Here is a 72089-nt window from a genome sequence, read left to right as displayed (position 1 = left end):
TGTCACTGAGCATGATCCTGATGTCACCGAGCAAGGTCCTGATGCTACCGAACAAGACCCTACTGACACCATTCAAATAGATGAAGATGTCATGGATTTAGAGGCACCGAAATAGGAAATGATAGAAGGCACTACATATGCAAAACTTGTATCTAGTGAATCAGTCCTGGAACAAGTTCAACCTTATCCACCGGTCAAGCAACCTGTCTCAACCGAAACTCCTTGGGATATAGATCAAGGCACTGAAGGTCACAAGTCTACAGTAGGAGAAGGTACTACTCAAGAACATACATCTCAAGCACCTTCTAACACTGAGAATGTTGCAACTGAGACACCAAGTACCGAGACACTGAAGGACTCTACTGAGGCTAAAGGGACTGAACAAAGTGTTGCCTCTACCAAGCAACCTACCAAGGGTCATCAAGCCTCACAAGCCATTGTCTTAGTTCCATCAGTGAAAGGTAAAGAAAAGAAAGTGAAGAAGCATAGTTTTAAAGTTGATTTGTCAAAACCAATAGTGTTGCCCAATGTTGATATATCAAAATTAAAGGGGCAAGCACTTATTGATTTCGGTGAACTGTGCAAAGCAAAGGCTGAACAAGAGAAGCAAATGGCCATTCAAAAGAAAAATAAAGTACTTTAGAAGGTAAAAGCACTCCTAATAGATATGCTACCTGAAGCTACAGTATTAACTGATGCAGTCATCCACATTCAACTGGATGAACTCCTAACAAAGATAGAAACATCTGGAGTAGATGCATCAGAGTATTTGAGCAAGCTGAATGACAAAGAGCTCACTGCCAAAATGATAGAAGAGGTACAAAAAGCTATAGCTATTGGCAAAGTTAAACTTGTCAAATTTATTGCTGAGTTGACTCCTCAACTCAAGCACATTCATTATTTATTTCAGAAACTCTGCACATTTTCTTTATTCATTAAAGACATAGAATAAAACAGAGGCAATTGAGAAAGAGATCATCGATCTCTCAAGCAAGTTGACCACCGAGCCAAATTCAATTTAGAATTTTTATTCAAGGTGACAACAACTCATGGCTCAACAATTGGACTTAAGAAATGAAGAACACAAGATCAGGATGGACATAATGACCCTTTAGACATTATTCCTTCCACATCTTTCATCGGTCCAAGAATAGATCAACTGAGCCACATACCTATCTACTACACAAGAGGGAAGCACTCTAGATGGCTTAATATCACTATTGGCTGATATTCAAGCACATAATTCTTTAATGGACAATGTAAAGGATGCACTCTCTGTCACTCTCACTAATGCCCGGACCAAGTACAAATCCATTTTTGATCAGTTATCGCCCCCGAATGGAAATTAAGTTTTTGATGTTTGTCAAAAAGGGGGAGTGATACCATATATTTGGGGAGTAATATGTTATAGTACTAGGGGAGTGATACAATTTTGATACAATGTATTGAGAGAATGATATAGTATTTGGAGTATAGTATACAAGGGGAGTATACCGAGCAGAGTAAGCAGAGTATCAAAGAGCAGTGAATCGAGCAATGTACAAATCAGTAAGCAAAGAACAAGAACAAATCACCAAGCATGCAAAATTAGAGTTTTATACAGTATATTGATAAGGGGAGTATATCTGATATATTATTTTATTGACTATTGTATATACTGTGAGTATAGTCAAATTTTGCAAGTATATAGATTTTTTTTTGAGTTATAACTTTGAAAGTAGTTTTTGTCAAACATCTCAACTAATGTCAAAAGGGGAGATTGTTACTACTTATCAGATTGCCATTAGTTTTATGTCAAAGTTATACTATATACTCTAGTCGGTTACTATTACCGAAATATTCAATCGGTATGAACAGTCTAGTTGGTTACAGAAGAAAGCAGTCACAGAATGCAGTATACATCGAGTTGTCTACCGAGTATCTTTACATGTCTACCGAGTAGCAAAGATGACACACCAAGTTGATATACACTGAGTGAAACGTGTTACCAGATTCATTGAACCTGGACATGCATATGAAAACATGTTACAAGATCGAGGCACATCTAACCATTATCACATTAGAAATTGCACTTAAAGATTGTGTATGATTTCGAGGTCATCTAACCAATGAAATATTTTGTATGGTTATTCATTCAATGAATTGGATCACTGTCATAAGAGATCTATTTATACGACATGAATTGAGATTAGAAAAATACATGTAGCATGATAGAAAGGATGATATAGAGATATATGAAGCAAGACATGTGAAAGCACTAAGTGTTATGATTGTTACAGAGACACAGAGGTCACCGAGAAGGTTTTCAGAGAACAGTCAAAGAACAGAGTAAATAGAAGGGTTTACCGAGTTACTATATGGGTTATCGAGGTATGCTATAAGCAAGGTAATCTATTCTGAGCACATAGAATCTGTTATAACATTCTAGATGTAAAGTTGCAGATATTTATTATATTTTGAAGTTGTAAGAGAAACCTTTAACAAGGTAAAAGACTCTAATCAAGTCTATAAATTATAAAGCCTCTAACCAGGTGTAGCATTTAGATGAAGTGTTGTAAAATCCTTTAGCAAGGTAGATCTAACAGATCTTGTTACTCTTAACAGGGTATGCTATCAGAAATAGCTAAACATGTAGCTCTAACCGAGCACTCTTTATTATTGCAGTAGTGAAGTTGTGGGTGCCATCCCCACCGCAGTTTTTCTCTCTAACCAAGAGTTTTTGCATAACCAAAATATATGTGTTACGGAGTGAATCATGTATGATTGTTATCTATTTGTTTTATCTTTATATTATGTTACTGCAATATTCGGTTTATGCATAACAGTAAAGTTATTATTGAAGAAAATTTTTGGAGTACTGATTCACCCCTCCCCTCTCAATACATAAGCTTTCCATATTGGGCCTAATAGAGCCTTCTTGTCTGACACATCTTCCTTGACTACAACAAACACAATATCTTCATTTTCTTCATCTTCTAATTCCTCATCTGTGACACCTTCATCAACTGCTACAAAACAGTTTCTCCGGTTTCCTCCTTTGAATTTCTTGAACCTTTCCAGTTTGTCCTTGTTATTACCATTAGGATAGTTTACAACAATGTGTCCTATTCAGTTACAAGAAAAGCATTTCAAAGGGAGTTTACCTTTGTATTTACCGGTTCTCTTAGGAAGTCTCTTGGCAAGAAGAGCTTCAAATTCCATCAGGATCTCCTCATCATCCATTTCTCTGCTCTGTCTTGGTTCACCATTGGTGCTTGCTTCTTTTCCTTTTCTAGATGGTGTAGCAGATGCTCTAAACACTAATTCAGACTTCTGAATACTGACATCATAGTTATTTAGCTCATAGGGTGTCAACTTTGCAATGATGGAGTCTAGGGATACCTTTGTCTTGTCTATAGACCTCAACTCCTGAATAGCAGCAACCCTTATTGCATAGACCGGTAATAAGAATCTCAAGACTTTGCTAACTACAATAGAATCATCTATTTTGCCTCCTGTACTCTTAATATCTCCAACAACAATCTTGATTCTAATTCCATATTATTGTATGGTCTCTCCTTCAACCATCTGCATGTCTTCAAACTTTCCCCTAAGGCTCTCTTCCTTATCTTGTTTCACATGCTCATCACTGTGATAGATATTCTCAAGAGAATCCCATACTTCTTTGGGATTGTCTTTATCCTGGACATCAATAAACTCAATGTCAGATAAACTGCTGATTAGGGCTTCCATGACTTGCCCATTCTCCTGGATCTCTCTCTTTTGATCATCGGTGAGAGTACCGGTAGGAATAACATAAGCATTCTCAACATAGCTCTAGTGTTGAGCACCCATGCTTCTGATGTATATCTTCATTCTGTCCTTCCATATTTTAAAGTTATCTCTATTGAACTTTGGACCTTCCCTCTTCATCATTAGAATAGGATCTTTCCCACAAGAGATTAAGCTTACAACACAGAGGACCTGGAGGACGCTCTAATACCAATTGACACAAAAACTTTTCCTGAACTGGTTTGACTACAAATAGTGCACTTGACTTGCAAACACTAACACCGGTCTAAACCAGATTACTACAGGTTAAACACAATGAGATTGTGAAAGATATAAACTAGCAACACTTAGCTTTCCACACAACCTACACCGTCATTTCCACTTTATCCTTATACATAAATAGGTAATCTACCATCAAAAATATAATAACTTGCTAGTTCAACATGATTCACCACTTGATAGAAAAATAACAAAGCATCACATGAAAAATGCATCACACATGACACACATATTTTTCACGTGGAAACCCAACTGGGAAAAACCACGGTGGGGATGAATACCCACAAGTTGTTCTTGAACTCTTTAGAAGCCCACTCTGTTAGGAGCTTAGTCTGGTTAAAGACTATTACAACAAGTTCTGTTAGGAACCGATCCTGTTAGGGATCACCTAGTTAAGGGATGGCTAGAGTACCCAGATAAGGGTTAAACCCTGTTAAAGGATTTTAAGAACTCAATGGCTTTGAGTCACCCTGTTAAAGGATTTACAGCAAGCTGGTTAAAGCTACCATGTTAAGGGATTTTCCAACTATTGAAGTGGTTAGAGATCAACATGTATTACAATAATCTGGTAATAGCACTCAATGCCAATGCAAATCTACTTTAGTTCCTTCCTTCTACACACACATTCTACAGGTATCAATTCTCTTATCTGGTCTGGCAAGAATCACGTATCTCTGCACTTAGATACACACACAAAATTTTCCAACAACCTCAACATGAAACACAACATTGACCTTATAGGAAACAGATAGGTCAGTAGCATAAACCCTAAACCCTAAACATTTAGGTTGAGCAATTTAGACGGTTCAATTTTGAGCATTGAACACTTTTCATTTGAATACAATGGTCTTGAATAGATCTCAAGACGTTCTCCATCATTTGTTCTTCACCGCTTCTTGGAGGCGATAACCCATCACGCGTTCTCCACCATTTGTAGAGACTTCGCACATTCTCGAGGTAGATAGGATCAATCTCCTTCATGCAAGATCCTTCACGCGTAAAAAGATGACATGGCAACATGATCTAATCTCCATTAGAATGCTAACTCATCACACGATGTCATTGGTTGACTCACACAGGCTTGGAACACTTCAACCAGAAACCTTGAAGCTGAGACTACCAACCGGTAGTCATACCATATTAAACCTTGATAGAAAACATTCCATATACCGGTTCACAACTTAGCATATTGACATCAATGACAACATACAATATCATCATGCCATCATACAATGCACATATGCCAACATTAATGTTGATTGATTGATAAGACAAATTGACCAGTTTGAATGTTTGGTTGGTTGAAAAGTTCATCTATTAATGCATGATTTGTTTAAGCGCAATGTTTATCATGTTTTATGCCTAACGTCCACTCAAATGTTTTTCTATGTACAAAGGGGAGAGTTTATTGGCAAAATGAAATGAAAGCATTTTTTTTGGATTTTGATGTTTTCTAATTTTTACGGTTTTGAACTTTTTGATTTTTTTGTGCTTTTTTCCAGGATATTTTACGATTTTTGGATTATTTCAGGACATTTTATAATTTTTTTGTATTATTTTTTAGGATCATATTCGATTTTTAGTGATTTTTTCAAGAGTTTATTTGCTTTTTAGTTATTTTTCAGGACTTTTTTATGATGTTTTTGATTTTTTTGAAATTTTTTCAGGATGTTATTTGATTTATTTTTTTTCATTTTTGACTTTTTAGAAAGAAATAGACACATGATAGGGGATGGAAAATGGATTCAAGCATCTGATTGTTTGGATAGTATCCTACAAAAATGGACCATGACTATTAAAAGTATGCTCAAAGACATTGGTAGGATAATGCCATAGAAAATAAGATGAGACTAAGGATTTATGCGAAGGATTGGGTCAAAGGGATAGAAGGATGGAAAATGTGCATTGGATAATGGATAGCGTATTGGAAGAATTGTGCATGAGCGAATGAAAATGTTGGCAAGATCAGCATTGGCACACACCTTGAAGGGTGATGGACTGATGGAGGAAGAGTGGATTTTGGATATGGAGATTTTGATGAAAGAATAGCTAGGGATTTTGGAACATAAGGACCCAAAATGGTTGAAGGAGGTGATGGAGGAATAGACTTGGAAGGTTTGGATGGAGGAATAGTAATTTTAGATGCCAATTTTGATGCTTCTTTTTGTGCTACTATGAGCCGCTTGGGAATTCACATGGTTTTTGATTTTTCATTCTTTTGAGGTTCCTTGAAACACATTGCTTGCATGAGGGATTTGGGAACCCATATATCTTTTGACTTTTCATTCTTTTGCAGTTCCTTGGAATGCATTTCTTATGCAATAGATTTAGGAACCCATATAGATTTTGACTTTGCTTTTATTTTCTCAGTGGGCCTTTGTGACCTTCTGAATATTTGATTTTCTTTTTGGATCATAGTTTTCTTTGTTTTGACATGTCGATTAAATGGGACATGTTGATCCTTGAATACATGTGGATTTTTGGACTTTATCACTTTTATGATTGGCATCCAAATTTATTGGAGAGGGAAAAGAATGTATGAATGGATATGAATGATATGAATATCTTTTGGTTGGTTGGAAGGTTCTCAACTATGTGTGCCTTTGCAGACCTTGCATAGAGGACGAAGGAATATAAGGACCTAATATGGATGGAAGGGATGAAGGGGAAGGTACATGTTTGGATTTTGGAGGGATGTTGGATTTAGCAGGGGTACCAACGTCTTGAGGAATGCCACCAAGGAAATGGCCATTAATATTTTCTTTGACATGGAGGGGTTCTTTCTCATGAAGGTCTATCCCTTTTCCTTTATGAATCTTTTGACTTGTATGATACTCTTTCCTTTCAGAAGATGATGTGATTCCATTATAAGGTAGATATGACATGATGAGATCATGAAGTGAGTCAGACTGGACCAAAGTGGAGGAACCCATCGTGCATGTAGGTGGTTCTTGAACATCTTGCACCAACATGTTAGGATCATGAGGGGGACTATGATCAATTCCAAGATCTGCATGAGATGGAATGGGAAGAATAATAGGATCATCAAAAGAAATGAGATCTTGGAGTATATATGGAGGATTAGGACATGGAAATGGGGGAACAAAATAATCTTGTGGTTGATCTAAAGGGATAATAGGGTCTTGCGGTGGACATGCATCTGAAAGGATACATTGATCTTGACAAGGATGAGCATCATTGGATTCCTCTTTAAAGGTGTTTTTCTCATGACTTTCAATGGGATCATTAGAAAGGATGGAGGGGATATCTTGACCTTGCTTAGGAAGTGGAATGTCAATGGGATTTAAAAGGACATTGTGTTCATGAAATGGAAAGGGATCATTTGGGATAGGATGGACTGGGATATCTTGATCTTTCTCAGGGGGTGGAATGTCAATAGGACTTTGGATAGGATGGACAGGAATAAGGGAATCATCATGAATTTCAGGGAAGATGGGATCATGGTCAACAATTGTATGGGATGATAAGGTTTCAGGATCTTGATGTTGATTTGTTTTAGGACTCATTTGCTTGTGCTCTAAATAATCCTCTTGACATGGGGTTGGACTTTGAACATGCATGGGGGATTCTGATAAGGAATCAATTTTTTGACATGAGGGAGATGGACTTTGTATGAGACTCTCTAAAAGAGAAGCATTTGATGGCATTAAATCTTGCATTTCCAAATAGTTCAAGGGAATTGTATAAAGACATTAATTAGCATCTATTATATTGTAGACAACTATTGGGGGGATGCATTATTTGATGTATCATTTGGAGGCAATGGTAGAAATTACTTTTGTGAATCTTTAGGAGATGATATAGGAGGTTCATGTAAAGCTTCAAAAGGTGCAGTGATAGATATCACTGAAGAGTCAATTTTCTTATGGGGCGATGAGTCATTGCTAGACATAGGTGTATGACTTTGATCTTTCTTAGAAAAATTACTTAGGACTTTCTTTAAGAGCTTTGTAATAGAGCCAGCTTTGTTTGGAGACATATTTGAATCCTTGCGAGTTTTTGACATGATTGGGTTTGGATTTTGAACTTGTTTGAAGGTGATTTGGTTTTGGTTTGGTGTGATGTTTTGAATTAGATTTTGGTTGACTTGTCTTGACATGCTTGAATTTTGGTTTGGTGTGTGTTGCAACTTTTGTTTTTGAATTTTTGGTTGTATTTTTTGATACTTGTTGAATGATCTTGTTGTTGTCGATAATCCACAGTTGGTTGAACAAATTCTTGATATTGTGTGTTCGGTTGAGCATATTGTTGAACTTGCACCATTTATTGTGTTGGTTGGATGTTTTGGACTATTGGTTTTGTTGGTTGAAAATGTTTGATAATTGGTTGTTGATGGATGATTGATTGTTGTTGGATGACTGGTTGTCATTGGATCATTAGTTGTTGATTCAAGATTTGATTGAACAAAATTTGATCAAAGGAGGTCTAATTTGGGATTTGGTTGAAATTTGTGTTTTTTTCTTGAAATTGTTTCATCATCTCTATTTGAGATATGAGAGCTAGGATGTCTAATCATTCAATAAGAGCTCTTACATCAATTGGCTCAATATTTGGATTTGGACCTGGAAATTTTTGAAACATTTTGGAAATTTGTGATCTATTATTTTTGACGTTTTTCACTCTTTGTTCCAAGATCTCTTTTTCTTGAGCTAGTTTCTCCTCCAATTGTCATATTTGGACACTTGTTTCATCATAAAAACTTTGATCAATATTGCCTTGTTGTTGAGTAGGATAGAATTGTGATTTTCTTGGATTAAAACTTGATTGCATTGTGTTATTCATTGAACCAATCATTGGTTGATATGTCAAACTTTGTTGCAACATAAGATCTTGGAATCTTGTTTCAATATACATGTCACTATGCAATGCAATATTTTTGGGATTTTGGATTTTAAGAATGATGTATGCAACTAATGCAACCTAGGTGATTGACAATGCAACTAAATGTCTTTAGTCTTTTTGAATTTTTGGAATGCCAATGATATGAAACTTAGTGCAATATTAGCAAATGATAATGCAATCTAAGGTAAGAATGCAATCTATATTTTTGTTATTTTTCAAGATTTGGACAAACTTTTAAAATGAAAACCTCAAGATGCAACCTTGGGAAATTGAAATGAAGTCAAGACTTTAATTGACAAAAGGAAAAAGAACAAAATGATAATAGGAAAAAATGATGATGTCTCACCTATACGCTTGGATACTAAGCTAGGTTTGACACAATGATGTTGATGACAAAAGGACAAGATGCTGATCAAGTTAAAGACTTCCTAACAACAAGTTTGGGTATGATCTAAAGTTTTAATTTTGAAGTTTGGCAAAACCAAATTTTGAGACTAAATTCAAGAAGGCTATGATTACGAGAATTATTTAAGATATGATATGAACCAATAATATGATATGAACTAAGGATATGGTATAAAAAAACTAAGGATATGATACAATATAAAAATGATCTAAGGATATGATTGACCCAATGATATGAACTAAAGATATGAGTGCAAAGGTATGACAATATCAACCTAAGACAAGACCCAGGGTTTGGACTATGCAATGATAAAGCCAATGTGATATGGATACGTAAGGACCAATGACTTTGAAAATGTAAAATGCAACCTAAGCCAAGACTTGATTTTGGGATACTAATAATGCAATGAAGACTTAGGAAAATGACTAGATAAACCTAAGTGCAAAATGAGGATGCTTGCAATGAAATGGACTAAAATGAAGGGTAATAACTATATGTCATAGAGCTAAGTTTGGACTATGCAAAGTCTAACCTTAAGTGACATGTATTTTGAGACAAGGATTTCAATATTTTGACAAGCCATGTTTCAACATTGGTTGAATACATGGACAAGATTTTGGACTCTTTGTTTGAACTTTGTTTTAATTTTGGTCTGGAGAATGTTTTGACTTGCTTAAAAAATGATATAGGACTCAACTTTTGACAAGCATAGAAGACAAAGTGTTTGGACTTGGACTTAAAACAATCATGCTCATTCACAACATATCCTATGACTAGCCAAGACAATATCTGTTGAATTCTCTTGCTCAATACAACATTCTGTTGGATAGCTAGACACTTGGTAGCACGGGCTCCCCCTTACAATGCACTCACTTCTCAGGCATACCAAGCTTCGAATTCAAGGCTCATCACTTCTCAATAATTTTCTATCTCTAACTAAAGAGTACGTGAGAGGTATCTTCGGTATGCATGTATCACAATGCTTGAGCCAACAAATAGAAGGATTTTGACATCTAAAAACAAGAGGTTCTAGTAAGGGCATCCATTTAGGTGGGTTTAGATCTGGCGAATTTAATCATCGCTACACCATTTCAGCACTCATTGTCTACAAATTGTTTTGCATCCATAGTTATTTAGAGTGGTTCGAAAGAGGTTCATCTTCAACCCCATCACCACTTAGGGTCATTCCCTCTCACCAATGTCTATCGAGATACTAGGAAAATTGGGAGGCACACCCACTATCTAATAAAATGAAAAATTGAGCATTGTTTTAACACTTTTCTCAAGCACCCAAAAAAGGGGAGAGGATAGTGTGTGTCAAAACTGTGGGACTGCTCACACGCACAAGTGTGCCCAAGCAAAGAAAACACAAAAGATAAATGTTCATTTTAATTCCTAAATTCAAATATTTTCTAACTACTAAAAATGCAAACAATTTGTTTCAAATATTGATCTTTGACATGCGTCTTGCATCAGATTGCATTAGTAGTTTCTATTTGGTCTTCTCCCAATGAATGCCAAGGTGTTGCATAAATAAACAATAATACACAAAACTTCTAAGTTGAGTAGAAAAAACAACATGCAAAAAAGAAACATACAAGTAGAAAAAACAACATGCAAAAAAGAAACATGCAAGCAAAAAGCAACATGCAAGCAAAAAGAAAAATAGAAACATGCAACTAAAAAAACAATAGGTAAAAAAGTAGCATGCAACTAAAAAACAACATGCAAAAAGCAATGTGCAATTGAACAAAAATGAAATGCAATAAAAAAAAGATACATGCAAATTAAAAAACAACATGCAAGTGAAGAAAAGCAACATGCAATGAAAAAACTACATGCAAATAAAAAAAACAACATGCAAGAGAAGAAAAGTAACATGTAATGAAAAAAGTACATGCAAATAAAAAAAAAACATGCAAGAGAAGAAAAGTGACATGCAATGAAAAAAAACTACATGCAAATCTAAAAAAGCAACATGCAAGAGAAGAAAAGCGACATGCAATGAAAAAAACTACATGCAAATTAAAAAGTTGCTTTATGAATTAATCATTTAATTAGACTATGTGCAATTTGTCAATTAAAATGAAAATTAACTGCCTAATTAGATTTATGTGCAATTTGTAACATGAAATCAAAGATTAATCCAAGCCTAATTAGGAACTAGGTGCAATTTGTAGCAGAAAGGAAAGATTAATCCAATCCTAATTAGGAACTAAGGGAGAATTGTTGCATGAATTTGAAAGATTAATCCAATCCTAATTAGGAACTAAGTGTGATTTGTAGCAGAAAGGAAAGATTAATCCAATCCTAATTAGGAACTAAGTGAAATTTGTTTGTTTAGTTTTAAGCCTTTGATTGATTAAACCTTGCAACAAGCACATTAGCTCTTCTAAAACCTGCATAGAAATAGTGAGGAGAATGGAAACCAAGAAATTTGGTCTTTCGGAACCCGTATCTGATTGAAAATCACACAACAAAACTTAAATTAGATGCGCTTCACATTAGGTTCACCAAAAAATGTAGCAAGAAAATACACAAAACCATGTAAAGTCAGGCACATTCACAAAAAGGTCATCAAATAAATTAGAGAAAATCAAACCAATTTTACTCCATTCGATGAAGGCCTCGTTGCTCCTTCTTTCTTCTCTAATCAAATGGTATGTGGCTCTCAAACTCCAAATTGCAAATGTGTTGAAAACAAGGGTGAGAAGATTCGAAGATTTGAAGTTAATTTGAGAGTATATAATTATTCAAAATGTGGTTGTCAAAAATGAGCAATGAGAACACAATTTATAGGAAAGAAGATTTTTAAACTGATGGATGAGATTAATTTGAAGACAAGAAGAATCAATGGCTAAGATCAAACACATAACAAAGTTTCCATTAGGAGATAGAAAAAGCGAAAGAAATTCGGAAAAGAAATCTAGAATTGGATCGAGGAAGATAATATGGGGATTTAATAAATAAACAAAATTGATTATCCTCATATTTTTTCAAATTAGCAGGTTGAAAAGATAAAGGGGGTAATTAAATAAATAAAATTTATTATTTGCATATGAGAATATAAATATGATAAATTAATATATAAAATTTATTAATTTACTATTCATATTTAGGAATTAGCTAATCAAATAAATTGAATTTATTTCATTATCGAAGAAAACCTGAAATTGATAATGACTTTGATAAAAGACTGATGACATTGATAAGACTAATTGACAATGACTTGATAAAGAATTGATAAGATCGATTGACAAAGTGCCATGAAAGGTTGATAGATTATCACAGAGGACTGATTGAAATTGATTGATAAAGAAGTTCATAATTAATGATTGATTAATTATCAACAAAGAGGGAATTGAGTCTAATTGTCAAGATGAGACCAATTCGAATTATTTTAAAATGATAAAATGCCAATCATAATGATTTAGGACCAAATGCAAATAAACAAGATTGATTAGAGTTGGATTTGAAATGAACTGAAACCAAAGGAATGATACAATGTCAACATATGATGAGGATCAAATGCAACATAGAAGACATGTTAAAAATTAGGTTAGCAACGTAGGAGTGATGGCCAATTTTGAGTGTCTACATTTTGCCCCTCTTTGAGACAATGCGATTTTGAGTGTTGCTTCAAAGAATAATTAAAAAGATCATGCCCCATTAGATTGAGAGACAAAGGTGGGATGCCACCTCGAGAGATTGTTTATGTATGAAAAAAATGAATGATCTCTCAAAAGAAGAGAAGAATGGTTAATCAAAAGTGAAGAATTTTAATTGATTATACTAAAAGGGTTTATTGATATCATATGAATAAATTCTCAGTTGATTTGATGAATTGATAGAATGATGGACAGGATAGAAGAAATGTTAGCTAGAAGAAATGGAAATGAGAAGTGAAGAATGATTAGTGTGATGAAATCTTGCTTTCACAAATGTAAATAGTAGGTGAGAACCTTTATTTGATATGGCAAAGCAAATGCGATGCACCATGGCATTGAATACCGAGGCAATAATGTAGTCCCTTTGCTTACAATAGACACATTGCAGAAAAGGAACAGTTCAACCATCCTAAGACATGAGTGTGTTTGCCCTAGAATTTTATGAAACACTCAACAAATGGAAAACAAAAAGCAAGATAGACCATGAGTCACTTCGGCCACCCTAAATCACTCAATAACATCATCAAGTAGCATAGGAACATGATCAAAGATAAATCAAAGAAAAATAACACTCACAAATTCAAACAAGTCAAACAAACATTTTGATCTTCATTGCCAAAGTGATAGTGTTGTGATAAAAGGATGATCATGCAGTATGGTTTCAGGGAATGCAATACCCCATCTAAGATAAGACACAGTATGGTTTTGAGTACACCACACCCTATATAAAAGCCATGATAATATTGATAAAGACAAATGATATTAATATTGATTAATTGATAAGACAAGTTGACCAATTTGAATGTTTGCTTGGTTAAAAAGTTCATCTATTAATGCGTGATTTGTTTAAATGAGACGTCCATGTTTGAATGTTGGATGAATACTCTTGGGATTCATGAAATGAGAGCTATTCCTTCAACATATCATCAATATATCAAGCTCCCACAAACCATCTATTTTTGCGAGATATCACAAGAACATCAACTAGCAAGACCTCTCCATCGTTGTAAGAATGAAGCAAAAGATTCCCCATTTTTCTGCTTAGTATTGCATAAGTTGTCTACTGACACATCTATTTCAATGTTTAATGAGAAGTGTTGTATAAAAGCCTCTGCTAGATCACTTCATGACTTAATTCTGGGTGGAAGTTGGGAGAACCATTCCATTGCTTGTTTGCCTAAGCTTTGTGGAAACAATCTCATCGAGTACGTTTCTTCTCCTGCTACCTCAATGCAAGTTGTGAAAAACTATCTTATGTGTGCCTTAGGGTCCCCTTTGCCTTTGTACTTATCAAACTTTGGTGTCACAAAATGTGGAGGGAATGGAGGCATTGGAATGCTTCTATCAAAAGGGTAAGGACATATGTCCTTCATTGTGTACTATTACTTTGGTGTATTCATGTCTACCATTTGCTTTTGTAAATCTTTATCTGTTGTTGCAAGTCATTCTTTGGTGGTGTCTTTTCTCTTTGAGCTAGTCCCATGCCTAAGCCACTGGGTGGACGAGGAGGGATGTCATATATGTATGGATGGTATTGATCATAGATGTGTTCATATGGAGGAGGAATATAGTTATAACTTGCATATGGGCCACTTGGTATGGTGTTGAAATGAGGAGCACTAGGTCTAGGTCGATACATGTCAAGTATCATAAGAGTGATCTTGAGTACTGCCCCCAAATCTGACATGGGATTTCCAAGTGTCATTATTTTGAATGTTTGCTTGAGCAAAATTGTATGCATTGGTATTATCTTGGGTATCATCATGGTCATGCATGGTGGTAGTTCTTCTCCATGGGAAAGGATGAATGCAAGGTTGTTCATGAGAGGTTCTATCATAACTGACATGAGAATGAGTGTATGCATTTGGAATCTCAGGTTTTTGAAATAGGGAGGAAGGTGACTCAAGAACGAGACACTCTTTCTTATTACCACCATTATTAGGTCCCCTTTTTCTTGTATTACCCTGATTTATTTGATTTGTATCATCCTCCAAAATTTGTGACATATCAAAATCATGGGGTAATATTGTCTATCCCTCTTCATGATTTCTTGCACCAATTTATTAGAATGGGGATCCATGATAGTTTCTTCAACTTTTGTAGAATCCACAGATGCATTATCATTGTCATTATCATTATTGTTATCATTGTTGTTATCATTGTTGTCATTGTCTAGTATATTACTACGATTGTCAAATAAAATATAGAATTCCTCATAGGTACTCATGTTTAAAGACCTTAAAGCTTCTTCGACTTCCCTTCTAAACCTTTGTGAATGGGTTTCAACCATAGACAAGTCTTGACCAAAATGAAAAGTAGGATGAAGATGCAAAGACTATGGAAGACCAAGAGGTGTATGTAATATAGATGAATCTAGGGTAAACTTGAAATTTTCAAGAATGTAAGACCAAAGTATGTATGTGTGAGAGTAAGGTGTGTCTTCCAAAGAGATGATGGATCTCTTGATGAGGAAAGTTGACCTTGAGTCAAGAAGACCAAATGAAACCCTAAGATGGTAGATCTTGATGCAAGAATCACCTAGTGTTGTGTTGTAGTATGTTTGGAAAGTTTGATGAGGACAAGAAAAGTAACCTTTTGACTCAAATTTGGAAAATATGTATGAGGGCAATGCAAGTGAAGAAAAATGATTGACTATGTGTGACCAAGATAGGTTGACCTAAAAATGAAGCCCTATAAGAAGCAACCTTAGAAGCTCTTTGAATCTTAAAACTTAAGTTCCTTTTGCTCTTGATAATTTTTTCTAATCTCTCAACTATGAACACAGATGTAGTTTTAACAAACCCAGTCATGATTCATGCTCCCAGATGTAGTTACAATAAACACATATGCAGTTTTCTAGTGATAATGACAATTTTAGCTTGAAAATAAAAGACGCAATTCTGCTCTGCATAGACATGATTTCTCAACACAGACATGGTTTAAACTGATAGAGACACAATTTTTGAAAATGTGACAATTTATTGCTAATATTTTGTTGTGGGACATAGACGCAATTCTATACTACACAAGTGTGATTTATGAACCTAAATGTGATTTTAACAATCAGAGATGTGTTTTTTGATACTTTCTGCAATTATGTTTGATTGTGAAGCTATTTAATGTGACCAATTCTCAATGTTTTTTGACTCTTTTCGTCGTAAGAGGACACAATAATAGTGAAGACTCAATGTTTGAAAGTGTTTTTGTCCAAGGGATAAAAAATGTTTCCAAATGTGAAATATAATGTGAAATTGTTTTTGCATACACTTGAAAACACGGTAAACACAATGTTTCTTTGTTTTGTTTGAAAATGTTTGAGTGTTTTTTATCATTCAAGTACAAATCCTAGGATTGGCCGAGATAATAGTTGTTGAATCTCACTTGGGGGGGTATCCGGAGCTATGCAATTCAAAGCAGATACTTAGATGCTTGACCCCACTGGCTCCACCCTCGACACTCACTTATCTGGGGTAGCCAAGCAGCAGTCCCCACAAAAACTCCCCGTGGCAAACTTTGTATCCTTATTAAGAACCATAAGAATGTGAGCCACTTCAGAGGTCCGACCTCTTGCACCAACAACTAGAAGGTTTTTCATCTTCTAACACAAAAGGCGTCTAGTAAGGGCATCCATTCAGGTGGCTATAATCAATAGTGTGTTATGCTTCATTAAATGGAAGGCCTCCTAGCCTATAGAGGTTATGCTCTATAGGGTTTATGGGGAATCATAAAATCATTATAGAAGCATGTAACACCCGTTACTTGCAACTTTCGTCACAAACTCTGTTATTTATAATGGCTTGGAAGAGCTTGGCTTTATCCCATTACCACTTGGTTGGTCATTCCCTCTCACTTGGCCTTATGGGCTACTCGGGAAGTGGACCCTCTAAAAGGTAAAACACAAAGAGCCTATTGCTCAAGACACAAAAGATACTTGTTAATTTTAGAGCACCAATTGAAGTGTTTTGCTAGACTAAAGAAGACAAAGCAAGCAATTTCAAAATCAAATCTTTGCCAAAGGTCCTGCACCAAACTTGTTAGTAGTTATGAAGTAATACCCCTCTTGCAAGCACACAAGTTAGGTAAATTTTAAAAATCCCAAAAGACTGTGAAATAGGGGCCTTCAAGTAGATGTTTTTCTCCTTTCTAAATAGTTGCACCACTTTGTTAGTCAGATCAAAAGAGGTTAGCTCCAAAACCAAATCTAAAAAACCTAAATGAAAGTGAAAATGCAAAACTGAAAAACACAGACGCAACTATACCAAACACAAACGCAAAAACATGTCACAAACGCAGAAACATGAAACAGAAACGCGGTTTCCAAATATGAGACTTGCAGAGTAGATAGTAAAACACAAATGTGACTGAAACCTGCATAGACGCGAAAAGAAAACCCATAGATGCGATTCCAAAAACCTGCAACCTGGAAAACTTGCAAAACAAAAATACAAAAGATAATACCGACACAAAAAGAAACCAGAAATGAGATTAGATGCTTCATAGATGCGACTTTAGGATAAATGATTTGTAAAAAAAAAAAATCAAAAACGCAGAAACAACAGTCGTAGATGCAAAAAGAAAACACAGAGGTGGTTAGATCTGTCGCAGACATAGAAAAACATAGAACCATCGCAATGTCAAACCTGCAACTTTTAAAAACACAAAATTTGCAAACAAGATGTCAAAATAAAAAGGGACAAGTGTCCCACTAGACGTGCGAAAATGTATACAGTGAAAATGGATAGTGAAAACAACAATATTGAAAGATTAACAAATATCCAACCACAAAAGCCTAGCCTAACAATGAAAACTTTCCACCGTACACAAATTAAGATACCTAAGATCATGCAAACAAAAAGAAAAAACTAAATATATCATTCACATGTCTAGTAGGGTTTCAATCTCTATTTCTTCCTATCTCTATTGATCTTGTTTGATATATTTGCTCTTAGATTTTATGTGTGCACAAGAGCTCAACAAAGAATGGATTGTGGTTGATAGTTTGATCGCAAAAAGGCTTGATTGAGACAGTCATTAGGTGATTAGATACATTGATTAGACATCGATTAGGGTTGATAGTGAAGAGGGCATCCTCTTATATAGAGAACACTATAAGAAATGAAGGGATAATATTAAGTGGTGTAAAGATAAATGGTCGGCTAGGATTAAAAGGTAGGTAGAGGAAATAATTAAATGATAAAGGGGGTAGGTAAAAGAAGAATTAAGAGATGAATGACATGTGTCATGGGTAGAAAAGGCTAATGGATTTTAATAAATTTATTTTTTGTTCGGTAATGGGTTGAAACTGATAAGGTGTACATACCCTACTCCCTTGTGGGATTTGAACTTGTGACCTATCTTTCAAGAGCACAAAGTCTCCACCACTAGGCCAACTCAAGCTGTATGAGAAAAGGCTAATGAATTAATTAAATAAATAAAGATTTATTTAATTAATAGAGGAAGTGGGATCAATTAAATAAATAAAATATTTATTTAATTTAGGAAAATGACAATTTAAATAAATAAAAGTATTTATTTAAATGAGGAAAGGCTTAAAAAAGGATTAATGAATTAATTAAATAAATACATATTTATATAATTAATAGAAGGCAGGATAAAATAATTAAATATTTATTTAATTAGATCGGACAATTTTAGGTGTCTATAGAATGATATGATGGGAGCAATGAAAGGATGGGGGATATGATGAAAAGGATTTGGAGATGGAAGCATTATGAATGGATCAGGTTGTGGATGGATAAATGGAGGAACTGGGAGATAAGGATTGGTGGAGGATCAAGCGATGGATGAAGAGATGGAGGAACAAGGAGATAAGGATTGGTGGATGGATGGATAAGATAAGATGACTGGGAGGAGGATAGGAAGTTGAGGGCAGTGGATGAAAGATAGGGTGATGGGTGGTGAGGACCACAAAGATGTACGAAAGTAATACATGGAAGGGAGGAAGGATGGGTGGATAGGAAGGATAATGAAGAAAAAATGTGATAGGGAAATGGGGGACAAGAGGTGTCCAAAAGAATGTATACAGGGTATCCTTTTGTGTTACCAAGATACCAAGGAGGATGGAGGAAGTGAAATGGATTGGATATGATGGATATGGTAGGCATATGGAGACAGAGGTGGAAATGGCTAGATGACAAGAATAACTTGCCCCCAAGTGTGGAAAGAAAAAGGATGAGGGGCATTATGCATGATGTTGTTTGCCAGGTTTTGATCACGGTACTTTTCCAAGGCACCTATTTGCCAAGTTTTCACCATTGGATGTTTTTTTCTCTTTACTTTTTCCTTTTTTGGGGGGGATTTTTGTTTGTTTTTTTGGAATTTTTTTTATTTTGGGGAGGAAATTTATGGATGGAGATTGATGAGAATAAATGGATTTGCAAGATAGGATGGATGGATTTGGATGAAGATAAATGGATTTGGAAGATAAGTTGGATGGAGGACTCAAGCATGAAGTTACATATCAAGGTAGTAGAAGCCCATTTGGAGATGATCACTAGATGTTGGTAAAAATTTATTAGGAATGAGGGAATTATGCAAAGGCTTGGATTAAATGGTTTTGATGGGGAATGTAAGGGACATGGTTGTGGAAAGTGTTCGGATAGAATGAGGAAAAGTGAGTGTGATGGGGGGATGTTGTCAAGACCAACATTGACACATGTTGTAGAGGAAGTGGGATGAGTGGAGGGGAGATGGATGAAGCATGTGGATATGATGGAGGATCTATGATAGGCATCTTTGGGACATAGGGACCCAAAATAGACTTAGGAGATGGAGGGGGAGAATGGTTAGCTAGTGGACAAGAAACTTGGGATACCATTGGAGATTTTTCTTTTGGATGCATTGTTTCTTTTTGCTTTGGGATCCACATTGTTTTTTCTTTTGCTTTGGTGGGCCTTTGCATCCTTTCGGATTCATTGCATTTTTTTATTAGCTTTTGCACTGTTGGAATAGGTCTTTTTGAGTGGACATGGTCATTTTGATATTATCGTGGATATGTAGCTTTATGCATTTTTGATTTGGCATCCAAATTGATGCTAGTAGCATTAGAGGGAATGTGTGAAGGTGTAGGAGATGACAGGAATATAGATGAAGTGATGGATGTAGGATGGTGGATGGAATGTGAGGATATGTGCCTTTGTTTATCCCAATTAGGAATGAAAAGAGGAGGTTAATGATGGGTAGTGGAGATATGAGATTTGTGCATGAGGGGATGAGTAGGAAAAGATGGAGAATAGGATTTTGGGATATAAGGGCCCAAAATGGATTTAGCATGTGGAGGACATATGAAGGTAGATTTTGGGACATAGAGACCCAAAATGGATTTAGAGGATGAAGGAGGAAGATGGACAATTGGTTTAGCTTTATAGGATGGGGGAGGAGAGATGGAGATAAATAATATGGAGGAATGATGGGAAGATGTGATAATGTGTTTGGAAGCATACTTGGATCTTGCATTAGTTGTACCAACATTTATGGATGAAGTGCCTTGAGACATATAACCAAGACCATGAGATCCTAGATGTTCTTTAACATGGATGGGCTCCAAGGTACCTTGCTCATGTAGGCCTAAACCTTTACCTTGATAGTTCATTTTTTTGAATATTTTAACTAAAGTAGGATACTTATTCTCTGGGTAACAAGATGTGAATCCTTTATTAGATGGAGGAGAATGGGTGGTGTGTATGAGATGTTCATCTATTGCAAGTGAATTGCCATGGATAAATGTAAGTGAACCAAGGGGATGGAGTGATGGTGGTAGAATTATATAGATAGGAGGTAATGAGGGATCAAGACATGAAGTAGATGGGATGGGATGATAGGGGCTCTTGATATGGAGTAGATGGGATGGTAGGATCTTAATTTGGATGGAGGGATGATAAGGGATCTTGAGATGGTAGAGATGGAATGGTAGGATATTGATTTGGATCAATAATATTCTCAACATGCTCTGAACCAAGATCTTGGCATGAGGGGATTGGTGTGGATGGTGTGATGAGGGGTGAGTGGGTAGACTCTTTAGATGGAATGGTGGAAGGTTCAATGACTTGGGTGGATGGACTGGATGGAAGGATGTGAAGTTCTTCAACTAGGATAGATGGAGTAGATGGAAGGATGAGAGGTTGTGCAACTGGGATAGATGGAGTGGATGGAATGATGGGGAGTTCCTCAGTTGGGGTAGATGAAGTGGATGGGAGGATGAGAGATTCATCAACTAGGGTAGATGAAGTAGATGGAAGGATGTGAGGTTCATCAACTAGGGCAGATGAAGTGGATGAAAGGATAGAGGATTCAGCAACTAGGGTAGATGAAGTGGATGAAAGGATGAGGGATTCACCAACTAAGGTATACAACATGGATGAAAGGATAGGGGATCCACAAACTAGGCTAGATGAAGTGGATGAAAGGATGAGGGATTCACCAACTAGGGTAGATGAAGTGGATGAAAGGATAGGGGATTCACCAACTAGGGTAGATGAAGTGGATGAAAGGATGAGGGATTCACCAACTAGGGTAGACAAAGTGGATGAAAGGATGGGGGATTCATTGGATTGAGTTTGAATGATGGTAAGGGTAGGTGATGGGGATTGCGGTTGAATAGTCTCAATGGATGAGAGATTTTTGATGGCGTGAGGAGGTGGGAGAGGAATGATAGTTATGGGAGTTGGATGTGAAGTTGGTGGATTGAGATAAGATGGGGTGGAAGAAGGTGGACTAAGGTAGGATGAATTGGATGATGGTGGATTGAGGTAGGATGAGGTGGATGAAGGTGGACTAAGGTAGGAGAAAGTGGATGGTGGACTAAAATAGGATGAAAGATTGTGACTAGTGCCGCATGCTTTTTCATGAATGTTCATCACAATGATGGAGGGAGGTGGTGCCTATAGATAACTAAATCGTGGTTGTGAAATAGTAGGTTGTGATGTTACTTGAGGTTGATGTTATGGAGCACTAACAACTTGTGGCACTGATTAGATGGGTGGGGGCATAGATGATAATGGCATTGTGTAATTCATGCCCCCAGTCATAACCTGTGTGACAGATAATGGCGAATTAGGATTAGATGGAGGATTTAGGTAGGATGGCGGATAAGAATTGGATGAATTATTGAGGTAGGATGGAGGATTAAGATTAGATGGAGGAGTGAGATAAGATGGGGAATTAATATTAGATGGAGGATTGAGGTAAGATGGAGGATTAGGATCGGATGAAGGAGTGAGATAGAATGGAAGATTGGGATTAGGGATTGTGTAATGCATTTGGAGATAATGAGATGGTGGATTTGGATAAGGGATGTAAGTGGTAGTGATGTGAGGAAAAGATGGAGGCTCGGATAGTACCATGGAAGAAGATGGAGGTATGGATGTTGCATATGAGGGATACGTGGATGTGAGATATGAAGGAGTTGTGGGTGAAAGAAATGATGGATTTCCCTTGTCAAAGGTGTGATGAGGATTATGAGTGGATGCACATGGATGAATGGTAGAGTAGTTAGGATGAACAATTGGATTTTTGTATTTGACACTTGGTGCAAGCTTGCTAAGGATGAGGGCATCAAGAGTTTCAATTTCATAGTCATCTTGATCAACCATACTCTCATCATCATTAGAATGGGATGTAGTGGAAGAAAATGAAGGATGACCAAACTCATCATAATAAAATTATGACATGATGATTAATTGATGAGTTGGATAGATATGAAAGATGAAAAAGAATGATAGACTAAAGCTCAGAATAGGATGAACGAGAAGATTGGACTAGGATGGGGTCTAACTTTGAAGAAGTTGGAAAGAGGATGAAGTTTGATGTTTGATTTTGGACGTTTGATGTTCAATCTCTGATTCAGAAGAAGGAAATAATGATGCAAATTAGGAGATGAGAGATGATGATGGACGATAGTGATGACACAAGAATTGAGAGGATGACCAAGATTTGATTAGTGATTGGGAGGACCGAACACAATGAGATAAACCACACATGATAGATGATAATAACGACGTCAAATTTGAGATGATGACAACCAAGGTTATGACTAGCAACTAAGATGATAAAAGTGACCATGCAAGTCAAGACCCTATTAGACGATAATGACGACGTTGAATTTGAGATGATTACAACTAAGCTAACGAATCAAAAACTTGGAAGATAAAAAGTGACAATGAAAATCAAGACCTTGGGAATAAGGCAAGCCCGCTAGACTATGAAGCAAACTCATTGGAAATTTTTTTGGCAGCATAACCAGACAATAAGGATCAAATCCACTAAAGGAAGAGACAAACCCGCCACAGTTTGGATCAAACCCACTAGACCTAGGTGCAAACCCACTATAGCATAAAAGATTGAAATGATAGGTGAGGATGATAGCGAACCCACTGGATCATGGTGCAATCTCGCTAGACCTAGGTTCAAACCCACTAGAGGATCAATGATTGAGGCAGGTGAGATAGGCAATTAACCCGTTGCACCAGGGTGCAAACCCATTAGAGGATCAATGAGTGAGATGATGGGAAAAAATGACAGTGAACCCACTAGACCATGGTGCAAACCCGCTAGACCTAGGTGCAAACCCGCTAAAGGATCAATGACTGAGATGATAGGAAAAACTAAAAAAAAACTTGTCAAAGTAAAGAGCGAACCCACGGGTGTTCAAAGCAAGCCTGTAAGAGTTCAAATGATAGTGACTATGCTAAGTATGTCAATCTAGCTCAAAACAGAGGTATTCTCACTATATCAAGAAGCAAACCCATTGCAAGACAACAACAACAACTAGGACTTTGTGAAATGTGATGTGTTTGATGACTAATGCTAATTTTGACAAAAGATCATTATGACATAGATACAACAAACAAATATGAATGATAGAATACAATAAATACTCATACACTTCATAGGATAGTCAAAGGACAATACTTGTTGAATCCTGTAGCCCAAAATACCACATTCAATCAGATAGATAGAAGCTTGGTAGCACTGGCTCCACCCTCGGCACACACATCTCGGGCATACCAAGCTTCAAATTCTAAGGGTAATCACCTCCCAAGGAATCTCTATCTCAAGCTGAGGAGTACATGAGGGGTGTCTTTGACATGCACATATCACAATGCCTAAGTCAACAAATAGAAGGGTTTGCGCTACTAAAACAATTTGGTTCATAGTGGGGGAACTCCTAGGGTTAAACAGGTGGTCATACATGTGGTGGCTAGCTCGTTTAAGAGATATCCCAACTCGTAGAACACAGATTTTACGCATCTATCACACAAGCACCATGAAATTTTGACTTTCGTCAAGACCACAAAGGTATTTGCACAATGATACTGAGGGAAATCATCGATTTGACACAACGACACCCGTTGATTTATAGCTTTTGCTAAAATCATAAATATTTATATAGAAAACTGAAAGAAAATACTATTTGGGTCATTCTCCCCTCACTTGGCCTTATGGGCTACTCAGAGGGACATGCCCTCCTACTTAGAAAATAAAAGCGAGCGTGGCTAACACTTTTTGCTTGCACCTATGACCGTGAGAGTCAAAGGGAGAGGATAGTGTGTGTTAGCTGTAGGACCGCCCTACACATGCACAAGCATGCCATAAATGAAAGACATGGTGTTCATTTCCTTTAATTGAATTGAAGTGTGCCTAAGTAACAAAAGACACAAGACACAAAAAATGAAATGCAATAAAGGAAATAACAATTGTCTTAGCAAAACCCCTTCTTTAGTGGTCCTACAACAAACCATTAGTATTTAGAAGCATGGGGGTCTTCTTATCGCTCAATTTATTGCACCCATGTTAACAAAATCATACAACAACATGCAAGTTAGCTGATTAGTCAAAAAATAGCATTTTGGAAAATTGACATAAATGATAATTGTGTGAACCCGCTATTTCATAGTACAAACCTACTATTTTAATGAAGGGAAGACATGAACCTGCTACTTCCTATAGAAAACTTGCTATTTCACAATGCAGATATAAACTTGAAAAGATAAAATGTGAATCCGCTATTTAACACTTCAAACCCACTACTATGTAAGAAATGCAAAAAAAATTTTACAAATTCTCGAGAGCAAAATTGACGAGAATTTATACCTTCTGTACAAATGTGATAGCATGTTCCTGCTCGTCATTTATGGAAGAGAACCCACTATTTTGTAAAACTTCGAGATCGACAAAATAGACTTCCATCGAGGTGGATATCCACATGTAGATTTGTGGTTTTGCCTGCAAGTGCTCAATATCTATCAAAAACACATGTAAACAACAAAAAACATTAGAATGACCCATGAAGTGGGTCCCACCAAGCATGCCAGAAAATGTATGATGAAAAATGTGTGCAAGTATGAAGGGATAAAAGACAAACTAAATAACCAAGCAAACACAAAACATCATACACCTCAAGATTAGAATAATAAAATCAAAACAAGCATAAGATGATAACACAAATGCAAACCAAAATGTCTGCTTCAATTTGATTATTCCTTGATTTTATGTGCACTCGAGGACGTCTTCGAATACTCGATTGTGCTCCATGATTAATTGATGCAAATGATGATGGATGATGGATGGAAATGATGAATTTTGGGTTGAGTAATGATTTCGGTAGACTAACGATATGGTTGTATGAAAGTAGATTTTGGCATTATGACAATATGATTATAAAAAAGTGGATCATTCTGGCATTATGAAGGTATGATGTATGAAAAGTCAATGATTTGGTTGAAAAAGAGGGGGTTTAAATAGGATTTGGGAGGAATGTGAAGGGTTCTCAAAATACAACACTTGTCCTTAAGGACAAGTGACACACCTAAAGATGTCATGTGGAATAAGATTCCACACTTGTCCTCAAAGAGGAAAAGTGGCTTAAGATGGAAGACAAGTGTCCCAAAGGAGGAACACATGTCTTGGGGAGGATTGACATGTGTCCTTAAGGACACATGTCTTTTTGGGGAGTAACCACCCAAAAATAGAATATTTTCCAATATTTGGAGTATAGGTCTGAATGTGCACACATGTGGGGAAGCTAGAAGGGATAGGATAGGGTTGGTTAGGAGGTTTGGAGGAAGACTAAGATAGGATTAGGTTAGAAGGATAGGGTTGGGTACTTGTCTGCATGTATTGCTAGTTTTGCCTGCTCTAAATCCCAAGCATTGTGTATTGAGCATAAACCATTTCTAATTTTTCGTTATTTTGATTGTTTTTGTTTCTTATGATTTTGAGTTATTTTTAGTGTTAAATAAATCCTTTTGAATCACAAATTGTTGCACACATGTTGTTTCCATAGTTCAGGACACTTGATCTCCTCCTATTGAGGACATTTAATCTTCTCAAATTAACGACACTATTTGTACTTCCAAGTTCACTAATGCTTCTTTGAGAACTTCTAGTGGTTCAATGCTACAAGCTTTTCATCATCTTCTTGATGGCTCATTCGGACACATTTCTACCAGACATTGCATCTTATTTTTGTAGAGTCTCACATTGCAGTCTTGAAGGACACTATTGAGGATATTCATCTCCTCTTTCATGGTTCTTATGGAGTTGCATCATCTTTCAATGTTATGGGCACATCTTTACACCCTCTTATTATCTCTTTGCCTATTTTTACTTATTTCATGGCAATACCAAATTCTCATTAGTCTAGCTATCACCATACATCCATGGTCATTGTACCTAAGTCTTCTATGATACCTTATTCATCCTATAAAAATTTGTCACACTTTGACATTGGCGTAGAGATTCTTGAGTAGCATTTGGAGGGCTCATCATTATCTTTGAGCTATGATCTGCATTGGTCTCCATCCCATTCTAGATTGTCATCTTCATCATTGTTTCCCTAAACACTTGATTTTACTATGGTACCTTTCAATATCAACATGGAGAAACTTGTGAAAAGTTTAAAGGCTTTATTCATCTTGAGTTTTCTTTCCTCATATTCCTTTCAGAAGTGGGAAGATAACTTGCATACTTCTTCAATACCATTTCTTCCTCAGGGGAGAAATGTTGTTCATCAAGCTTGGATTAGCTTCAACATTCATTTTCAAGTATCTACCATTATTATAGGAGACTCTACATTGATGGGGGGTTGCATTGTGTCACTCCTCTCGTATGGGAAGGATTTTTTTCTTACATATTGTACTTGGATACCTTATTAGGCTTTGATGTATGGACCCACTTTTCTCCTCACCTAAGCTAGGCTTAAGGAGGATTATTGGTGTGTGTTAATCCTTCTTAGGTGGCTACTTAGGTGGCATGGTAGGTAGGGCATCTCACCTATATATGCACCTCTCTCCTACACACCTGTTATCCTCAATATAATACATCAATCATCCTTTTTGTTTTGCATTTTGTCTCTTATTTGTTGTTTCTACTTGCCTAGTGTTCCTAGCGATTCTCACAATAAGTAGTGTATACAAGGCATATTTTATTATGAAAGTTGGCAAATAACATAACCAAATTGAGTTTATCTACACGCATTCCTAGGATCTGACCATTAGTTTCATATTATGCATCCATTATCCTATTGTAATGTTGGGAAATAGGATTCACAAGTTTATGCATGCAAGCTAGGAATCAAACCTATCTCCACTAATTACATTTGGAAGGAGAATGGATCCACTTCGCTCAATCTCAAATCTGATTGAAATAGACTAAGAACAAGGTGAACTCAATACTCATTGGGTTGGGAGTTGAAAATGAGCTATTGAAAGATATAAATTGAATGCAAGATCTAGGGATAAAGATGTGAAACTGATAGTGATAAACATGCACTGATAGTCTCTGATCAAATATGTAGACATAAAGTATAGATTTGGAAAGAGGAAGTTGAGAGGAACCTATGTTTGAAATATGGACTTGAGAATGCCAGACGATTTTTCTCGGGCCCCTTATCCATGAGCTCGGATGTAGATAACATATATCTTTTTAGGATTAGGATGTTGGTCTGAGTGTTTCCTTAAAATTTCATCAGGAAAGTGTCGAACAAATTCACCTCAGGTGACCTTGTCCTCCAATTTATGCCTCTACAAAAGATGAATTTGTGTCTTTGTCTACTCTTCCTGAATCTATAAATGTTATCTTTTGAATTTGTCACCTTTACATGACAGAAGAAAAATTGTGTTGTTGATAGGGGTTTGCCTAGGTCAAACACAGTGTTTGGAATTAAACCTATAATTGAATTGAAATTGAAATGGAAAGCATGCCTTCAAAAGGTCAAAGGCTAGATCTGGAATTGAAATGTTGAAATTGGAATGTTATACCTTTGTGAATCTCCTTTGTGTTGAAGTCTTCAAAAATATGTTATCATGTAAGAATGTAGAGATGTCTTCATAATATCTTGATCATGGATGTCATCTTGTTTCCTTGCAATTTAAATACTTGACCTCTCTTTCACTACCTTGATAGTACTTGATTACTTGCTCACTTGAACATGAATTTGAACTTGAGAGATAATGTGGAGAGATGTAAGAAGGATGTTTCAAATGAGGGGGTAAGGCTTGCTTTTATACCTCACCTCTTGAAACGTGTTTAAATTTTCAAAGTAGGTCGATATGGAAAAGGATTTCCCACCTATATTTTTCAACCATTCAAGGGTCCAAATTGGGCCCCTTTACGGTGGATAAGGGCGCTCGGGGTTCCATTGTCCAGTATCAAGGTTGAACAAAGAACAAGACAACAAGGTGAAAATGTTTTTTGCAATTTGAAGTTTGTGTGAGAAAAATCAGGTATAATCAGAGCACATAAGGCTAAAATGCTAAAGTGAGGCCTCAGTGAGTATGAAATTGTATAGGGATACAATTTACAATGCTACACCTATGTTATTTTCATAATTGCTGAAATAACTCCTAGATTTCCAAATTCAAATGTAAACTTGGGTTCTTACATGAAATCCCTCACTCAATGTGATGACTTCAAGATGAAAAAAATGTTAGCTTGTGTGCTAGCTATTGTATCTAACGAAAAACACTAACTCATTTGAAATAGAGAAAGAGATATATAAAATATAGAGATTAGGAGACCATCATTTATTACATCATCACAAGTACTTGACCACATCAACATGCTATCAATAGTTAAGGAATATTGATGACTTCTTCTTGTCTTTAATATTTGTTTTGATAATTGAATTGGCCTATCTAGGGGTTTGACTATGGGATACTATATTTGATTAGAAAATTCCCAAAAAAGCAATTATCAGTTAGTTGTTGTAGGCTATGGATAGAAAGTTGAGTAGATTCTATGCAACTAAATCAACAAAGTTCACAGTTCTAGATCAAGACTAGATTTTATGCAAGGTCAATTTTGTACTTGTGGAGATCAATTTCGTAGTCACAAAAGTGCTCTAGAATAAAATAATTTAAAAGTAATTATTTTTGCAAGCACCTTATAGGTCCTCATTTTTTGAAATATTCAAAAATCAATTTCAAACCTAGTGGTAAGTACACATTAATAGTAGTTAAAAGACAATGTTGACGAAAAGTTAAGAAATATTACAAAACTATTTTTTGAAATGGCGAAGAAATATGTAGCTACAATGCAAGTGTAATAACAAATAGATCAATAAATATGGTATATGTGATAATAATTAAAACTATAACTTTAAAAATTAAAGCTTTTACATTTTTAATAGTCACAACTTGTGAATCATATAAAATGTTAGCAATAAAAAGGAGGGTGATTAAATATTGATCCCATACTTCTATCAAAAGGCAAGCCATGGATGTCAAAAGTTATAAATTTTTAATTCGACAATATATATATATATATATATATATATATATATATATATATATATATATATATATTTGTAAAAATGTTAATTTTCTTTACAAAAGGTTATTATAGGCTATTGATGTGAATAAAATGAAATAAGCCACAATAGAGGTAGGATTTCATTACTGCTATTTTGGTTTCTTGTGAGTGTTCCCTTGCCCATTTTGTAACATCTTCCTCTACCTCATCTACCAACTGAATATAATGACACATCTGAGTCCACATTATGAGAGCTTTGTAAAGAAGGATGAGAATGAGAGGATGCAATTTCATGGAATTCCACATTTGAGTAGTGATGTGCTTCCTTTAACTCTAACACCACCTCATTCATTGTAGGCCTATTCTTAGAATGAGGTGAAGTACAAACCATTGCCAAATTTGCCACTTTCAACATTGCATCTTTATCATAATTTTCAAGTAAATTAGGATCTGCAATGTTCTCTATGCCATCATTTAATAGGGATGCCCTTACCTGACATAAACAACCACTTATAATTTAGTATCAACAATCAAATTTTAAGATTAGATATTTTGAGTTTTCAAAGTCCATAACTATTTCAAAATAATAATGAAAACAAAATTCTAATTATTCTAAGTTTAGTTTGAGATTTAAAAAAAATGTCTTTATTATTACCCAATTAGTGATTTGTATGTGTTCACTGTTAGATGTTGAATCATCTACAAAGTGAGGATGTTTTCCACTAATAATCTCCATCAAAAAAACTCCAAAGCTATAAACATCACTCTTTTCTGTCAATCGATTTGTAGTATAATATCTGTAAAAAACCAACTAGTAAGTCTATTTTACCAATATATTGAAAAAAACAAAAAGATATCAACCATTCTATAAAAGAAATTCTCAATCTTCTATTTAGATTGTTTAGATAATAGTTGACTGAAACCATCAAACTCCTCTCTTAACGATTCAAAGCATAAATGACCTTTAAAAAAGCCGTTAACCTCTTCTTTGAAATGGCCAAGGGATAAGTGACTTGATCAAATTACTTCGGTATAAGATTTAGGACATCTAGCAGCTCAACACCTCCTTAATTATGCACATCCTTAATGGGGAAGAAATTCAGATGTTATAAATAGACTCATAGACTGAGATTATGCATTGCTAATGCAGCTATCTGAGACCCTTTCCTGCACGAGTTTGTTCCTGGTTAATTCCCTTTTTCAAAGGTAACTGGGTGTGAGATAAACAGGGTAGGGGGAAGGTTCTCTACATCATACTTGAATTGATGGACTGTAAGAGTTAAAGGTTTAAAAACCCTTAAATAATCCACATATATAATTGAATTGAGTATCAATAAAGAAAAGAAAAGCATATTTACTCTGGATCTAGATATCCAATGGTACCCTTTACAAGGGTAGATACGTGTGTAGCTCCATCCAATGGTCCCATCCTTGACAACCCAAAATCTGCTATTTTTGCTTCCATTTGGTCATTCAACAAAATATTGGAGCCCTTTACATCTCTGTGAATAATGCTTGGCTTGCATCCTACATGTAGATATTCCAATCCTGCCAAAAAGTTAAGCAAGAATTAGACCCCATGATCTTTTTCAAGATTAGCACCGAGCTTTTTAGTTTTCTTTGTTAGTTTATTGTAACTTAGTGAGGAAAATAAATAAGGATTCGAATCCTTATAGGGCTGGGCCCTTCTTCTTGATGTAACATGGAGACTCAGCTGGGTCCTTTCTTCTAGATGTAACGTGGAGACTCAGCTGGGTCCTATTCCCATGTAACGTGTGGATTAAGCAATTGATGTCTATAGGGCTGGATCCAAATATAATGTGTGGACAAGCAATAGGGCTGGGTCCAAAAGGTAACGTGGCACAAATTGCAAGTTATGTAGGCCCCAAATTAGGCACCAAAGTGCAAAGTAGAATATGCAAAATAAAGAGAATTGCTTAAGGCCGACTTAAAAGACTTCAACATGAATCTTGTATATAAACAAGATTCATTCTACACAATACACATTCATATTATTCATTGCTAGCCTTGTGTGAATCAGCCTTCAAAGAGCAGCGAACTATCTTCTTGTGTCAACGATTCATTCCTAGGAACAGCGAATTGTCTCAGTGGTAGCGAATCATATCCACAGTCAGCAAATTCACTCATATGCTCTGTGAATGATTTGCATGACAGCAAACAGCAAATCTCGATAGTGCAGATAAGTCTATCAAGCAATTCTTTGTGCTCTAGTTTGGAATTTTCATTCTGCTGTTCTTATTTATATGTTGCTTCAAGTGCAATAAACAAAGTTGTATGCTAATATTGACTAATTTAAACTTGGATCTTGTTGCTAGGTTTTTCATTTCCAAGAGGGAGGTTTTCCCAGGGTAAACTTGTGTTGTGTGCCCTTTCTATTTGTGTGCTTTAATTCTTGTGGCTGCATTATTATTTCCTGCTCATTATTGTTAATCTGATCACGAAAATCAACATTCTCCCCATTCTACAGTATTTATTTCTAACCTTGAGCAGCATCTAATGCAATGTTGAGTCTTCTTTCCCAGCCTAGATAATTTCTTGAAGAAGTTTGACCTGAAACCAAGCAACGTAGGCCTTTGATTAAGCAACCAGAAAACATTCCTCTAAATCATAAAATTTTGCAGTGTTGCGAAGCATACCATCAAGAAAATGTCGCAGGTCTCCATTGGACATGTATTCATATACAAGAACCAAATTTTGTTCCTCTTCGCAGTAACCCATAAATTTTATGAGATTCTTATGGTGTAATTTGTAGAGAATTTCTACCTGCAGCAATTGTTCTTAGTTTCGATCATTATAATCAAAGACATTAAAGATTTTCTTGTTGCTGTTTTTGAATTTGTTTGTGTGAATTTTTTTACATCAATGTTTCGGATCAGATTCTATGTCCATCCTCCGTATGTTAGAAATTTCTAATATCTTATGTGATGGACCATAGATGAAGTATGATCGAAAACATTGAACTGACAACTGACAATAAAAATCTCATTATTTGTAGAAATCTTGTAACATTAAAGATTCTAAACTTCATTAGTTCTAGTTTTTATTGGAGAGACTAAAGTTCTCAAGTTTTAAATATAAAATGGGTATGAATGAGTCCTTGGTTATACCTCTGTGGAAAACTGTATGGCATCCTGATGTGATTTATCAGACAAGATTTTGACGGCCACATCCTTGTCTTGAAGACAACCAAGATAAACAGATCCATATCCTCCTTTTCCAATCTCCCTCTGAAAGTTGCTAGTCATAGCTCTTATCTCTATGAAACTGAATGGTCGACATCCATCAAAATTGTCAAGATTTAAATGTCCTGTTTCAGTTTTCCCTGCATTTTGTCCCTTTCAGTACAAGAATATGTTTCATTTTATCAAAATGAAAATCCACAAGTAAAGAGCAAAATGTCAAAGGGGAATATGATTTACGATGACTTGCCTTTTCGAATTTTTCTGCTTGATTTAATTTTTATAAAGATTAATATTGCAGTAAAGGATATAAGTATTGCAATTCCTGCCACTATTAACCAAACAAATAGTGTTTTGCTACTCTTTCCTTTTCGGCCATCCTTGCAAATGCCTACTTGGCAAAGTTTTTCATTGCCATCAACACTGCAAAATATAACAGAATTATTACCTGATAGGAATCTAATCATACGGACAATATAATTACTGATTGATTTACATTTTAAGAAAAGAAAAACTTGCCTCAAAAAAAGTTTTCCACGTTGCTTTTGTTCAGACAGACCAATTGGCACTGATCCGTTTAAGTCATTGTCTGTCAAATTCCTGTATCTCAAAAAGAAAATTTCTCACAATACTGTAGATAATCTGAATAATATAGCACGAGTTAGAAATACCCAGATGCATATGTTTCAACTTACAGTTATATAAGATTGGATAGAGTAGCCAGAGCCTCTGGTATTGAACCACTCAAATTATTTATTGCCAAGTCCCTGCAATCAGGGATAAGGACACAGTTTTTGGTCATTTTGACAGCTGGGCTTAATCAACACACACTAAGTATTGACTTCATGTGGACCCGTTTTAAATGCTATTTGGTTCAGTGCTTCCTTCTAATGGTTGTTCATAAATATATTTTTTCTGTCATATACTTAGTTTGTGTTGTTTTATGTAGGTCGCAACATGCTTTTAATGCTGGTAATAGAATGAAAAGACATTGAAAGCGAGGTCCACATGAAACAGCACACACTAAATGTATGCTTAGTGTGTTGTTTAAGCCCAACCTTATATTGACTTTGAACAAGGTAAAAATGATAAAAAAATGTGAGTAGTAAGGCTTTGTGACTGACAACTTAACAAGAGCAGAGAGATTGGAAAAGCTTGGAGGTATAGTTCCATTCAGATGCCTATTGGGTAGTGTCCTGTACGTTTAGTTTCTTCATTGTTAATTGAAGTTCGATGGAAATAGAGGCATATACATAAAATGTAACTAAACCGTGTCAAAAATAAAGATGAAAAAAATTAAAATGTTCACAGATCCAACAAAATATGAACAACTAAAATAAAATGAAATAAAAATTATCTACATATTTAAGTGAAAAATTTTATTTTGAAAAAATCTAAACAATAGACGATCAAATCAACATACTAATCAAGATACTAATTCTTCCCTTAAAAGACATAGCATCACATAAACATTCTTAACACCATTAAATGAAGGCAAATGTTTAGGGAGAGACTTACACTGCAATAATCCTTGGTGAGGAGTCTTGATTGCAATCCACCCAATCCCAACTATATTTCTGTGGAAGACACGGATCACCCATCCACTCTTTCTCCAGATTGAAGTGCCTCACAATGTCAGCAATGGCATTCACTGTAAAACTAACAGATGTTTTAGTATGCAATCAGATTTACACATTTTCCCTACATATATAACTATTAAATAATTTTCAGCAATACAAACCATCTTCACTTTTAGTTCCATTGTTGGGTAGCCTCCTATATTGGTAGATATCCAAGGCATTAATAATTGCACCCACGCTCGATCGATTGGTAGGATCAAGAGAAAATTGGACATTTTCCAAGCTATCAGCGTTGATGGGTCCATACTTGACGAAAATCGAATCGAGGTAGCTATCTAATGTAACAGTAGACTGGTATGAATATCCATTGATACTTATATTGAACTCCCTTATTGCATTAACGTCAAGTTGTTCTACTTCAGCAAAGCACATCACAAAATAGTATTCACCAATTTCTGGAACATTCCAATTCCATCTAATATTTCCCACGCTCTTGTTGCTGCTCACCAAGGCGGTTTCTAACACAGCTGATGGTATTCGGAACTCCTCTGTTGAAGGAATGGAAGGAATGGAATTTGTGGTGTTCCTATAATCCGTATCATATATTTCTCCCATGACCCATAGCCTATCAAATTCATCATCTGGATATCTGCACAAAACCACTTTGAAGTCAATAGTTATTTATATATTATACGATGCATTTACACACATATATATACAGACTACATATTCCTTTAGAATAGTAGGGCCGGCTAAGAATAGTAAGGGCCCTCTTGGAAAAACAAGTCCACCAAAGCAACTAAAAAAGAGGACACATTCGAGAAAGAAAGATGTGGGTATTGATCCTGGCGAGGGTTTAGGTAGGAAAGCTGGCCCACAAGAAATGGCATTGGATGCAACTTTGTCGTTCAGGTATATATATGAACTGTCAGATCATTGAGCTCACAGGTTTGAACAGTGAAGTGTGGGGATTGGTGGTCCTAAATTAATTGGTTAAAATGTTCTGTTTTCATTATGGAGACTCAAATTCAACTCTCTATAAGATCTAAAGTGAAATTCTAAGTTGTGACTTTGGTCTTCCATGATTGACTTGTAATATGAAGATGGTTTCTAAATAAATATAGCTTTTATGTAGTGACTCTTGATCTGAATGAAATGAAGTCACAAGAAGGGCTAGTACAATAAAACATCTGAAGTGCCTGATTCTCCTTTTATTTAAGTGTTGATTCTATGCTTGGTATATTTATTTTCCAAGAAAAATAGTAAAAATTATAGATAAAGAAACTACCTTATAATAGGGGATTCTGACAATTTTCCATAATCCATGTGTTCTCTGCCCATTAAAGAGAGATATTGTCCTACAACCTCATACATAGCCGGCATGAGCAGGCGAAATTCCAAGGTTGAAATGAAAGGAACATCATCCGTACTGCGAGCAAGACACACATTAATGGAGGGACCTCTTGCCATGGCGTTTATTCCGTTGCAAAAGGTCTTGGTACTATTGTTTATTACAACAGTGGCCCATAAATTGGCGTCAACCAGCAATTCAAATTGTGGTTGTGACTCACGGCCATCATAGTTACCATATAAGAAACACGCGCGGATTAAGTATTTTCTTCCCCGCACAGCAGGTAAATTGTAGCAATTTCGCTTGCCTTGAGAAAAACAGCGAAGAGTTTTAAATGGCTGGTCCACCTCTGACTGATCAGTCAAAATGCTTCTTTTTTCACCTGAATTAATGTATTGTTCATCTGAGGTCCAGCCAATGCCACGTGCATCATTAGATCGACCTACTGCGCCACAGTCCAGGCTGATGAATTCTGCACATACAAAATCCTCACATCTAAATTCAGAAAGCTCATAGGAGATTTGAATATTTGAATATTTGAATATTTGAATATTTCACTTTGCTTGCCTAATTGCAAACTAAATAAAAACCAGCAGTTTCAATATTTTGAAAACAAAATTTATAATATTTGGAAACAAAGTTTTAAATTAATTGTATTTAAAATAAAATATTATTTTCAAATTATTTTAAATTTATCATATTGATGACATCAGAAAGTTCATAAGGGAGAAAGTTCATAAGGGACGAGGTTCGCCCTTAAAAAATTGCAAGAAAAAAATGATCAACAACAAAAGAAACTAAAAATTTGCTTTTAATCAAAAAAACTTAATGGTAACTCAAATACTGAATGATTCAAGATTTGATATAAAATCTCTAAAAAAAAATTCTAATAATACTTTCACAAACATATATGATAATCAAACAAAACAAAAATAATTACAGTAAAAGAGGTTAGTTGTAGAGAGATATAAATTCTTCTACTGTGAAGGGCAAACAATTGTAGTGAATATCTAACCTGGTTGTGCATGCAGAACGCTGCAGATTGAAAGAGCCAACAAAAGATTGAAGGTAACTGTCTTTAAAATTGCTCCGTCCATTCCAATTACAATGAGATTGCTTTCCAACCCACCATTCTGGGCCTTTCAAATATTTAGCATCGAAACACAAATCAAAACAGCTTTATCTATCTGAGAAAAAAAGAGACCAAGCTAAGAAGTTATTTGTGGCTAGAAGTCTCTATAGTATTTTAAATTATTAAACAAGGAATACAGACTTATCTTTGCAAGTGGGTCCACAATGGGTGTGAAATTTACATGGTATATATCTACAAGGGAGTAGATATAATAAAGCTGGAGCAATGAAAAGGTAGTCAATGCCTTGTTGTAGATATTTATATGGTAGCAAATTCAATCTCAATAAAAAAAAAAAGAAAAAGGTCTCATTATTTGATAGAGATATGTTAAGAATCTCATTCCATATATTTTTTTTCCCCGTGAAACATCACTAAATTCAATGACTTTGGAGACTCAATTATTTGATTTGTGTTGACTATTATTATTTGTCCCTCTCAAGCTACTTGACATAATTTTGATTATTAATTAATCAACCAATAGAATAAAAGTTATTTTTTATTTACATTTTTGAAAAATCTGTTCTATTATCAATCCTTTGAAAGATAGTTATATGAATGATTTGTTTCATGTTTTGATTGGCCTAAATTACATAATGTCCTCTCCATAACTTTTTATTAAATTTTTATCATTTTCTTGTGATGACAATGAAATGTAGGAAATATTTTATTGCTTTTGTTTCACTATAATTTATATTTGTGCATTGAATATCGTGTCTTTAAGTGGCAACATTTTTCATAATCTTGATGTTATTGAAATGACATTTAGTTGGTAAGAGGGAGAATTCAACAATTGTAGAGAGATGTTTATCGATAGGTTGACATAAAATATATTAAAAAAAAAAATAAAATGATTATCAATAATTTCTTTTGTAAGAAAATTAGAACTATAGAAAGTAAGTACTCCACTACCATCCACAATTTCATGTAAACAAAACTTATAACTACAATAGTTAGTACTTCACTATCAATCTCACTATATTTTCTATATATTTTTTTGTAATTGTAATTTTGGATGAATTAATGTGTAATTATAATCCTACCATTGAATCTCTTGTATATTTTTCAAAACCTTCACAATATTCATCCCATAAAACCTTCTAAGAGAGTTGTGTCAGATTTTGCTACGTAGATATGACCATGTTATCGCTTCAAAATTGATGGACTTTGAATCTATAAACCCTTTATGGTTTTTTACTATAAAAGCATGCATAAAAAAATACTCCTTTAAAAAGCCCAACAAACAATCACTTCAAACAGAAAAAACTTGTTTCCTTAATTTTTTGTGTACTCCATCACTTGTATATTGTAGACTAATTTCCTTATTTGAATAGAACTAGTGTTGTTATATATTTATTTCGCATGGTTGATATAGCTGTAAATTTATTTTTAATAACAAAGGAAATGACATTTAGAAGCATTGTATACTACGAGATTGCCACTGCACAATTGAAGCTTGAAATTCTTCATGTAAATGAGTATTCCAGAACTTTTAAATGCCAAAAGAAAAGGCATTTAAAATAAAAGTGGGTTTACAATAGATCTAAAATTTACATGGTACTCATCTAGGAGGAAATAGATAATAAAGTTTAAGTAATACAAATGAATTATTATTTAATGCTTGATGGAGACCCTCATTCCATACATTTTCTTTCTTGAAATATCACAAAATTTTATGAATTTAAAAAATCAACTAATTAATAACTAATCAATAGAATTTTGAAATTAAGTTAATTGATCAATAGAATGAAAGTACTATATTTATTTCTATTTTTTTATATATTTTTTATTATTATTTTTTAAATATAACAATTGTTTATTGCAATAGTGATCCAAGGAATGCCATCAACTTGAGCAAAAAGAAAGTTCACAAGGGATGAGGTTAGATTAAAGGATTTATTTGTTATCAAATAGAAAGTCAAAAAACATATATAATAAAATTCAGACACAACAAAATGTTAAAGACAAATTTACACAATTAATAAAAAATAAACAAGAAAGTTGAAAGATTTATGACATTTGAAATTCACAGCTAAATATAAAATGTGTAAATGATTATTTGATATATAACTCTTTGTGAAAACAGATTTTTTTTTTTGAAATAAATAAAATATAAACCTAAATATGATCAAATAAAATCGGAGTCAATTGGAGTTTGTTGTACATATCTTATAAATTTACAATGCTTGATTTTTGAGAAAGTGTGCATTTTTTTTTTTTAATAAGTCAATAGTTGCAGAGGGGCAGCACCCTTGTATTAAACAAAAAGGAGAATACAATGCCTGATTCAAAAAGAGTGGTAGGGGGAAAGAATCAGGAAGAAAACCCCCTACCTTAGCTCTAGTCCAACACAAGAAAGACCAGCCCTGAAGGCTGGAAGAGTACAAACATATACCAACCTCTTACAAATACAAAGGTTTTAAGACAAAAACATACAAACTCAAAAAGCAGAGAGACCGGAGGGCCTAGTGACAACCGGAGTCGAAGAGAGTCTTCAGAAGCATCATCTGCAAGTGCATTAGCCGCATCCAGAATAATGGGACATTCTGTGTCACAATTCGAATGAGCGGCTGATTCTGCCTTCTCCTTTGGGAACCACTCTTCGCCCAACCCAAAACCCCAGTCATTTCCATCCACCAGATCTTCATTCTCCAAAATCCCAAAGTCATCGATTCTCGCAAGATCTTCATCACAGAGAAATTTTGCTTGCCATTCCGATGTGAAACCGCTTTGTATGCCAGTTGCTTTAAGCAGGAAATCAATGTTCTTGGAGATGCTAGGCCAGGTTGTTTGGAGAGACTCGAAATCTAGAGAATTAAGAATCAGAAGCTTCTTTACCTCTGCTTCATTGCTTGGTGACATATAATAATTTTGGGGTAGTAGAATTCTAAGATTGGCATCAATATTATCCAATAAAACATCTATTTCCCCCAACAGGCAATGCTTAAACATCATTTGCATTAGTAGTTTTTCTTTCTGCTTACTAGTACCCATGTAAATTATCATTGCAAGAAAAAAAGAAGGGATATTGGCGTTGGCTCTATACCTGTGATAAGCCATGAGGAATTCCTTTCCTAGAATCCTCTGAAGGCTATGGAGAATAAGAGGATACTGAGAGAAGAGGACCTCTTGCAGACATCTATCCGTGATTTTGCCCAGGAAAGCCATCTAGGGACAAGTAGCTTCAAGGAGGATTGGGGTCTCCATAACGATTCACCATGAAAGGAAAGCAATTGTTTGATGGAAAGAAGGGTATACCATTGTTAAATAGCATGACATCAAACCAGAGAATATGACACCCTGCAAGCAATTCATACCCAATAAATATCCACATACGTGAGCTGTCAGTATCCAAAAAACCATATGCACTAAAGCTCCTCAACTTGGTGTCGACTGACTTTAAGCATCAAGTGATCATAAACAAATCTTGAGAGGATCTAGTCATAACTAGATATTAATAAAGTACACTTATATTTAATTGTCACGAGGCCAAAAACTGACACTAATCAATGATGTCAGCAATGCATCACATCTCATTGGTAAGAAGAGACCATAATAGGTTAATATGGCAAATGGTCGATCTCTCCACCGGAAACCATGATCAAGGGTAAAGCGGCTACCGGGGAGCAAAGCAGTGATTTGCTCCACAACCGGAAGTTGCGAAATGAACCGGAGAGCGCACAACCATCAATAGACCCAATCAGAGAGCGTCCCCCTAAATGGAAAGTGAGGATAGCTTGTCAACCGGTGGAACCAATGCCACATCACCAACCAGCCCAAAAAAAACATCATCGAAGAAAATTCAGGTGGGATCACCTACGACTATAGCCAATTTAGAAAGTCTATCAGCTTCACCATTACCTTCCCTGTAGATGTGGCTAACCCAAAATTCATCAAAGGTAGCTAGCAGTGCCAAGATCGGTTGAAGCCACTGGTTAAGACGCCAACTAGGGATGCTATTACAGCGGATCGCATTAATAACATTTAATGAGTCTCCCTCCAAATGAATTCTCTGCACCCCTAGCTCCTTCCCTAATTGAAGACCTCTAAAAGCCACTCTGAATTCCACTTCATTATTCGTGGCCACACCAATCTTTTCAGAGATTTATTTTATACAAAGACCATCAGAGTCCCTCAGAATACAGCCAACTCCACTTTGACTCGGATTTCCTATAGAAGCACCATCTAAGTTTACCTTGCTCCACCCAACCTCTAGCGCCTCCCAATTCACCCCCACTCTTGGATTGGTCTGATCCACTGGGGTACCCAGTTCGAAGATCGGAGGGATGAGGAGGTTTGGAAAAACCAGCTTAATCTTACAATCCCAATTCGTGAATAAATTTGTCTTTAATGTTTTGGATTGGGCAGCCTCATTCAAGAGCTCAGACAGATGGTTCTCAATCTTCCCACAAAGAGACAATAGGCTCATTTCTTTACCCTGGAAGATTCTGCGGTTCCTTTCTTTCCAAATTTCCCAAATCAGAAGAGATGGGAGGATAAAAAGAAAATCAGCAAAAACAACCTTACTTGCCAGTTTAGGCCATTGCAAAAACCAGTTATCCAACCCTACTGGGAAGGGGCCTAAGATTCTCAGTTTTCCCATGAAATGCCACTAGCAACGACTAGAGAATGTGCAATGGAGAAGAAGATGATCCGCAGTCTCTTCATGTTCCATACATAAAGGACATCTATTGGGTCTAGGGTCCATTGATACCCATTGACTGGAGTCTTTCTTGAGTTAAGATTTTTCTCTGACAAGCCAACCAGGCAAAGGAGCTCACTTTGGGAAGGAGATGTTGATGCCAAAAATATTAAAGGGCCAGTCTTTTTTATCAATAGCCACTTCTTTCAGTTTGTAACCAAAACATACTTTGTATTTACCATTGGAGGAACCACACCACCTAATAATGTCCTTATCAGGGGAAGGGAAAATAAACCTTTTGTTGAGAATGTCAGTAAACAAGTCCTTCTGAAGCTGATCCAAGTCCAGCTGGTCCAATGAGTTCCATTTCCATTTGGCAATACCATTTTCTTGGATCGAATAACCATAATCACAGATATTGTGCCCCCAAAGGCAACAAGTTTCTACCATAATAGGTTGCAAAGAGGGGTTGTGGCATAGGGCATCTTCACCAGATCAAGAATCAAACCAAAAGGAGGCATCCCTGCCATTCCTAACATCCCAGGTAATCTGATCACTTATGATTTCCCTGTTGTCCATAATGAAATTCTAGATAGCCGAGCCTCTGGGAGGATTGTTGATAGTTAGAATCCTTTTAGGCTCTAGGGAATCTAGATATTTATGTTTTAGGAGCCTTACCCATTTTTTCTACCCACCGCTACAAATCTCCCAAACCAACTTAGCACCCATTGCTAAATTCATAATCAAGATTTGGCAAATGCCAGCACCTCCTTCCTTTTTGGTTGGCAGATATTTTTCTAGGCTATCAAAGGGAATTCCCCTTTGTCATCTGAACCATTCCAAAGGAAATTTCTCATTAGAGAAATCAATTCATCTTCAATTGCCATCAGTAATCTCAGGCAAGCCATGGAAAAAACAGGTAGCGCTGAAAGAACTGACTTTATCATAGTGAGCTTCCCAGTAGAGGATAACCACTTGCCTTTCCAAGTTGCAAGTTTGGATTTGCACTTATCAATACGATGCTTCCAGTAGTGAGTTCTGTTGCTACCAATGAAGAGGGGATACCAAGAAACTTCCCTGGGAAGTTTGTGACTCTGAGATTAAGAATCCTTGATAATACAACTTGAAAGTTAAGTGGGGTGTTGACCAAAAACACTTCAGATTTGTGCCAGTTGATTTTTTGCCTAGAAGCCATACAGTAATCATCAAGGCATGTTTTAATAGTTCTAGCTTCCCTCCTATAGGCTGAACCAAATAGAATGGTGTCATCAACAAATTGAAGATCAGTCATTTTTTCAACCCCTGTTGCCACATTAACTCCAACCCAACGATCATCTTGCTAAAGAGCTCTTATAGATCAACCTAAAGCTTCAACCATTATGATAAACAAAAATGGTGATAATGGATCACCTTGTCTGATTCCTCTTGTCGAAGAGAAAAAACCATGGGATGAGCCATTAACCAGAATAGAGAATTTGGGGGAAGAGAGACAACTCGTGACCCAAGTGATCCATTCCTTGCAGAAGCCAGATTTATTAAGAACATCAAATAAGAAATCCTTGCCACCATGTGATAAGCTTTCAGGATGTCCAGTTTTAAAATCATACAAGAGTCCTTGGTCTTCCTGGTTGTGTGAAGCATTTCATGAGCAACAATAATGCCTTCCACAATGGATCTTCCAGGGGCAAAACCACTTTGTTCATCTGATATGATGTGTTTAAGAAGGGGCTTCAATCTGTTAGCAATGATCTTTGTTACAATCTTATATACAGTGTTGCATAGAGCAATGGGCCTAAAGTCACTCATCTGTTGTGGATTTTGCTTCTTCAAAATTAGAGTCAAAAAGGTGTGATTGAAAGCCCCTAACATAGTCATCTTCTTTCTTGATTCTTCTACTGCAAAATGAAGATCTCGAGCAATGATATCCCAGAAATGATGGAAGAAAGTAGCAGTGAAGCCATTTGGGCGAGGAGTCTTATCCAGTTTCAGTCGGAAGGTGGTATTCCTTACTTCATCAATTGAAATAGGAGTACAAAGAGCTGTATTTTGATCACCGGATATAACAGATGGGATTGAGTTCTAATTATGGCTCTTTCTTCATGGTCGATCTGATGGTCCCCATTCAACAAAGAGTCAAAGAATCTTATAGCTTCCTAATATCCTCATAATTTTTGATAGTGACTCCATCCAGTCTCATAATCTTTGATATTTTGTTTCTATTTCGATTAGCAATGGCCAAGCAGTGGAACAATTTGGTTTTTTTATCACCTTCCTTAAGCCATAACTCCCTTGATTTTTGACGCTACTGGATTTCCTCACATCGAAGGATTTCATTTAGGTCAGATTTGAGAGAATTTTCTTTGATAAATAGATCTTCAGTCATTCCTGAAGTGATAACAGAGCTGGTTAAGTCTGCCAGTTCAGCCTTAATTCTTAATTTCTCCATATGAATATTCTTGAAATGGCTCTTATTCCATTCTTTGATCTTGACCTTAATATACTTGAGCTTTTTATTGAGAATGAGTAGTCTCGAATAATTCCCAAAAATTGGTTCATTCCACCAAGCGGCTATAAGGTCATACAGTTCAAGCACTCTAAACCGCATTTTCTTAAACTGGAACGGGGTACCTCCCTCCGCTTGACCCAAGGTGACCTCCAGATAGATCAGGTAGTGATCTGATCCGATAAGTGGAAGAATCAAAGATTCTAAGGCTAAATTTTGTCCTAACCACTCACCAGAGACAAGAAACCGGTCAAGTCATTCAACAATATTAATAAAACCCACTCTCCGATTCGTCCATGTGAAAATACCATTTTTCGGAACAATGTCTAAAAGGTGATTCTTCTCAACAAAAACCAAAAAGTCCTTCTAGGACGTACCTGTTCTCTTAATACCCCCACTTTTCTTAGTGCCAAAGAGGATAGTATTGAAGTCCCCGGCTACCACACAACTACCATTGGTAATACTATTTAGTTTGCTCGATAAGATATCCCAGAGAGCCCGTTTATCACCAACAGTAGATGGTCCGTACACATTGAAAATATTGAAATTCTCATTCCATCCAAGAATAGTAACTGAGCATTGTTGCCAATACTTATCATCCCCTAGAAGTGAGATCTTAACATTCATGGGGTTCCAAATGATTCCCAAGCCACCAGAGGCTCCATCCGAGTGCCTAAAAAACCCATTCCACTGTTTCCAAACTCTCATTTTAGAAGTAGTCTCAGCCTTGCTCCATTTAGTTTCCTGTAGTAGCCAAATATTTCCTTTCGTGTCATCAATCTGGCGCTTAATCAAGTGCCATTTGTCAGGGGCATTGATGCCCCTGACATTCCAAGATAGGAGTTTCATTTCTCCTGGGGAAGGGTATTTCCCTTCCCTAAATTAAGTCTGGTTTGACCACTAGCAACACCACCCACTGCCAACATAACTTTTTTGGACTTGCGCCCCCGCACACCTTTTGGCTTAAAATTTGGTTTGTCAATAATTGAATCCGACTTACCAAAACCTTTTGAATTACCCTCCAATATAAGATCTGAGTTTGGTTCAAAGTCTTCCTCCCCCTTCGAGGTGGAGGTTTCAATTTCACCATCTTCCAGCTTAATGCCTATCAAGGAGCAGATCTGCCCTCCCATCTCCCTCATAGTGCCAGTCTCCATATCCTGAGAGTGAAGATTTTCATCTTCAATTACCAGTTGATTTCTGGACACAAAGGGGGAGGGTGGAAGTGAATCTGCTAACTTGGATTCAATGTCTACCTATAGGGTTTTGGTCTTCTCCAAAAGTGTGAGAAGATCTTGTTGACTCTAAAATTGACCAGAGGAGGGAGGAATTATGATCAAAGGGGTTGCTTCCGTTAGTGGAACATTCTCCTTGTCAAGAGTGTTGTTGCAAAAATCTTCTCTAGTGTCAAAGGCAATAGGAGGTTCTGGTTGCAGATTTACCTCACTAGGAGATTGCATACAGGAATAACTTCGATGTATTGTAGCCGAAACGTCAAAAACTAATACTGGTATGATCTAAGGAAAATAATTTACGACAAATATGTAGTTGATCTTCTCTATCAATTTTTTGGATCTAGATCTTCCCTACCCCAATAATTCTGACTTCATCGAGGATCTTGGTGATTTGGTCCGTGCTAATACAAATTCTGAGGAAGCTTCCCCATAATTTATCCTCCAAGATGTCATCTGTCGATACAAAGGTGCCAAGGTCTTTGCATATATCCTTAATGACATCAATGTGCCAATAATCTGAGGGACAATTATACAATCTTATCCATAACTTGCTGTCCGGCAATACATACGTTCAGTGGTTGAAATTGGGCTACCAATCAATGGTGTGAACTTCAATGCCATCTAAGATGTATGGACCTTTATTTTTTGCTTGCCATTTATCCGCATTTCTCATAAATTCAATCATATAGAAATCATTCGGGAGAATATTAATGTTAATATCCTTTCCCCACTGCACTCTACACCAGGATTCAAAGTTGTCCTTAACCCGCTTTCCACCACCCCACTTGATGAAAAGGCAAGACTCAAGCAAATTTAACCTAGCAGAATTAATTTTATTCTCATCCAAAAATATGGTGGGTCTTGATGTTTTTCTTATCGGTTTATTAAAACAGGGTCATTGAGGGAGGGAGGCAGCTCTTCAAAATTTAGGGCGTCTTTCTTGGTTCGACCAAGGGTTCCGATTGTTAGGGCAGAAATTGGATCTCCAAAACCTGGCTTGATCCACCCTTGAGATATCTTGCCTTAAGCGCCCATTTCGCTTTTGGGGATTACCGTGATCAATCAGGAGAACCAAAAAAGAGTCAGTATGAGGATTGCCTCTCTCAAGTGCCGCACTAGAAATGCTAGGTTCAGGCGGTGGATACTAGTTTCGAGGGCCTCGGATGTGGGATGCTTAGCCTTACAAAACCAACCTTTGTTATTCCAAGTGAAACCATTCTCCTTCCACTTATGCGGATCAATAGGGCACTAGTTACCACTTGAATAAGGGTTTCCATAGTTTAACCACGGTCTGGAATGCCTGTTGCCCTGGACCATATCTACTAACCCAACATTAATCGATTTCTGAACAGCCTACAATCTACCTGTCTCGATGGGGAAGGAAATGTCCACTTCATCGCTCCAAGATCCAACCTTTGTAGACTGAGCACCGGAATAGCACACATCAGTAACTTTGCTCCTATCACCAGTGTCGATCCTGCTGCCATCCAGTGCCGCCATTTCGCCCCCTCATTTTTTTCCTTTTCAATAACATTTTTTTATATGAGAAAGTGTGCATATTATTGAGTATTGGAGAAATCAAAAAATATCAAATAATGAAATTATATGCGTATAGAAGTCATAAGCGTTTAAAGGAAATAGATAATATAAATTTGAAGAAAAAAAATGTTGGGTCTACAACTATATTGAAATTTATATGGTACACATTTAAATAAAAAAGATAATAAAGTTCAATTAAAGAAAAGGTTGGATCTATAACAATATCAAAATTTACATGATACACATTAAAAGAAAATAGATATAAAATTTAGGTAAAGAAAAGTTTTGGTCCACAATGATTCTTGTACATGAATAAAAGATAGATAATAAAGTTGAAGCAAAGAAATTAAAAGTTTGTTTTTATTCAAAGTTTGAGAAATATATTTTATTATTAATCTTTTAAAAAAACATATGAATGATTTCTCTCATTTTTTGATTGGTCTTGACTAAATTAAATGATAGGTTTTCATCTTTTCTCCATCAAATTTTTATTCAATTCTATTATTTTCTTTTAATGCTCATTAAAATGCAAGCATGATTTCAATGCTTTTATTTTACTAAAGTTTATTTATGTAATGAATGTTGTGTTTTCAAATGTTGACATTTTTAATAATCTTGAAGTTACTGAAATGAAATTTTTTGGGTAAGAGGTAGATTCAACAATTTTTAAGTCGTGATATAAAAATATATAAAAAAGCAAACTATAATATTCACAATTTGTTATGTTAAAAAATCTAAACCTAAAAAAAAGTGAGTTCTCGACTACCACCCACAACTTCTTATAAGCAAAAGAAAAAATACAAAAAGGTTAGTACTCCACTACTCACCTCACTATTTTTTCTATCAAATTGTTTGTAATTCTGATTTTGAATGTATTAATATGTAGTTATAAGCATGCCTATGAATCACGTGTACAATTCCCAAAGCCTTTGACAACATCATGGAGCTAGAATATTGTTTTTGGGGATTTCACTTAGTCATAAAGCCTTTTATGAATTTTGTGTTAGGTTTTACTACGTAGTTAAAACCATGTTGTTATCACTTCAAAGAGTTCATGATATATGAACATACAAAAACATGATGGATTTTACTATGAAATTATACATGGAATATGACTTTCAAGAAAGCCAAACAAACAATCACTTGAAATAGAAATTATTTTTTTCCTCGAGTTTTGCAAGTCCTTCATCATTTTAGACCTTTGAATGCATAAGTAAGTTTCCTTATTTGAACATCCAAATACTTCTAATGGGTGCCCGAGCTTTAAATATTATTGTCATAACAAATTAAAGTGCATTTAGTAGCATTGTACAATGAAATATTGTTTTTACATTTCCATAAGCCTTTGACAACATCATGGCTATAATATTGTGTTTTAATATTTTATTCCATAAAGCCTTCTACAAGTGTTGCATTAGTTTTTTCCATACGATTAAAGTCATGTTGCTATCACTTTAAGTTTGTTGAATTTTATTATGTAAGCATGTGTAGAATATGACCATTTGAAAAAATCACACCTATATTTAGAGAATGCAAAAAAACTTCAAGAGATATATTTCAATTATTTTATTTAAACCAAATAGAAGTCTAAGTGAATCTTTATCACACCCTATATATAAATGTAATTTTAATTTTACCATAACCATAATTAAACCCTAAAGATAATCTTAATTGATTTATAACATTAATTAAACTATAACCCTAATCCTAGGCATAATTGATCTCTAATTAAACCCTAACTTAAATTTAAATGTATTTATAATTGAATGGTTAGTTATACCTAACCAAAACATAATCTTAGTTGAACCCAATCCAAATTGAATAATAACTCCAACCCTAATCCTCATTCAATTCCAAGCCTATATCACTTTGTCAGCAATTATGAAATGCAATCAATATGATAGAAACAATTTCAGAATTTTTTTCTTTTCCACTATGATTAAACTTTAACTTTGGGACTAGTCTAAGTATATAAGAATGAATAAATTATGTTCTACATGAGAGGAATTTATTGAAGCTATTCTTCAACATTGTAACAGCAGTTGAATCCAACTGAACATAAAACATTATATAAAGCACATAAAACTTAAATTTTAAATTTCCTTAGATTTGATCCATAATAGTTATCTAAAGGATAATAATAATGGAAAACATTGTGATGCTTGTTGTTGCGCATGTGTTTCATACTTATGGGAATTCAAATGTTGTTGTACTCTTCCTTTCTATTGTTTCTAGGGGTTTCCCTTCTGCACCTCACCTTTATGTTGTGGGTGTTCTGCATAGGGATGGTTTGGGGTTGCATCCACTTTGGTCAATGTAACTGACACTACCTCTAGCCTTCTTCAGGGTTTGCTACATCCTTAGTTACTGGTGGGCCTAGTGTTGCCTCTGATGTTGGTGGTCTCGTTAGGGTTAATGCGAGTGCTAGCATCCCTCTTGGACCTTTTGGTGAGTGGAGAATCACTTATGTTGCTAGATCTGTTACTACTCTTCCTTCCAAGGGGAAATCTCACCTTCTTCCTTGTGCCAAGACTTCCCCTATGGTGGTTTGTGGTTAAGATGTGGTGGAGAATGTTACCTTTTACCAATGTTGTGGGTTGGTGTGCATATTTGTGGGGCTTTGGCCTTCCCTTCTTGATCTTTATTGTTAAGTGAGTGATTCATGGAAACCTTTGGTTACTGGTTATGAAGGCCTCCCCTTTTGTTGTCATAGATGTTTCTCAATTGGTCACTTAGCTTCACATTGTTCTCTCTCTCACCGCAAAGGTGTTTCTACTTGTGGAAAGATGCCAATGTTGATCACTTGACTATCAAGACTTTTGATTCTGACAACTCTTCAAATGTTGATGTGAACTCCTCCTAGGATGAGGTTGTGCCTCCTACTGCTATTGTGGCCTTTGTTGTGCACCATGGATGCTACTGGTGTGACCCCCTCTGGTGTTCCAATTTCTTCTCCTATTTCTCCTATTATGGAGCAATTGTATGCTCCTACTGAATCTACTCCAAGTGTTGTTTTGCAACAACAATTTGCTACAGGTGTGGATGACTTTTCTGAGGGGTTTTCCCCACTTGATCTTATTGGCAATGATGTCCCTAGTAATAGTATTGCCTGGATTTTTGTTTGTACCCTCCTTCCTAAACTTTGTGTTGGATTGGGGGTGATTCTCCCCACACTTGAGTTGGGTTCATATCTTTTTGTTATTGTCCTATTGTTGGTTTGATAGGCCTTTTAGTGATGGTCCTTTGACCTATTGTTATTGGCCTATTTGACCTAAATTTGTACAATGTCAGCACTCTTGTTTTGTTTCCTTCTTTTTGTGGTGGTAGCTAATCTAGCTCGAAAAACACCACGATTTTTGCATAACACAAGGGTAAGTCAAAAATTACAAATCTCGGCAAAACTAGCTGCGTCTTTCATTTTTTCAGTTGTGTATAACACTAAGGTTAGTCAACCGTTTTGGAGCCAAATTAGTGGTGTCCTCTTTTTGCCACCTATGGGTTGTTTGTATACAAGATTGACACCCTTGTTTTATTGCTTATTTTAATAAAAACAATTATCCAAAGGATAGAAAACTTAAATTTAAAATTTCCTTAGATTGAATCTGTATCAATTATTTGATTAATAGAAGTCCTAACAAAATATTAAATACATTCAATAATTGAAGAAGTTTTGAGGCATGTGAATTGTCTGATAGAGATCCTTTGTGATGTTCATAATTGTCTAAGACATGGGATAAATTGGCTCTTTTCCACTAATGCACCAAGCTATCTGTCTAGTTAAATTGGCATGACTAGACTTAGCTAAGTTTGACATGGAACCTACTTTTTTTTTGTGATAGAGAACATTCCTACATCATTTGGTTTTCAAATTGTGGTTCTTTGGCTTTAAACTATGTTGATTAATAATGTACCTTGTGTTCATTCAAGAATTGAAGTATTATATATCTTTTGAAATATATATTCTTCTTTGTTCATTGTCTGCTTATTATTATTAAAGATTGTGTAGAGAGCTATTTAGTTAGTATCTCATATTTGACTCAATGTTTTCAAGAAAGTTGTAGTAGGAGAGTTATTTTAAGACATTATATTGAAACAATGAGTTATAGCTTTAATTTATTTTAGTATTATGAGTATTGATTCAAGTTTTAAATGAAATTGTGATAGGTATAGGAGGTACAAAGTCTTGATTATTATTATATTATAGAACATAATAGGTTATGTTTATGATTCTCTTATTCTAAGACAAGCTTATCTTAACTTTTATTGCTTTTAAATGGTAAGAAATTATTTAAATGAATCACATAGTTGATGGTTCTTAAATAGTAAGAAGATTTGTCACTATATTTGCATTGATACCGATTGAGTAAGTATATAACCAAGAGTAGTAATATTATAATATTCATTTACTACAAGATATGTCAAATAAGACATCCTTGTTTGAATGAAAACCCAAGTTTTGATATTGGTTAATAATATGATCAACTCAAGTAAAAAGGACATGCTATAGTATATCAATTATTAGATTCAATAGTCAATATCTCATCAAAATTAATATCATTAATTTATTTCTATAAATATAAATAATTAATAATATTGTATCACCTATGAACTTAATAAAGATTAAAAGTATGTTTAACTGAAGTCTTTAGAACCCTTATTAAGGGTGAAATTTTATTTAGGGCTAAGAAATAATATAAAACCTTAACCATTTACCATTATAGAAGATGAGTGATTAGTTTCTTGTATATTGGTAATCAAAGGTATATATTCATTTTTTATATAACAGCATGTTCAAGTTCTTAAGGTGTTGACTAATATATTTTATCACTTGGTAGTATATATTATTAACTCATAATATTTTTTATTATATAAGTAGGGGAAGGGCTTTGATTCCATAAACAACAAAATAGTTTAGAACATCAGCCCAAAATAGCAACTAGCCCAAAAATTACTAGAAACATCAAACAAAACCCCCCAAACAAGCTAAACAAATATAACCACAAACCGTTGAAGTATCAACCATCTAGTTAGAGTTCATTACCATAGACATTATACTATAACTAGCACTAAACTTATGAGTCATATTCATAAGGAGGCACACAAGCCAACATAAGTTCTTAAGAAGACAACAAACCTAATTATTGGGGTTAGAGATAAATCCCTAATTTTTTACCATCTTTTGTAGGTTCTCCTTACAATCACCAAGTGAGGGATTGTTGTCTTGAGTGTCTTCCAGCCTGTCCCCTTGGTGTCCTTCATTCTTCTTGATCCTATTGTTTATCTTTCTCTATTTTAAAATCACACCCATCACTATCCTACTCATGATCCCATCAGTATTCAAAATAAGGGAATTGATTACCTTCTCCATTTGTATCTTAGTTGCTATGTAATCCTCAAGTTTGGATTTAACATCTTTCAACCTAACCTACATGTAAACCACCTAAACTTTAAGGTTGGCCTCCAAATCATTCTTATTGTCATTACGTTGAAGCTCATCAAGAGTCTCATTCCAAGAGTCATATTCGTCATGAACAATAAAATCAGTATCCTAATTGACATGGGCCTCCTTAGTTACATCAACATCTTCAAAGATAGGATTATCCTCACTCACTTCCTATGTTTCTTCTTTAGGAGCACTGTTATCCTTGAACTCTGACTCCTCACTATTATTATCTATTTCAGGTAGAAATTCTTCTTTTGAGGGGATATCCATGTTGGCCCAGCTTGCTATTGTGTTAAAAGACCGATCTATCAATGCTTGACACCAACTGTAGATACATGGATCGTACGGGAGGTGGTTAGTCCATTTCTACGAATCCCGAGGGGGACACTGAATATTTTGCCAACAATCTCCCCCTCAGTGTTACCCGAGGGGATTCAAACCCATGACCCAACACCCTGATACCATTTGTTGGCCCAGCTTGTCATTGCGTCAAAAGATCGATCTATCAACACCTGATACAAATTATAGAGATATGGATTGCATGGGAGGCGATTAGTCCCTTCTCATGAATCCTAAGGGAAGTTGACCATTTTGCCAATAATCCACATTTTTCTCTTCCTTTAAAGTTCCTTTTTCTTTATTATTCTTTTCCTAAAGTCTCACCAACCAGCAACCACCAAGACCAATCTCCTGTTTTGGTATCCCCTTCTTGTTGTTTTCTTCCTCAATCTTTTTTAGGTCAAGGTCCTCTACGTCAATAGTAATGCGTTTAGCTTTGGAGATCTTAGAGTTCGGTTCCCTAACTTTAGATTGACCAAGTTTAGAGCTCATAGTCTTTCATTTATCAGGGGTGGCTTTTAACAATGCAATTTTAAGAACATCATTTGAAGACATTTTGGTATTTTTACCTATTTTCTTGTTAGAAGCCTTAGGTTTCTCTGGGGTACGGGGTTTGTTTTCTATAAGCTCGATCTTGATAGAGATACTAGTGTTGTCAAGGTTTTCATTATAGGTAAGCATCTTACTATTATGGGGAGACAAAGAAAAAGAATGTTTGTACAAAGAAAATATCAACCCTTGAAGTAGAGGAGGAGACACATCCTTCTCACTATTAATGTAGAGAGAAGAAAATAGGTAATATGGTATGTTGATAAATTCCTCATGCCTAATATGACTTAATATGGGAAATGATAACCATGCATAGTCGTATAGATTTCTTCAAGGGTAAAATAATGCATGGCATGGTGGCTAACTAGAGCATAAGGGGAAGGAGGAATAGACCTATTATATCCATTTTGAAGTCTGGTCGGTTTCTCTCCTTTTTTCGAAAAAATTCTTGATAAACTTGTTAGAACATAATGTTAATAGGGATCGTGCATCCTTATAACATTTATATATAATGTTCTAATATAAGGTTATAAAACCTTATATATTATATGCTTTATAAGCATATCCCATTTGAAATATTATAATCTAATAATTATTAGATTATTAATTATTTATGAGTGGGGGTTATTGAAAAGGCATGACTAGTGAAGACACCCTTCCTCCTATATTTAAGGAGGTTCACTCTCATTTGAGAGGTGTGTGAATTTGGAGCTTTGTGGTGAGTTGTATCACTATGCACAAGAGGTATTATTGGTCATGTGGAAGTATTGGAGGAGTATCCCTAGGTTCATGTCTATTTTATAACAGACTCTATTTGTAAGTGTTTTAATTAAATGATGCTTTATGGGGGTTTTTACTCGAAAGGGTTTTCCCCGTGTATATCTTGTGTAATGTATACATTTATGCATGTATGTTCTCATTTCATTTACTTTATGATCTTGTTTATAATGATTAGTATCCTAAGATCCTAATTTCTATCATGGCATCAGAGCAGGTTAGGCCATACTAATCATTTTTACAGGTTATATTAGAAGATATATAGAATTTGATGGGAAAACTCTTTATGCTCATTTAACATATAGCAATGACATCATTACAATATACTTGGTGTACCCTTTTTATTATTTCAATATTCATTTTTATTTTTTTAAGTATTGATGGGGTACATTGATTTAGAATCCACTAAGTTGCCTAATTTTTCTTGGGTAGAACCACATGCTTGACTTGTTCTTTTTTCCCTACTTAGGTTGTACTATTCTTTTTTTCAATTGAAAGACTAGTGACAGTAGTCATGAAACTTAAATTTATATTTTTAATTGTATTTTTTGTTTTTTAAAAAATATCGTTCATGATCAAACAACTAAGATGCTTGCATTATACATTTAAGAATGATATCATTTTATACCTTTGAGAAAAGTTGCATTATATTTTTGTATTAGACGAGTCAATTATTTGACTAGTAATTATGAAATTGATTGGTAGCATTTTCAAGCCTATTCCTCCATCATTTTCCTTCTTTTTTATAAATTATAACAATAAGACCAATTAATAATCAAATTTATTAAAAATAAAATAATATTAAACCTCATTATCATTTTTAAAAAAATCACATTTATTAAAATTCAAACAATTAAAAACCATCTCTAATTATATTAAAGATTTCTATCTATTTATTATTCTTAAATACATATTTTGATTCTCTCCTATAGACCCTTGTACATGTCTATTCATTTGTAAAGTACATACGACTCTCTATGACATGTCTTAACTTATAGGTAAAAAGCTAGTGCTTTCACATGGCACATTAAGAGTTACATCTTCTTGCTTCCAAGTGATGTGGCATATTTCATGTATCCCTTCACTTGTAAAGCAACTCATCCAAGATGTTATTAAAATCCAAGACATATTAACACTAGCAGCTGCAGGGGGAGTGCCTGCAACAGGAGGCTGATAGGTCTAATTGTAAAGGCAATATGTTAGTAGATGTATTAGAGTTGTAATCTTTAGAGGTATATTGATTTACATTCATGTCATAGAAGTATTGTATACCTGAATAACAAAATTCTATTAAAGTTAAATAGCTAATTGTAGAGTAAGAAATTTTTGGTGTACATAACCCAACCAATGGTTGTCCCCAAAGTTGAAAATTTTCCACCCACCATCCCCCATGTTGGTGTATGTAGCATGATGTACTTGAAGAAAATGTCATGAATATTTGATTTACATTTTTTTTTTGTAGGCTATATTAATCCCAACCAAATGTTTTTTTTGGACCCAGAGTATTGTTGTTATCCACCCTCCATCCCCCATGCTGGTAAGTGCAACATGTTATATAGCCTTTTGTTGAATTCCATGTGATCTATATGATGAAATACCTGCATCATTGTTTCATTTATACAAGTTAGATTTGGATAGCATGTAAGATTGGTGAAGTTAAATACTTTAAAAACTTTGAAAATTTGAAATGTAGTAATTTTTAGTAATATAATACCTCATGGATGTGAAATGGCACAATGGGAATCTCACCTATCATTCATGTCAGTATTTGTTTGTTGTGAGAGAGCTTTTCTACAGAGAACTTTTTGAAATCAATAATTAAATTTGGTTTAAGAAATGAAAGCAAGTTAATTTTTCTAAGTGGTTATGATATACTTATCTACCTAACAGTATTTTGTATTTTGAAAAGATTTACATACCTTGATAGTAATGAGTTTGGTGTATTGGGTGTTGTTCTTTATGGAAAGTTGTATTCTCAAGTGAAGAGAACCTGAAAATGTGAAGGGGTGTTAAAGAGTGAAGGTAGTTTATGTTGAATAGAATAATAGTTACCAATTGAAAACCTTCACAAACCAAATTACGTGTAAAAGTGAACATGTCCAGAGATAGTTGAACAACCTAAACAAAGTAAGAAGCCTGCAAGCACAGGATGGAAAATCTTAAGGCTGTTACAAATAATATGTATTTTTGCATTATTAGATGATATTAAATATATTGAACAAGTGAGTAAGGTTTACACACCATGAAAGTAATGACCTTGCTGCATTCAATGCTATTCTTTACTGAAAGCTCAATTATTCAATCAAAAGAACTTGAAGGTGTAAAGGAATGTTAATGAGAAAAGGTAGCCAATGATAAATAGTATAATACTTACCAACTATAAAGAGAGACACAGTGAGAAAATACCATCAGAAACCATTATACGTGTAAAAGTGAACAAGTGCCTTGCAGACTGAAAGCGGTCAATTCTACAAATAGTTAAAGAACATAAACAAAGCAAGAAGCCTGGAAGTACACCACAGAAAATCTGAAGAGTGTTGCATATAATATGTATTAGAACATTAGTAGTGGATATTAAATGTATTGAACAAGTGGGTAAGGTTTACATACCTTGAAATTAATGAGCTTGGTGTATTGGATGTTGTTCTTTATCAAAAGCTAACCTTCACAAACTTTAATACCTGTGAAAGGGAAGAGGTGTCTTGCAGACTGAAAGTGGTCACGTCCACAAATAGTTGAAGAACATAAACAAAGTAAGAACCCTATATTAGAACATCGTTAGTGGATATTAAATGCATTGAACAAGTGGCTAATATTTGTAATTGTTATATTCATATATTTTATAGCTTTCTTTGTTGGGTTGCATTTGGAACCTATGATAAAAGAAAATGTATGAGAAAGTACTTTTGGCAAATAGCAGGGAAAAAAATTGTTGAAAGCAACAAAACAGTTGAAAAGGAAGTGGGTGTTAGATGTGTACATTTTGTTGCAGAGTTGGGACATGTAAAAGGGCTCTTCAATTTCATAGACGTTAGTTGTGTTGTTGATCTTGAAAAGTACAAATATTGTTTTGGGTTGATACATTGAATAGAAGATATACAATACGTGAAAACATAATGAAGATGTGATTTGCATACCTGATTGTGTTTGTTCTGTAGGTATGTTTCTTCTGTTCTGCGTGAAATCTCCAGCAAGCAAGCTTCCTCTGTCTTTCATAGAATTGTTGATGTTGCACCTTTCAATCATGAGTACCTTTGGTAGGTGAAGGTTGGTTGTATGCATAGGTGTTCAATTGCTTTTACTCTTGAAAGTGTTGTGAATGTTAGGCCTTGTTTCTCTATTTTGCTGATGCCAACTGTGGAAAAGTCTAATGTTAGCCCCTGTGATTTGTGAATAGTAATGCCCCATGCCATTTCTAGTGGAATTTGTGTACGGTTTCCTCTAGTAATTGGTGGAATAGGCACATGTTTTGCATTTTGTGGATCCCATGAAGACCCAGTATAATGTTTGAAAAGAACAACCACATATTTTGGCAAATCAGGTGGTTTAGAAGCTGCATCATAGACAATTTGTTTGATTCGACCCAAAGCACCATTTACAAGGCCAACTTCTATCCATAAATTTGTCATAAGCATAATTTCTTGGTCTATAGCAAGAAGAATTTCAAATTCTAGTTGTTCTTCTTGGTGTGCCTGTTTATCTCTTTGATGGGCAATGATTGTTGTTGCACGTGCAATGGGTGAGTGCAATTGTGTTAACATTTTTATGTTGTGTGCACTTGAAGCTACATTTGTTGAAAACAAATGCTTTTGTTGGCTGAAGTGGTTATTCTGATCAAGTGTCAAAGCATGGGTTGACCGCAATTGGAGGGATTCCCAATCTATTTGCAATGGTGTTGTCTTGCGGATATTAAGCAACATTTCACAGAAACTTATTTGTGAAGAACTTGTGCCTTGTTGATGAAATGGAATATCCAAGGTCACAACAGTATTGAATGTGTGCCATAGAGCTAGTGTCATTGAGTGAGATGCATATAGTGGCCTATCCATAATTGGGGGAAGCTATGCAAGATCACCAACTAAAATGACTGAGATAATTGCAAATGATTCATGTTGTTTACTGGGAAAAGCTTCTCACAATCTTTTATCAATCTTAATGAGTAATTGAGGGCCAACAAAGCTCACTTAATCTATTAAAATGTAACGTAAATGTGTGCATTGCTCTTGAAACATTAATAGGGAATGGCTTGTTAAGGGTTTGTATTCTTGAATGGGTATATAGAGGGCAGCATGGATTGTGGTTGCTTGGATATTATATGCAGAAACACCTATTGGTGCTAGTACAAGCAAAGGGTATTGTGCATGTTCTAAATTGAATTTAACTATTTGTGTATGCAGTTAATAAGAAATGATTTTCCAGTGCCTGTTGTGCCTTGAATGATTAACCGTAATGGTGAAGAATGCAAGTTTTGTTCAGCATGAGTTTGAATGATATCAAGTGCAATAATTTGGTTTCTTGCAAGCTCATAGTTATTAGGTGCATTTAAATGCAGGTTGGCAAGGTTATGGGGTGCTTGGATTTTCTCTATTAAAATAAATTGATATTCTTTTGAATGGAGTGCTTCATTAGGTATAGAAGCAGTCCAATTGAAGTGTAGATCAAAATCACGTTTGCCAAGCATTTGAAGAGTAGCAACGTCAAAGTTGTTTGATGCTCCCATTTGTGACAAGAGCTCCCATTTGTGACAAGAACTCCCATTCATACAGATCTTCATGAGTAGATTGTTGAATGTCTTCTGGTTGTAGCTCTTCACCATTTTCTATTGTAATGTGTTCTTCAAAACCATTTACATGCCAACAGATGTAATCTATACTTTGAAGATGTTTCCAATTTATTATAATTTCTTCAGCTAAGTTCCCTATATGTAGAGGAATGATTCAAAATGGTTTGTAAAGAAGCAATTCACTCCAACAAAAACTTTCAAAACTGTTGTCTTCTTCTAAAGGTAAAGATTTGTGTTGTGGGTAGACATTTACAATTGCTGGTACCTTTCTTTTCATCCATTTACATGATTTACGTTGGTCAGAGTATGTATATAGCTGGGCTGAACAAAGCAGAGTTGGGTTTGCTAGTTCTGATGGTCATTTAATGCAGTTTGAGATGTAAGATATTGAGGTTTGAGATCCTTCATCACAATTAGCTATGCATTGGAAGATTCTTTTGCCAACATTGAGCATTACAAATTGGCGTGTGCAAGATATCAATGGGAGTTTAAGAAGCATGTGACAAGTTTCTTGTGCACTAATGTCCCTATCAGCAATAATTCCCATCAACAGTCTTTGATATGCTAAGAGAATTGTATCGTTTGAATTTGTTGATTCAACTATGCGTTTCAGGATATTAGTATAACTTTTTGACTTATGTTTAGTTTTGGATGCGTACTTTGAGATATATTGTAGAACTGCTTTTTTGGAGTAGACAGGTTGACAGTCAACATTAGCCCTCCATATGGCGAGCATTGTTGGGTTGTGTACATTTAGATGATTGTCATTCCTTGCTAGTTTGTATGATGGGTTATTGTTGTGGTCTAATATCAATGAGGATTCATGTTGTTCAGGCCAAGGAGCTTTGTACTGACATTGAAGGGTTGAGTTTTTTTTCCTCAAGAAGGTATACTCTGAACACTTTGTATGTCATTGAACAACATTGAGAAACTTAGTAGAATCAGTGCAAGGATCATACCTGGATATGATCTTTGTATCTACAAGACATGGATCTGAAATTGCGGGCATATATTGCCTGTTCAAGCGAGCTTCTTCAGGATGTGGATTCCATGTTGTGATGTACTGGTCAAAGAAGTGTTTAACTAATTGGACACTTGCATGATCTAACCAATCAAGGTTATCAATATTTGGTGCTTCTGGTAACCAAAGAAAGCCATGTATATGTGCAGATCCTCAGTGTTGTCATTCATATCTATACCAGTGGTCAATGGTTTTTAGTTGTTTGACAATGACTTCATCACGAAAGATTTGAAATCTCAAGTGCAAGTATAAAGTTGTAATGTGTGGATTATTGACTAAATTTTCAATAAATTGTCTTCTGTTGTTGGGTATAGTAGTTGACTTTGTTTTTGACAATAATTTGTGTAAGTTTTGCCATTTTGTATCAACTGAGCTTAAGGTAAATAACAGTGTAGGTGCACCTAACTGTTCTATCATTGATGTAAGGTCATGCCAGGATTTGCTCCAAAATACTCGTGTACCATGCAACGAGGCTGCATATCATATGATATGATTTGGTAATTCATTTGAGGGTGTATTTTGTAAGTATTCTTTTAGGCCATGAAGATTGTGTGGAAGACTATCTTCTAGATTAGTCTTAATGAACACAATAGCTGATTGTTGGGATCGATGTCTCATCATAAAATTGTAGATATAATATCTAAAGCGAACATGTTGCCCAAATATTTGATCATAATATTTGATCAAGTGCAAAGCATATTCATGTAAATGTACATGCCTTGTTCTTTGTTGTAGTGGTAAAGCCATTCCAGAAGGGAAAAGTGTTGGGAATGCCATGGAAAGGAGGCCCTCTGTATTGTACTCATTGACAGGTGATGTACTGATTTGTGGCCAAGGAACAACGTTGTTGTTGCTATTATCTAGATGGAGGATGGTTTTTATGGCATCAAGTTCTGGTATTGATGATGGTAGTTGTGGGATAAATGAGGAAGTATTATCCCCTATTTGTTCTTCATTGTTAATATTCAGCAGAGTGGAAGTATCCTTAACAACATCTTCTTGCAGTGAATGCACTGAATGCAGTAGCTCTATAATGTCAGTGGTTTGGTCTGGCAATAGATGCATTACATCTAGATCAATGACTACATCCTTGTAGTATTGATCATGTTTCATTTTGTAAGCCAATGCATTCATGATGTGAAATCTATTCATGTAATAGTCATAATTTAATCCTTGCAAATTGGTTCTACGGATAATAAGAATTTCTAATTGCTTAATATGATGAGGTAATGTTATTGCAATTTCAGAAATATCTTGTGGGAAGTTTATTGTATGGCTAGAATATTTGTATTGGTCTCCCCTTGCATGCGTTACTTGTAAAATAGGGGCAATTCTTGATATGAGCATTTCTTCTACTTGAGAGAGAGACTTTAAAACATAAGGTTGCTCACCTGGGTCCATATTGTTGATAATGAGAAATGGTGGAGGCCTTTTTCACCACAACATCTCATGCACATAAGTACGTGATTGACTTTTTTAATAGTCGCTCCCACATACATTTCTTTACAAACAAAACATGGCTCTGTGACCTCCAACATATCAATCCTTTTGCAAGCATTAAGAATATGATAGCAAGATCAGGAGTAGTAGAATATGTTTGATTGACATTAATTTTCTCAAGATCATTGTTTTATGTTTGTAATAACTTTCCTAAGTTATTGCCTGCTCTGTGTAGTGCATGACATCTCAATTGTTGTTTCTTGGAGATATTGGCTTTGTTCTTTGCATAGTAAGTTCTATTGGTCTGGCTTCTCTTCAATTTGATAGCATCAATTTCTTGAGGGCAAGGCTGGATAGATATCTAATATTTCAAAGAGAGTAGAGGTATGTTAGAATTTTCATAATTGAAGATAGTTAACTTTGAAGTATGTATTAAGAATGTATGAGAATTGAAAATTGCTTGATCTATGGTTATGTGATTTTAGAGGATTTGTTCTGTATGTAAAGTGGTTTTGTGATGTTTATTTGTATGTGTAGTGATATGTTCTATTGTTTTGTTGCTCTCGTTTACTCAACTTATATGTACACATATTTATATACATGTAAATGACTTTACTTGAAATGTATGGGTTTTGCAAAGTCATAAATTGACTTTGTAGTGTTCTTCTGCGTACACTTGTTATTATTAGTAACTTGGTTTTTCAAAAGTATCATTGTAATATAGGTATGCATAGATATAGTAATTTTTGATACATACAGATGTATGTATACATATACACATGTCTATATAAATATGAATTAAATATTTGAAGTGTTGTATACAAACATATGCACATATATAACTACACATGTATATATCAAAAAAACTAAGACTATGAATAATTATAGTATATATATATATATATATATATGAGTGTATATGTGTATAATTCTTTGTTGTTGTTAGTTGCTTTCTATTTTTAAAAGCAAGAATCTAATATAGGTATGCACATATATAGTAATTTCTGATACATACAGATGTATGTATACATATACACATGTATATATACGTATCATTTAAAAATTCAAAGTTTTGTATATGAACATATGCACATATATAACTACACATGTATATATCAAAAAAACTATAACTATGAATACTTATATATAGATATGTACATATATAAGTATACTTGTATATCTATAGAATTCTATAACTATGAATAATTCTGGTGTTGTATAGTTATACAAATAGATATTACCAAAAAAAAAGAAGATATATGTGCATATATGTATAAATTTTCTAGAAATAAGATAGAGTTCAGTACATTTAAAAGTAATGAGTATGAGTGAAAATAACTTATCTCAGGAGGAAAAACTTTCAAAGAGATAAGAGATAGATGTAAGAAATGTACATATAGATATTTATAGAAGCAGCCATGTGTTCGTAAAAGGTAATTGTTTGCATATGTAAAACTATTAAATATGTAAATTATCTAATGTAATAATTGTATTGTAAACTGAAAGTTTAATAATCGGGAAAGATGTGTTATAACTCTAAGCCCGTGTACTTAGGTGGCCAATTTCTGCAAGTAGTGCATGACACTCAGCTTTGAAGTCAACAGGAGAGACTTTATTGACTGTGACTTTCATCTTCAATTCTGAATTGTATGTGTCAGTGGAAACCAACAGTGTGAATGAATAGTGATGTGACAATAGTCTTTTAATCACTGAGCAAGGTGTTTCTGTTGTTGTTGCATCATTTTGTAGTGCACAAAGCTCTTTTGCAGTTTTGTGTAGCAAGTGAATGCCACCCTCATCAAATGCAGTGGCCCATAGAGTACCTGCGGCATCTTGTAACTTTACTGGCAAGAGGTAACTATAATTATAGTCTTGCATAGTCATTTCACATCTAGGGTAGAACCAAGAATCATCAACTTGCTATGTACATTTTTTTTTGTAAGGCCTTCCATTGACTATTAGTGGACAAGCTGCGTAATAGAAATTTTGGTCAGTTACATTTCCAAAACACAGAACAACTAGCAAAGTAGTCTGAATTGTTTTTGGTTTGATACTCATCCTCTCACGGATTGAAGAAATAGTCACTCTAGTATGTTTCCCATCTATGTGGATAGTTTCTGCAACAAAGGGTACAACAAGCAAAGGCTCCTTTCCTCTTAATGTTAGCGGTTCTGCTTCTAGAAAAGTTGGGTTGATATGTAATGTGGTCGCAACTGTTATGTTTATAAGCTTCCCATTGAAATAGCCAACACGAGCATTACGCAAAGCAAGGATAACCACACTATCATTGGTTAACATATTTTTCAATTCTAGGCCTTTTTGTTCTGCCATTGGACCCCATAGGTTGATGTCAATTGTTGAACCAGATAGATCATTAATTTTCACAACATGTTTCTATGTTTGACGACCATCTTTCTTGTGTATTGGATTGATATCTCCAACGTATAAAACAAGGCCAATTATGTCAACCAACGTGTTATTTTTTAGATGAAACAATTCACTAATGGGCGTGAAAAGAGGATGTTGTTGATCTGCTTGTTCTTCGTTGCTGCAGCATTTCAGTATGGATGCATCAGACAAGATGATTTCTAAATGACTGTTTAGTTTGTTGTACTTTGCATTTGCCTCCTTAATGGATCCCTTTGAAATAATATAATGTGAGCCTACATCCACACGGTTAGAGTGTAACTGAGCTATTTCATCGAAACATGTGACTCTAATTTCACAACCCTCATAGTCAACAATGTCAAAGCTAAACACATGGCCATTTTTTGTGACTATGCTATATGCCTTAATAGAGCATTTATGAGTAACTCTCCCCTTGATTGTCCATTTATTCTTGTATGGATTCAAAGTTTTGATAGGGCTTATATTTTTAGAAGTCATTGTTTGTGGGGATGGCAATTCAATGGCAAACTAAAGAGATCATTTAGATGTTGATGGTCTATCCTCGAACATTATTTTTGGTTGTTATTCTTTGAATAGGTATACTAGTTTACCAAAGAATGGGCAATCACTTTGTTTCACTTCTAGACTAAGTATTACAATAGTCCTGTGAAAACAAAAGACTTATTTTTAAATTAGTGTTAATTATACTTAAACAAAATTAAAAAGAGATGAAACATATTGTATTTAATAACCATAGTTTGTTTCCTACCTTGTGTTCCATATGTATCGGCATGTATAACTCGATAACTGGACTATTGTGCCTATTTTTAGAATATCTAAATCTATCAGAGTAGCATATTTAGAAGGCAAGATTGCCAACTACATGTATGTGCCATCAGATAACACTAATTTATGTCTGTCAGTATCATTTGTGATGTTCTGCATTTTCTGAAATGACAAAACTTGTAGCAATGCTGAAGGAAGGTCATCCCCAACATCGATAGATTGAATTGCAAAAGGGGTAGGGGTATACTCTTGGGTTTTTTCCTACAAAAAATAATATGAATATAAATGATTTAATTTTAATGTTAAGCAGGTCATATATTTTCTTACTTGTTAATGTAAAACTTGTGTTAGTAAAGTATGTAATCAAGTTATTTTATTTATAGAGTATTCATCTACTTTTGCACTATGCTATGAAAAAAGGATGCATGTGGTAATGAAAAGGATGGTATGGAAAAGAGAGATGTATTGTCATAAAAAGGAGCATAAAAGCTTTCTATTTTAAAAAGCTTTGATAATTTATCTTACCAAACTATCAATTGTGGAGAGCTCTATCATTTCAGAGGTGGCTGCTGAAGATGCCATTGTGCATATATACTTTTTTACAATTAAAAGTAAATTATAAGAATGATGAATTGTAGCTCTTATATCAGAATACAATCACAACACGATTTAAGCTGATCAAAGGTATATATGCACAAGAACAACAAAACTAACTGAGCATAGAGTAACATTGTTAGAGTTTAAATTTTGTTTCAAATGGTAATGAATTGATCATAATGTGATTGAAACATGTATTCAAAATGATAATTGGTCATATGTTGATAAGCTTAAAAAACATAAAGTATCACTTTATGATTTAAATATTTGAGAGCATGTTAACAAAATATGAGTTCATCTCATCAAATATCATTCAAAATATGAGATGCATATGTTTGTTTCGAATGTTAATCAAAATATGAATGTAACTTTTCAAAGATTCAATAATTACAAAAACACAGGATCAACCCAAGCAACCCATCCAAGCTCGTTATCAGCCCATTTAAATACTTTGTCTCCCAATGTGAAAATAACCATTGGATCAGTTAATTGTTCAGTACTTGGTATTGGTAAAGGCGCTAATTCGATACTATGTATGGTTGTTACAACACTACAAGATGTAGAGAGGTTCACTGTTGTTTGGTTTGGTGATTTATGTTCGTAGTGCTGAATTATCTTTCTGAGGTTGCTATTTAACTTGTTGCTTTCTTGCAACATGCTTTCAATGACATTGTTGATGTCCTGTGTTTCTTTCAATCTTCTATCCATTGTTGAAATTTGATTGTGTTAGTGTGATTGTTTTCTGTTGGAATGATAGAATGGAAATGCATTACGAAAAAAAGTGAACATAGAAGAATAATACAACATATCTTTAAGTAGATCATTTTTTTTTTTGTAAATCGTACCGAATTTAGTATTGACTGATTATAAAAACTTGGAATAATTAGTTGAATACTTTAAGCTTTGTAAATTGACTAATGAGCCAACTTCGACATGTGATAAATCAGGTGGATTTCAACAAAAGGTTGTGTAAGATGTTGATGTTGCAAGAATGGGCGATGTAGGGTGAATAATAAGAATTTGATGGCTGTAATAAAAAAATTTTGTTGGGAACAATAGAGCCTACCCCAAAAAAACTTATCAAAAAATCACTACATGACATTTTATTTTAGTACATCATGTTGCATACAACATACTGCAATAGAACATAGCCATCAATGGCATTACAAATTTTTTGGTAAGAGAATTAGATCTCTAAAATGTAAAAAACTTGCACCCCAAGACAAGTGCTTAGTTTGATTTATTTTAGGGTATATATATATATATGTCTATATAGATGTACATACACATATGTATATACATCTTATATATACATCTATATCTATATATATACATGGATATATATTTAAGCATTGGCATGAATGCTTTTAGTCTGCAAGGTAAGTATTCAGTTTTACAGTTTTAAGGGTCTGTGAAATGAATACAACAACGAAATCAAATACACTTGTGTGTTTGGCTAGGGAGGAAAACATTAAAGACATCACTGCTTCAAAAAATGAGGGCACGCACTAACAACACCCTCAGTGGAAAGGTCATGACCCAAAAAGAAACCCAGGGCACAACTACCATTGCGGGAAGATCTAGAGGTGATTCTCTCACTAAAAAGGATACAAATTTTGCAGAATTTATAATTAGTAAAGGAAATAGCATATCTATCTTATATAATAAGGTGGTCACAAAATGAGAATTATACACATCAATTGCAATATATTAATGTTGTAAATGTGGATCATTTGTTAGTGGTTATTTATCTTGGAGATTAAAGGCCTTCATGTGCACAAAGTTAGTTATTTGATTTGTGTCAGTCTGAGCAAACATTTTGTGAAGCAACATTGTGTTTAATGTTTTCCTGTGCAAGATGCAGAATCCTGTTATCAATCCATGTCATTGTCAAGCTTGGGAAAATATAGTGAGAACTGTCCTTTTCATGTATAAATCCTCAAGATATATATGTGAATGTTGAGCAAGACTCGCCATGATAGTTTAATAGGGAAAAATCATAGGGATAATCATGGTAGGATCAAAACAAATGCAAGGCATCATGGCGTCATAATGGGAATTTCATATAATGTATCCTTAGACTTGATAAACGTGTAGGTAGTTATATGTGATGAGGTTTACATAACAATAGAAAGTGAATAGTGATAGTCCTCAAGGAAGACATTTTTTGAAAAATTTTAGATCTTAGATAACATGGAGGAAAAATAAAGAAGATAGTGAATTATTAGAGAGATCACAAGGATTTTCATAATAAGATTATATAAACCTTAAGGGGTTTCCTACATAAAATGACAAAGAACTTTAAAAAGTAGGGGAAAATTTAGAATCTTATAACAAGCAGTTAATGACATCCTTTAAATATCAGGGAATAACCTGTAGTATTCATCAATATTATCAACCAAGGTTAACTATGATAAAGTGAAATTTATCGAGTTGCATTTTTTTGAGTTTATGGATTAATATTGAATTGGGTTTTAAGCAATGCTTTACAAAACACTTTCAGTTTGTGTGCATTCTATTGTAGGTTAAAAGGGTTTTAGTTGGGTTTTGCAGTTTGGAGTTTTTTTGAGTTTATAGATTAATATTGAATTGGGTTTTAAGCAATACTTTATGAAACACTTTCGGTTTGTGTGCATTCTACTGTAGGTTAAAAGGGTTTTAGTTGGGTTTTGCAGTTTGGAGATATTCATTGATTTAAGTTTTAACCAGTCTCAATAGTTTAAGGTTCTATTTTGACTATGATATTTCTTAATTTGCTTTAATGTTTTCATCCCTGATAGTGTGCACGAATGTCGACGTTCTTTATGGCCGCTTTGAACCGTGAAATATAATTTGTTTTGTTGTTCTTGAGAATATTTTGCTCTGCAAATTTTCACATAACGTTGGATGTAGTTGTCAAGTTAGGTTTTATTCTGCCTATCAGTGTTTTGTTGGGCTTGTTTGTGAGCTTCTAGCCGTGAATGGTTTTACTCTGCAAGGTAAGTGTTTATTTTAAAGTTTTTTGAATTTGTAATGCATTGTTTTATAGTGTGTATTTTTTTCACGTGCTGTACTTGCAGGGTTGTTATTTTGTTTATGTTGTTTAATTATTTGTGGATGTGACTACTTTCACTCTGTAAGACAAATGTTTATTTTAAAGTTTGTTGCATTTGTAATGCATTTTTTTATAGTGTGCTTATGTTTTTATGTGGTGTGCTTGTAGGGTTCTTACTTTGTTATGGGCGCTTCAAACTATAAAATGTAATTTGTTTTGTTGTTGTTGTAAGTATTTTGCTCTGTAAATTTTCTTGTAAGATTGGATTTAGTTGTCGAGTTAGGTTTTCTTCTGCCTGTGAGTGTTTTCTTGATGGGGTTTCTAAGCTTCTCACTGCAAATGCATTTAATCTCCAAGTTAGGAGTTTATTTTTAAGTTTGTTTCATTAGTTTGCAGGGTTCTTACTTTGTTTCTATTATTTAAATATTTGTGGACGTCACTACTTTTAGAGTGCAAGGCAACTGCTCATTTTTACAGACATTAGGGTCTGTGAATATGTTTGGTTATTGATAATTCATGATCAAGTTAAATATCTTTGCAGTGCGTAAGTCTTGTATGTTTAATGTTCAGTGTTCTCTTTCACAAGGATTTTACTCTGCAAGGTAACTGTTTACTAACGTTTGTATTGCATTGTTGTTAATTTACAATGGTATTTATGTGATTACTGTTGTGTGCACATGAAGGCTTTTATTCTGTAAGATATATATATATATATATATATATATATATATATATATATATATATATATATATATATATATATGTATATATATGTATGTATATATGCATGTACATATATATATATATATATGTACATGCATATATACATACATATATATACATATATGTATATATGTATATATATCTATATATATGTGTGTGTGTGTATTGGCACTCTAAAATTTCTTTATCCTTGCAGGCTTCCTACTTTGTTTATGTTATTTAACTATTTGTGGATATGACTACTTTCAGACTACAACACAGAATTGTATCAATAAATCCTACACACTTTAGAATGGAGTTATTAAAATAGAGATTTGATAAAACCCTATACATGTACATATATATATATTGGCACTCTAAAAATTGGTTTATCCTTGCAAGGTTCTTTGTTTATGTTGTTTAACTATTTGTGGACATGACTACTTTCAGACTGCAACCCACACTTCTATATATACATGCTACAGACTTCAGAATGGAGTTATTAAAACACACACACACATATATATACATACATATATATATATATACATACATATATATATATGTACATATGTACATATATATATATATATGTACATATGTACATATATATATATATATATATGTACATATCTATATGTACATATACATATAAATTAGCACTACATATATATTTAGAGTGAGGAAAAATTATAACCAAAGTTCTCTAAAATAAACGATAGACACCGAGAAATTAAAAGCCAAACAAAGATCATTTACCTTGCAGAGTGAAAGTATTGAAGTTGTCATTAGTTTTATGCCCAAAGTCATCCTATATACTCTAGTCGGTTAATGCTACTGAAAAGTCCAGTCGGTAAATACTAAGGTTATTGGTATCGGTTACATAAGAAAGACAAGTCATCGAGATAATATACACTGAGCTATGAACAAAGACGAATAGAGAATGTCTACCGAGCAGCAAAGAAGGTATACCGAGTTAATCTGAACTGAGTGAAAACATGTTACCAAATTCAATGAACCTAGACACACATGTGAAATGTGTTACAAGATTTGAGAAGATGAAACCATTATTACATTGAAAATTGCATTTAAAGATTTTGTATGATTTTAAGGAAGAATATCCAATGAAATAATTTCTATGTTTATTCATTCAATAAAACATGTTTGTATGATTGAAGCATGAATAGATCACCATCTCAGAGATCTATATAAACAAAATGATTTGAGTTTTTGAGATGATGAGATGAAATGGAAAATCATGAGAAAAGATAAGATGTGATGATAGTTAAGAAAGAAGATTGACAGAGATATTCAGAGGTTACTGAGAAGGTTTCAGAGAATAGTTTAAGGGACAGAGTATACAAAAGTGGTTACCGAGTTGATTTATCAATTATCGAGGAATGCTATGAGCAAGATAATTTCATATTGAGCACATAGAGTCTGCTATAACATTTCAAATGTGAAGTTGCAGATATTTTGTAAAGTTTTTGATTGAATTATTTAAGTTGTGTTAGAAACCTTTAACAGGGAGACTCTAATAAAGTCTATAAATTGTAAAGCCTTTAACCAGGTACAACATTTTGTAAAATACTTTAGCAAGATAGATCTAAATATCTTTATACTCCTAACAGGGTAAGCTATCAGAAATAGCCAAACATGTAGCTCTAACCGAGCAATCTTGATTATTGCAGTAGTGAAGTTGTGGGTTCCATCCCCATTGTAGTTTTTCTCTCTAACCAAGAGTTTCTGCGTGACCACAAATATTTGTGTTATGGAGTGAAATTCTTATGGATGTTATTTTATGATTATGTTTCAGTATTATATATTATGAGAATAGCAATACTTAGTTGTGTTTATCAGTAAAATTATTTTTCAAGAAAAGTTTTGAAGTACTGATTCACCCCTCCCCTCTCAGTACATTAGCTTTCCTAGTCGGACCTAACAATTGGTATCAGAGCTTAATTCTTGGTAAAGGGATTAATAGCCTAAAGAGAAAGATCCTATCAATGGAAGGCTATAAACAATCATGCAGAATTGTGAATCTTCAAGAAGAATTGGATCATGCTAATCAAGTGATTGCAGATATGCAGAGGCAAATGCAAAGGTCATTGAAAGTAAGAAGAAGGTTGTCTGATGATTTATAGGACTCGCAAGAGTTGGTGGAACAAATTGTGACATCATCTAAGAACAACATATCAGAAGAATCTAAAGAAATGATTGTAGAACTGAAAGAAAAGAACAAAGCGCTAAATGAGCAGCTAAAAGCAATGAGAAGGGAACATGAGTATTTCAGCACACAGATGATTGAAAATCTTGATGCATTGAGGACAACTAAAGATAATATGTGAAATATAGAAGGAGAAAAACAACAGCTAGAAGCAATGGTGTCTGAAAAGAATGATGAAATACCAAGGATGACTGAAGTTCAACATAATCTATCTGATCAATTGGATTATGCACATCATGAAGCTACTCTAAAGGAAAATGAGAACCAAGCATTAAAACTTGAATTATCAAGATTGACCAATGAACTTGAAGTAGAAAAGAAGTCAAAAGAAACACTGAAGAAAAGTTATGAAGCGTCAAGAATGTTGGATGAGCAACTAAATATGAGAACACCCAACAAATCTGTAGGACTCGGTTACAAAGTAAACAACTCTACCGAGAAAGGGATCAACACCAATGAGAAAGGAGAATCATCAAAGAAAGCTAGAAACAAAGATAACATGAAGGACTAGAAGCCTATTTGCAAGTACTGTGGAAAACAAGGACATACTACCAACGTTTGCTGGATCAGAAAAGGTAAGAAACCGAATGTTACTAGGTTTGATGGTTATTGTTATAATTGCAATAAGTGTGGTCACACATCTAAGCAATGTAGGACAAAGTCTGTTAACAATTATCAGAAGGCAAAATTCAAGGGGTTTTGCAAAAATTGCAATAGATATGGACACAATATCGAGAAATGTTGGTTTAAGAAAAAAAACTATAGGTGGACTCCACATCGAGCAAACACTAGAAGCTATCGAACTCACACAGATCTCAATCGACAATACACTTCAGTACCATGGGATTACAATACAAGAATATGGTGTGAATGTTGTGGAAGATATGAACATATAAGTGCACATTGTATGATAAGGTTTGGAATGAACAACCGGAGATCATGGAGAAATCTTGGAATGGCATGTTTTCATTGTCACAAAGTTGGACACATGGCTAAAGATTGCAGAGATCAACCCAGAGGAGATACTGAGGAAATAAGAAGCAAATTACAAAAATTTTGGAAAAAGA

The 72089-nt window shown here is 34.7% G+C and overlaps 1 protein-coding gene across 2 annotated transcripts; it reads right to left on the bottom strand.

Annotated features, from left to right (window-relative positions):
- Nucleotides 1–29847: 29847 nt before the first annotated feature.
- LOC131077061 (probable LRR receptor-like serine/threonine-protein kinase At1g51810) lies at nt 29848–37050 on the bottom strand. 2 transcript variants are annotated; one of them, XM_059211564.1, is made up of 13 exons: nt 36904–37050; nt 35826–36360; nt 34987–35186; nt 34699–34872; nt 34476–34608; nt 33477–33557; nt 33208–33380; nt 32886–33100; nt 32415–32541; nt 32260–32328; nt 31116–31305; nt 30413–30554; nt 29848–30250 (listed from the first exon to the last, which is right to left on the bottom strand). In XM_059211564.1, the coding sequence occupies exons 1-13, from the start codon at nt 36983–36985 to the stop codon at nt 29963–29965; spliced, it is 2409 nt and encodes an 802-aa protein (XP_059067547.1). In that variant the 5' UTR covers nt 36986–37050; the 3' UTR covers nt 29848–29962. The 2 variants fall into 2 exon arrangements, with proteins under 2 accessions (XP_059067547.1, XP_057870446.1); XM_058014463.1 differs by having other exon boundaries at nt 34699–35186.
- Nucleotides 37051–72089: the final 35039 nt, after the last annotated feature.

The sequence above is a fragment of the Cryptomeria japonica genome, chromosome 9 (assembly GCF_030272615.1).
Source record: "Cryptomeria japonica chromosome 9, Sugi_1.0, whole genome shotgun sequence".
Lineage (NCBI taxonomy): Eukaryota > Viridiplantae > Streptophyta > Pinopsida > Cupressales > Cupressaceae > Cryptomeria > Cryptomeria japonica.
The sequence above is the reverse complement of the archived record's forward strand: the minus strand, read 5'-3'. Positions and strand labels throughout refer to the sequence as shown.

Bases quoted from the DNA above. Each gene is read 5' to 3' on its own strand.
- LOC131077061 (XM_058014463.1), bottom strand. From the start codon at position 36,985: ATGGACGGAGCAATTTTAAAGACAGTTACCTTCAATCTTTTGTTGGCT. The intron at 30,555-31,115 runs GTAAATATGCTT...GGTTTTTTACAG, and splicing joins ATTGGATATCTAGATCCAGA to ATATTATACTACAAATCGAT. The intron at 30,251-30,412 runs GTAATAATAAAG...TGTTTATGTCAG, and splicing joins ACATACAAATCACTAATTGG to GTAAGGGCATCCCTATTAAA.